The following is a 51,656-nucleotide window of genomic DNA, read 5'->3' on the forward strand; positions in this document are numbered from 1 at the left end:
TTGTCCAAAATACCAGTGAAGGTGTCCTGTGTCTCAAACTCACACACTCAAAGTAGGTAGGGTGCCTGGGTAACTGAAGATGCTTTTGTTTGTAGCCACTGATGATCTTTCTGCTGATGATCCAATAGACCATAGCAGATATAGACAGATGTCTTACTGTCCCTTTGATCAAGTGAAATGGATACAACATTTGCCTTTGACTGGTATTGTTTCCAAATGATTTATTTTGTTAAAGGAAATAAAGTGTGGGAGTACTGCACTGTTTGCAAGCTAAGCTGTGTCTTGGGAGCAGCAACTAACAACTACATCTTTTTTTAGAGCTGAGAAAAGTAAAGCACGGTGTTGAAGAAGTGCTGATGATCTCTGCATGGTAGCCTGCAGCTATGGTGACTTAAGAGAAGAAACTAGGTGTCAGAATATTCAGATACACAAATCTCTTCCTGCCCCTCGCCTTCACTAGTACCTCTGCTTTTTATGCTTAAATAGGGAATTGTCTTCCAGACATCTCTTTATTGAAAGACTCGCCCTAGCTCTTTGCCTCATGTCTATGGATTCATAGGATTCATGACACAGAGTTCCCACAGCTGAATCAATACTTCTTTCATATCTCTGCTATGGTATATGCAGGAACATGGCTTGCCAACAGGCTAACATTACAGTGCTAGATCATATAACATAGCTGTCACATTTGGGAGCAAGAGAGCAAATTTGCTCCTTAACCTGGCCGCCTGGTCATGAAGAGATTGGTTTTGATTTTGAGATGGAAATAATTGCTATTTTCAATCCCATGGGTTTGATCTGTTAAAGTGAATTATTGGCTGTCCTGCTTTATTTAGGGCATACTCTCCCAAAGCTGCTGCTTCCTGTTTCTTTGGAACATTCAGTCTTCAGTGATCTCACATTGCAGAGAAGCACACCATCCAGAAAACAACCAACCCTGTCACAAGGAGTAGACTTGAAGAATAACTCCAAGGTTAACTAACCAAATCCAAAGCAGACTTGCTTAATGAGTGAACAAGCAGGGAAATACAAGGGTCCATTTTTTTTTATCAAGTCCAAACAAAATTACAAAGTCAGAAAAAGGATGAAACAAAATAGGCCACTTGTTTTTCAAGTAGCTTGATTTCAAGTTGCAAGATTCATAACAGCATTTATGTTTTCAAGTATGTTTGAAAACAGCATAACAGTTTTGAAAAAATAAGCATTTTTCACTAGAAACAAATTAATCAAGAAATGGTTAACCAGCTTTTGCAAGAAGGCACCATGGGAGTAGCATACCTTGAAATAAAACTATAGAGGAAATAAAGTACAGAGAAAACCACAGCACAAATAAAAGGCAAAGCTATCTTGAGGAAAGAAGTGTAATACTAAATTGAGTAGAGGGCAAAACATGAAATGTAGTTTCATAAAAAATCTGAGCTAGCTCCAGTTAAGCTTAACTTAGGATGCAGGAACTGTTTGCCATAGTAGCTGGTGAACTCCACTAGCATTAATCACTAAGGTGATCTGAGCCATTCTCCTGCCAGATCTTGAGCCAGCTTGAGAGGCTGGAAGCACCAGTCTGCAGTAGCATGTGTAAATATCCTAAGTGAACCAATAATCAGAAGGGGAAATATAGTGCAGAGCATAGATTTGGCTACAATTCAATACTTCTGTGATTTCTGTTTTATGTAACTTTAAAGAAAATGCAAGGGAAGGAAAAGAGAGTAGATGAGGAGGTATGACTATCTAGCAAGGGTATATTACATGCTCTCTACAAATTATTTCAGAATCTAAGAGGGAGAAAGAAGGAAATTCAAGTCAGCATGTTTAATACATTTATTCTAATTCAAATTTATTGCATGATTTTCAACTGTAAACAAGCTTGCATTTTAGATTCCGTGCAAAATAAATCCCTTCATAGTGCCAATATAAACATACATTTTCCCTTTGCCCTCAGTCAGCTGTGGTTTATGCATTAACAGGGACTTTCTGGTAGAAGCCTTTGTTCTTTTAGAGAGCCACTCCTCTGGGATTTAGGCTCCCTGGTTGGCCAGTGTACAGAGCTCTCCTGATAAGACAGCAGGTGGATATGAACAGCGGCCAAAGTTAATAACCTGCTAAACCAGGGACAGGAAGGACAGTAGCAATTACATAGAAAACATTTTCATTGAAAGAGTATTTCTCCTTTGATACTTCAGAAATGAAAATTGATATTCATAGCCACATTCTACCTAAGGAATGGCCTGACCTAAAAAAGGTAATAAGAGTTTAGATATTCAGTGCCTTATGTTATCAGCAACCGTTTCTACCAGTGTAATTTTTGAAAGAACAATGAATGAAGGGTTCTGTTATAAATATCTCTAGGTTTTTGTCTAATTTGATTTTTTTCAGCTTTAAGATATTTGTATTACTTTGCAAAGCGAGAGTCCCAGTAAGAAAGGGATGGAAAACTGGGCTCTGTTCCCCACTCTTTATGTACTCTGAAGCAATTCTTATATTTTCGCTTGGTTTTTTGAGAGACCTAAAATTGTCAAGTGATGAGGCATAAATTCAACTTTCTTGATAAAACCAGAGCTGTCGGGTTACTAAATGGTATTCACTTTTGTTTTAAATAAGAGAAATAAGCAAACATTAGATGCGAGTAATGTTACCTAAGACAAAATTCATTCGCCTCTTATACACACAGGCATGAAAGTCCTTAACTTCGAGTGGGGTCACTCTAAGTATGGTTAATTGATGATGATGATCATTTTACTAATATCTGGGGTGTTTTCAGTTACTGGAAAGAAGTAGCATATTGTATTAAAAATACAAAATCTCAGTTGTCAGAGCACTGAAGCTGTAAGTCAACTTGTCGTAACTTTGAGTCTTTGCATGGTATTATTATTCAATGACATAAATTTGTTCTTGACAGTAATAATTTTCATGATCCTGTAAAAAATATTTGAGAACGGAAAGTGTCATTTAGGTTTTCATGTAATAAATCTAATCCTTTTCTTATTTCAGATTATCAAAACCATGTAGTCATCTCATTCTGAATTAGGTTTTAGAGTTACTGCCTAAATAATTAAAATCACAATTTAATATAGAGATGTCTGATCACTTTTTGACTCACAAGGGATCACACCTCTAGTGCTACAAAGGGTACTGAAAAAAGGTCACATGAAACTGTATTTGTATATAGTTTATACACACACGTATAAAATTATTTGCAATTAAAAACTGCATTCAGATTTCCAGGATAGCTATTTTTTATAACTCTTTAATGTTTCCATTCATGATAAAAAAATCAGAGTAGAAAAGAGAGGACCTGCATTGTTGCTTCTTTCCTTATTGTAATTCTGTGTTGGTTGTAGTTTGAATGAACATTCCCTGTGTCTGACAGTAGGCTGGGACCACTCGAATGCATTGTGCCTGTCTTTGACAACAAAAGAATACCATTATTTCAGCCACGCTCTTAGGCATCTGACACACTAACTGAAACTTTGTTTTACATTGTACATTTCTTTCACTTAATTATTTTAAGGTTGATGATGGCAAATTCTCAGGTGCTTCATATGTATTAGCTCTGTGTTTCTCTGATTTTAAGCATGACAGTCCACTATCAGTTCAATATTAGCCAGAGAGCAGCTAGAAAATGTAAACCGCGTATTAGAAAAAAGTCATGAGAAAACCTGGCATTAAGAACATACATAGGATTATTTCTTCATTAGTAGTGAAAAATAACATCGTCATGCATAAAACCTCCTGGAAAGGAATGTTTGTTTCCTCATTTACCTAGGAAGTTCTTTTTAAACATCTATTTCAACTTTCTATTTGTAATTACAAGAGCTCAGTGAAAAACACATATACATTGGATAATGTAGGTGAGATGACATATTTTTTAGAACCATTACGTCTGTTTTAAATGGATAGGAGTTTAAATACTCAGACTACAGAGACAGGTTACTCTTGCTTGTTTCAGGTTTTGTTGTCTTTGTTTGTGCAATATCCCTATAAAAACACCTATAAAATTCCTTCATTCTGATTTTACATGATTTTAAAAGATTTTTTCTGTCTGTATATACTTTAAAAGGGCAGTAAAGACAAAACCACTGCAAGAATGTTCATGGACGTACGTCAAGGCTGAATTCACTACTGTTAGACCCTGTAGGCCAGTGTTGCATGTATTTAAACACTGATAAAGAGGCAAATACCAAATTTTTAAAAGTTAATTTCCACCTGCTAATTTTTGTTTCCTCTGCTCTACAGATTGAGTGATTCAATGGTTTATTAATGGGCCCGGAACAGAAAACAACTCTCAGAATTCCCTAGAGTCATCTGCAAATTCAAGCCATTAACATAGTTCTCTACATCTCATGCATGGAAAACCAATGAGGCAATCCTAACATGCACACATAGTGCTAAACTTTTCTTTCTTTTTTCCAGCCTTATAAATACTGAACCTTGAACATATGACTAGAAAATTCTATTGTCAAGATACTTATTTAAGATCATAATAAGTATAAAAATTCACAGAAATAAATGAAATAAGGACTGTCAATACATCCAACTAATAACTGAGGGGAAGAAAGAAGAAAATAAGTTCAAAACCAGACCAGTGAGTTTCTCTATTGCCTAAATGCTCCTTGAGCACCTTTAAGGTATTCATTTTCTGCACAGCTTACAATTGCAATTAGCATGGAGCTAGTGAAAACTTAAAGTTCTCATTAGGTGTCATTCACAAAATTTTCCCTGAATTTAAATATTTTTTTTAATCTATATATATAAAAACCTATAAATTTATACATTTAAATAAAACATAGGTAGCTACGGAGCTAAACATAGCTAAATAAAACATACATAGCCTCAGGCATTAGCATCTCTGATTGGCCGAAGTCAGGAGGCTTGGCTCTGCACACCTACTTTAGGAAAGCTCACAGTGGCGTTACGTAATGATTTCTTATCACAGGAAATTCAGGACTATATTCAAATTGTTTACACTTCAGGGAAAGAAATGCCTGCTTTTATTCAGTTTCCTTTGAAATGTTTCATTACAGAAAAATGGGAATTCTGAGCATTGTTTTCAGTCTATTATGATATGTCAAGATTTCATTTATTTCTAATCCGATAATTTATGAAGATCAAAGGAAATCAGCGTCTTTTGTAGGCTTTGGGTTTTTTGCATAAACGATTTTGAATCTCTCTGGAAGAATCAATGAGCATCTAAGCTTCCCCTTTTTAGCTTCTCTTGGCTGTTTAAATATTAATAGACAAGAGACTGACCTTCAGTCCTGCTGCTGAATCATGGAAGCTGAAAAGTGAAATCAATACATCTTTGTGGTAATGATTAGCTGATCACAGGTTGGAAAATTGTCAGTTCAATTTTCATATTGCCAAATGCTTGATTTAATTTTTTCTGTGTTAAAATCATTCCAGTTAGAACCTCAATGTAGTAAGCAACTGTAAGAGCTTTGAAATCAGTTGTAGGACTTACTTAAAAATGTTCTTGAACTGGGAGCTAAAAGTTCAGATCTACAAACACCGTTAGTCCAGTCCAGCTAAACTTCAGCACTTCTGCTGAAGTCAGTGGGGCTACTTGTAGGCTCAAAGCTGAGCATATGCATGTTTCTCCTGAATAAGGTACTGCCGGGTTGTAAGAACTGAGATTTTTGTTATTATTGCAGAGCGCTAACTAGCACTGGCTTTTTCTTCTTTCTTTCACAGAGATACGGATATGGTGGATGGGTACAGCTGGATCATCATTGCAAGGTTTGGGCTGTTTGGTGCTCTAACCTGATCTTGTGTTGTCATCAGGAATACAAACTCACAGTAAATCTATTAAAAAGCAAAATGGCAATAAGATTGGCTATGTCTTTGATACAGATTTCTTTAGAGGTCTATCTTCTGTGAAGTAGTATCACTCCAAGTCCTAATATACCTCAGTAGAACTTTTTGTTTGAGAGGTGAAACTCACATTCTTTTGTATGAACCAGTATCCATTTTTCATCATCATCTCATTTTAACACTTGGAATGGATAGCTCTAAGGAATTCTTTTCAATAAGATAGGTCAGTCTAAAGCAAATTACCTGTAGGGTTTTTTGTAGTTAAATGCAGTCATCTATATGAAAAGCAAAACCAAAAGGAACTGGTATTGTAATAAAAGTTAAAGAACTCAGATGTGAAAATGTCTTCACATCTGAGTGAAAGGGAGAGAGTAATTTCTGTAACTTCATGACAAGGAGAACAAGTAGCAGAACAATAAGGACAATCCGTAGATTTGTGTACCATTATGTAGAAAAGTAGGAGCCTGAGGTTTATTGGCAAGTAAAAGGCAGACTGGGCCTGATTTTACTTTACCTTTCTATCACCGTCCACTCTATTAACTTCACAAAGGCACTTCTGAGCTACATTAGTACAACTGGAACACCATGTCTCCGGGTGCCATGAGTCTATGCTAACAGTCCATTTGCGTTCAGAATCCATCCTGCTGGTACTGAAGTTAGTAGATACATGTATTTGCTCCAATGGGAACAGAACTGCTTTCTTAAAGGCTTGATTCTGATCTCACTCAGAGTAGAGGAAATTGGCAGTAATTTCAGTGATATTCACAGGGACACAACAATGTAAAACTTCTGAGAGCAAGATCAAAATATTGCAGTTTATCTTTTGATAAGAGCATTAAAAAATTACCAGTATTAGTGCTTTTTTTACAGAAGGGCACAAGAACCTAAGAAAGGTAAGGCTGATACGGCAAAATAGTTCCCTTTGTACATCGCTGTGTAGGTTAACTGTACCAGCTAGTTTTAAAGACGCTACCCCTGTTACCGTATAACAACTTTGGCATTCAGATATCCCTGTCTACCTCAAACACTGTCAGAAGAAGCCATCTTCCTCCTGTGATCCGTCAGCTCCCCACTCCTAGGAATCTTTTGGAGAGCCTATCACTGCAAATGGCATTGGCCTCTGGAAGGAGGGAGATTAGAAAGATAGCATTAAAAAGAGGTTTCGGGAGACCTCACTTCACTTTCCACCTCACTTCATACATACCTGTCCTAACTTGAAAAACTTCATCTTTAATTGCCTACTACAGGAATGTTGTGAGTTGTACAGATACGGAAGGGATAAAAGGAATGCAAGGTATTAGCTAGATTATTAAGGAAAAAATACGAAGACAACAGAGGTTGAGTAGATAAAAGCAGAAGGAACAATGTGGATATAGTAAGCTGCAAGACAAAAGATGCAAAGTTAAGAGCATGAACAGCTCAACAAAGAGTGTCAGCACATAACCCACCTAAAGCATGTGAAAAGTGCAAAGAACTGGCTAAACCCAGCTGTGTTATATAACGGCAGGCTGCATGCACAGTGTTTTACAAGGATTAATCTGTCTCTGTCTTCTGAAATTCAGACATGATCTCAATATAGGAATTCTGTACTGAAGACTAGAGTGATAAGTGATAGAAAAATTTAGTACTTAGCATTTTCAGGGTGACAGTGCTGCTCCCTGTCTGGGTGACCTTATAAAGAAAATAGTATCCAATCTTCTTCATTGTTTCTTTTTGTGACTAGGCTAATTCATTCTCTGTAGAGATTCAGCTTTTGTTGTCTTTAGAGAAGCAAGACTTGCATCTTCCAGGTAACCAAGGTATTTAAATATATAATGCCTGTTAATTTCAATGGAACTAGACATTCCCTCATCTCATTGTCACTTTGCAAAACCATATTTCTTTATGATTGTATATATGCATACATTAACTGAAAAAGCTGATAAAATGGGTACAACGCTGTGTCTATTTATTGCAACCTAATGATATACACACTTTTGTCATTCTATAACATGCAAGGCTGTGCTGTCAAATGCGTAACAAGCATTTATGAAAAAGGACCGCAGAATACGAAGGTTGGGACCAAGAATGAGGAGCAAACAAAGATTATGCTGAAATTTCAGATCTGAGTCTAAGCAGGCATAGGAGGAGAGAACAAGCCACCTGCTGAACCAAAGTGTGGATAGCACAGCTTCTGAGATACATGGTAGGTCCAGGAAGGGGAGAATTGTTGGAGACATTTTTAGCAACGTAGCTGTTTGTTACAGGTCTGATGCTAAAATTTCTTGCTAAAAATAGTTTGCAAAGGAACTTTGTAGCAAGTCAATAATAGCCTTATGCACTCCGCAGAGAATTCTGTCTAGCCTACTTCTGTCTGAAAATGTTGCATGAAAAAAGTGCATGGCCAAAGAAAATCTTCTTCAGATATGTGGAGCTGGGGAAGTTAACTCTTAAGATTAAAAAAAAAGCAAAAGCTTCTCCTATCATTCTGTGAAGAAGCATCAGGGTCAAACTGGAAGAAAATAATTACATGCATTTTTAAAGAAGTGCAATTTGGGATGTCACTGAGTAGTTTAGTGATGAGATAATTTTAAATGTAGCTTGCTGAACCAAATCAGCCTGCTGGACTTAAATCAATCTCTCTTAATTTCCACATAAATTAATTAAAGCCTTAAATATCAGATAATGTTTAGAATGGGATAGAATAGGAATAGAATAGAATAGGAATAGAAATAGGAATAGGAATAGAGTAGAATAGAATAGAATAGAATAGAATAGAATAGAATAGAATAGAATAGAATAGAATAGAATAGAATGATAGAATTCTTCAGCTGTTCCCTTTGAAAATTGTGTTAACCTTGCACATAAAAATCTCGTGTCTTTTATGAGATTTGCAGCACTGCATCCATTACTTTGGAACCTGAAAAATTTTTTCCTGATCCATGTTTCATTCTTATTACTGCAAAACACTCTGAGAATTGTTTCCCACTTGAGGTGTCTGAGTAATTTCTCATTTTAAAAATATCAGGTGTGGATTAGTGACAGTGTCTAGAGACTATAACAATATGACTCATTTTGCAGTCACAGTGTTGCTGGACCAGATCTTTCCATCCTTACATACACAAGCATGAATCTATTCAGATGATCATGTTTTGTTTTCCTGCGTAATCAAGTTTGTTGTTGCCAGCATACAATGCTGTGAGCTTAGCCTTGACCTGTAGCATGTTCACAAAGAATCAGTTAATGCAAATGAAAATAGCAAACTGTTCAACTAATTCTTCAATGAGAACAGCACATGGCTTATTAGAAACCTTTCCTATATTGCAAACCCTGTTGCAGCATTCAGAGAACAACTATTTATCTCAGCATTTATGTATGAGCACTGTCAAAGTTGCTAGTAAAATTACAGTCTATCTAATACTGTTTTCAGTATTAGCAGAAGAAAATATATTTGTGAGCAGGTCAGCTGCTATGCCTTAGCTGTGTCTGAGGAAAGAATTAAGTCGCCTGTGTTCGCAGAAATACAGTAATCCAGTAAAGTCCACGCGATCTATTCGTATGCGATGCAATGCTCAGTTCTACTCTGTCTTTTTCTTTGCTCACACCCCGAATATTTTTCTGTTTATTAGGCAATCTGCAGCAAAGCGCTGATCTTTTTTTAATGTGTTGGAGTGTATGACTAGAGTAAACCTTTCTGTCAGGTTGGAAAATCGATTTTACAAGAACCTGAAGTATTTTACCGGAGGATCAGGAATATGTAGTTGTTATTACTGACTGTAATATTTCAAGTAATTTTCACAACCTGCGATACAACTAACAAGTAACTTGACAGTTTGCCAAGGCAGCACAGTTAGATTTGTTGAAGAGAGCTTTAAAATATTCATTAGGGCAGTGTATTTGTGAATGATGTATGAAGTTAATAACAAATTCAAGGTTAAGAATAGTCTGACTTCTCAGAAGGAGGGGACAGAAACCCAGCTCTGCAAGAAGTAGTGAAATTTTATTAGTTATTTCTCTTTTAGCATACTAGTAGGGAATATTCTGATTTAACAAGATTTTTATTTAGAAAAATAGACAGGATCCTAAATAAACCAATTCTGTGAGGAAAAATAAAGTGGCCTTTGGAGAGAGAGAATTCCCTTTCCAGAAGTGTCAGAAGACTGTCCTGCGCTTAGCTTCTGTTTACTGTGAAGTTGAAGGAACAGCTGCTGTGTTTTCTCATGTGGTTTTCAGTTTTCAACTGCAGATGCAGTGTGTTCTCTGTCCAATACATCTGATGCATGACCGCCCTTACACATCCCGATTACAGAGCGGCATGTGGATCTTCTGCCTTTCATCCATTTCCATTTATCCCTATAGTAGCTTCAAGCAACCAAGAAATACTCAGGCCTTGCAAGTATTGGTGAATTATATCTCATCGATTTGTGCAAGCGTAAGCCAACAGAAGGACTGTTTTGTCTGTCTTTACAAGTCCATAGAAGCATGTGGATACCTACAACTGTAACAGACAATTTACTTTGCTTCATGCGATGACACTGTGCCTGCTCAACCCCTTTGGACAACTGACAAATCAACCAAAAACTAAGTTTAAAAAGGAAGTTTGCATGTTCATAGTTAAAGGAACAGTATTAAATTTCGTGACCTTGGTAATATTTTTAACTAACTTTGTAAGTTTGGGAATTGGTGGTATATGGGGAAGGCATTACACTAATTCAGGTAATGATTTTATACCGTGTTTAGGTTTTGTTTGTTTTTTTTTCCCCGAATACAAATTCTTCAATAATTCTTTTTTTCGCAAGGAGGAAATGTAATCTGAAGACAACATAATAGGTGTCCTTTTGTCTCAGTATCACTGGTGGTATGAAACAACTGGACTGAAATTAACAGAGTTGCACAATTATTTCTGTAGTTACTGAAATCATTGTGATGCTATTGACTTTAAAAGAACACACACATACCCAAAGGGAAAATTTAGCACAGATTTAATTAGACATTGTTTTGAGGTCAAAATTTGGTTTGAGGATAAACTTGGATTAAGGTACCTGATATCTTTTCCAAATAAGTGTAGAGTGATATACATTGCAAAAGAAAGGGGATTTTTTTATTATGAAGAATTAAATCTGAACTATAAATGACTATTTTATTAATGACTATTTTAAAATAGTCTTTGCTTAAAAATACCTACTGAATAAAAATAAAAGAATTCTGTCACTGAATTTCTGTAGGGAGCACAATGTACTCAAGCAACTATAAATTAGCATGTACTACTTTGTCACATTTATAATATATGAAAATGTCATTTCACAGGGACAGGCAAAGATGATGAAGGATGGAAAGGTTTTTAGAGTTATTCAAGAGAACTGCTGGGATCCTGAAGTACGGATTAAAGAGATGGACTTATCAGGTACCTCCATAAAGGAACTGGAATCATCGTGTCTCGTTTAGAATAACAGCAACTTCTCTGTTAGTGCATCTGAAAGTGTTCAATAACAATATCAAAATTAAAAGGTTTAGCATACTGATTCATTAGATTAAATCTGTTGAAAGTCAGTGAAAAGTGATATTCTTTATATTCAGACTCAAATGGGACATGCTCCCATAACTTTCCTCATTTTCAGTTGCAATTTATTCCCCACATGGGCTTACTGATTTTGGTGGAATTGTTAATACAGTAAGGAACTAGTTGACATAAGTAAGGATAACTGACTGTGGACTTGAAGAGGCAACATACATTCCAGGTATAAAAAGTGATTTACATAAAAGAGGAAGCCCTTTCATTTTTCTTCCAAATGTTAAAAAGATTCTGTTTATTCAAGAGGGGGTTTTGTATGTTTGTTTCCTTTTCTAATATTTTTTTCTGTTTAAATGTTGCAACTCCATTCTGTATTTTTGCTGGAGGACTCTGAGCCTAGAGAACTGGTACAATTACTTTCTCAGAAAAGAGGGTTTTCCTGATTTAGAAAGAAACTTAACCAGATGCCAAACTTGCAAATTTGCTTTCCATCGAGTTACTTACATGCCACTAAATAAAGTTTGTGAGATGGGAGACTGAGAATGAAAGGAAGGAGAGAATGAAGGAACTTTTAGTCTGATCAGTTGTTTTTGTTAGTTCTTATTAACACTGTAATTCCAAATTACTTTTGAGAGAGAAATATTGTTACTAAAGATTATTTTTTCTTAAATTGAGGCCTGAATTATTCCCTACATCAGTTTCTCAGTAGACATAACTTGAACATCTTCTCCAACTTTTCATAAGGAATAAACATCTGAATTACTTCAAAGAGCAGATATTTTATAAGTAGCATCTTTATGATTATTGTTTCCTTCTCTCGTGGGATAACATGTTAGGAGATACTTTGGGTCATTCTCCTTATGGAGGTTTACTGCAACACATAACATAAGCCAATTTAGGAACTCAAGGGCTGGTAGACAATTTATGTAGACACAACTTAGTTTTCAACTACCTCATTTTCACCCTACAGAAGCAGTATTTCAAACTTCAACCGTTAGACGTTTAATGGGAATGCTAGAATGTCTTTGCAGCCTCTCCAAAATATGCTGCCTTGACTAGACTGTAATCATTCCCTGAGTTAGCTCAGAGATTTTGGGGATTACTATGTCATTCAGCCACAGTGTGGATCATAAATAGCCTTTGGGCATCTTTCCCTTTCAGGTATTTCCTCCAACACTAATGGCAAGGTTCTACCAAACAATTCTGCCCCGTGTATTTGCTGTAGAGAAAGGAAAAATGCAGGAGCAATTTTTTCAAATTCTTGCAACAGCTCACCGGAAAAGAAAATGTATCATAAAGCCAACACCACAATATTTCTCCACAAACTAAACAGAACTCACTTGGTTAAAAAAAAAAAAATAAAAATCTAAAACTGTGTGTTACAGCACCATCTGGTGACTTTTGCCATAAAAATGGCCCCTTTTATTACAGCACTCCAGAGGTACAGGCGTCAGCCAATTAAGTGTAAAAAAAAGGGTCTTGGTGTCTTTCATTCTTACTGGTCCTCTAATGATAAAGACTACGGGCCACATTTACTCTTTTTCAGTTTACAAAGCTGTAGCTACTTAGTTCAAAGACCGTTTTCTGTAACACAGGCTGAGATAGATTATACCCAAAAATTTAACCTCCAAACATGGCATAATTTTGGAACAAAGATGCAAGGAGTCTCCTAGCTGAACAAAACTAGTATCAGTCACTGTAAGGTATTGTTAACTCAGAGAGGTAACTTACAGCTTGGTTGCTAAAAGGCTTTGTTTGTGCAATGCCCAAGAAGTCTTGCCAGTAATAAGAAATGGTAGCCAATGTACCAAAGAGGCTAAATTAGTTCTCATAATCATATGTCCTAGATCTATTTGGTATACAAACCTGTGTCTTGACCCACTCAATAAAACAAGCTATCAAGGTAATTCAATAAAACAGGCTGTAAAGGTAATTAACATCAGAGTTCTGTGACACAAATCATCACAATTTTGTTGGAGAAAACATTTCAGTTAATGCCTTTTCTTATTATTTTCTCCTTTGTAAAATCCTCTGAAGAGGGTGTAAAGTGGAGGTTTTTCTGTGCTGATGATTCTTCTCTCTCAAGCTAGTGTCTAGGAATTTTCAGCTTGGAAATTTACCTTTAAGGTTTATGTTAAATTTGCTCAGAAGTGTAAAAGTGGATTGAAACCATGTACAATGCTTGTTGTGGAAAACATGGTGAATGTTCTCAAACATACTAATCAAGTGTCGGGTAGAATATTGGAGGATAGTACAACTTAGGCTGTACTTTGGTATATATGTAGTTTTGTAGATCTAATCCTTAACCCCAAACCATTGCTGCTGTAGATAATATTAATGAGATCTTGTAGGAGAGATGCCTGAGTCAGCTTCCCCTCTTGTTTCCTACTTAAAATACTGAGAAGGAAGATAAATCGTTTTGTTAAATATTCAAGTGCTTTGGCAAGGTCACTGTCTTAGAAGAAATTCTCCTAGGGTTTTTTCTGCCATCTTTTGCATTGGTAGTTTCATTACTAACAACCAAGTTAAATTTTTTAAAGCATGACAAAATATGTGCATAAATATTACAATCAGACCTAACATTAAAAAAAAAAAAAAAAAACAAACAAACCAGATTTGCCTGTAACTATTTAGTGAAGTCCTTATTGTTGTTTATTGTTTCTTCTGTTGTTAATCTGCTAGGTTTGTTGTGTTCATTCCTGTAACCTGTCACACACAAAGTTATGGCATAGATTTGTGTTTGAACAGAAACCAAACAACATAGACTTAATTCTCTTTATTGCTAACATCAAAGTTATTTCTAAAAACAGACAGATTTTCTTCTACTTACAACCTCGGTAGTCCAGACACAGGATGAATGAAACCTAACACAACATAGCTTTGGGGAACACTGAGGAGAACATTGTTTAACAACCATTGTTAGCATAACATTGTTTATCTTTGAGCTGATTTACATATTTATTTATTTATTGAATATATATGATAAACATGACCCCAAAGTAAACTTGAGATCCTGTATTCTGTTGGTTTAATTCATTTATGTGAGAGTAACATTAAATTGCTATTTTAATTAATTGTACACGTGCATAAGAAATACTTCTAAAATCAAAATACTTAGTTTCACAAATAATCTAGTATGAGTATGAAAGTGTTATTTTTCTTTCTATTTAGCAAAAATATTCCAATTCTAATAAACTGATACACCACGAGATTTATTACCATGAACCTTAATTAGCAAAAAAAAGATTCTATCCATGTCACTGTTAAATCGATCTTTCTTAGCATTAAGCTTTTACATTCTACCTTTAAAACCAAAGTTCTTTCTTATTTTTGACATTTTACCAAAAGAAGGAAACATTAATAACTGCTTTTTCTTACTCAGGAGTTACGGTCCAAGTTCTTTCCACAGTCCCTGTCATGTTCAGCTACTGGGTATGTTCCTACTAGCATATTTTGTAATTTATATGTTACAAAATCTTTAAACAATAGTCACTAGAGCACTGAAGTAAATGGGGAATTGTTCTGCTGTGAAAAACAAAAGACAAAAAAATAGTCCTGGTATCAGAAGATCCAGCAGGGTGTCCTGGCAAAGCTCCACTCTGGAGTACACTCAGTAAGAAAGAATGAGAACAACAGAATTTCTTCTGGGGACCTTATGGGGGTAGCTGGAAACAGGGAGAGAGAATTAACACAGCATGAATCCATGGTTAGCAGGTAGACGTATATGTACAGATTCCATGAAAGCTAGACATCAATCAGTATTTTCTCATGAAAAAAAGAAGTAAAAGATATATTTGTGGTCTTGTCCCACTTTCTTCTAAATGTGGCATGGGACTCATTGACCTAGAATGCCTTGAATCTTAAAATTCAGTAGCAAATTTAAATGAATATGGTCCCTGCATGGTGATCTTGAATGCATCAAATAAAAACAGTCTGAGAAGGTAAATCATAGCAAAATGCTGTTCTAAATACATTCTCAATTTAACTATTTAGCTATGTGTACAAGTCGAGTTGTTAGATGTAAACAGATATGCTACATTAAAAATCATTGTGTTAAGCCCACATAAGTAGTACCACTGATCTTCAGGATTTCTTGTTGGGTGACATATCTTTAAAATTTTATTCTGGTATTTATGGGAATATTTTCCATTAAATATGTATTAGGGGGAAAAACAGGAAATTGATTGTATGGATATTGTAGATCCCTTATTAGAATTATGACTGTTATCTCTTTCTAAATGTTAGAGAGGTTTGCTCAAGTTTTCTCTGTAGAATTCTCATGCTCCAGCATCTCACATTTCTTATTTTTATCTCTTCATCTCCAATAATAGGAGAGTAAATATTCATTGCTGTGTTTAAAAATTATATGCTGAGATTTTTGCATTGGGATAAACAAAAACAGAGGACTGGTTTACACAAAAGACCAGATACTTAAGTGCATCAGCAGCCTGGGCTTTATTACACTTATCCTGAGCAGTAAAGGCAACAGCAGTTGATAAAATATTCAAAACAAGAAGCAGAACTGCCCCCAGAGGTTTTAATTTAGCCCTACTGGTTTCCAGCTATTCAGAACTGTAAAGTAAATTTTAGGTTCAATCCCTGTCTCTGAATTGTTTGCTGTGACATTTATCCAATATCTTCCAAAGGAGATAACATTTGAGAACTATATTTTAATGTACTATTCTGCTTAATATCTTACCAGGCCAAACCTCAGGATACTTTAGATCTAGCCCAGATATTAAATAATGACTTAGCTGCTACAGTAAGAAAGTACCCCAAGAGGTTTATTGGCTTGGGGATGTTACCTTTGCAAGCGCCAGACTTGGCTGTGAAGGAAATGCATCGCTGCGTGAATGAACTTGGATTTCCTGGAGTACAGATAGGATCTCATGTCAACGAATGGGACCTGAATGCGCCAGAACTGTACGATATTTATGCTGTGAGTAGATGTTTCTTTCCTTATTTGGGGGAATTCTGTGATATGAAATTCTGTCTAAAAATATCTTGGGACATATTCAGTCATCAACTAGATTTATAGATACATTAAAACAACTGAGTCTTCTGATCTGCTCAATGATCAGAGAGAATCAGCTTTAATTATATATGATAATTCATAATAGGATATAATGACAGTAATACAATATAAAACATTCTGAAACATACTTTATAATAACGAATAACAAAATCTTGTGATATGAGTTCTCACTGTAGAGTTGCCTTCTTGGTTTGTGAGGATAAGTAAAGTATCAAACAAAGCATTTCTGCACAGTTTGCTTTTGGGTTCAAGTTACTGTATCCAATCCTATTGAGATAATTGATAAAACTCCCTGAGATTTTCAGAGATACCTGTAGAGCCAAAGTACCATACAGAATTATGCAAATGGGACCAAAAGTTCCAACCTGAATGTACTGATTTGTTTTATAAAATTAATTTATAGCCTTAAATAGCCTGAGGTCCAGATGAGGATGGCCATTTGTCTAAATTATGGGGTTTAATCAATGTACATTCTGTATCTGTTTCACAGGTTGTTATAGCTGTCAGCTTGAAATTGATCCATAGAGGTTATTTTTCAGAATGCTCAATGTATTCAAGAATCCTGTTAGCGCAGCATCCAGACTATTTGCTTTCATGGTCATGCACAATCAGTTATCAGCTTCCAGTCGTGGAGATGCACACATTCACAGACTCACAGCATGGCTGAGGTTGGGAGGGACCTCTGGAGGTCATCTGGTCCAACCTCCTGCTCAAGCAGGGCCACCTAGAGCCAGATGCCCAGATGGCTTTTGAATATCTCCAAGGATGGAGACTCCACAACCTCTCTGGGCAACCTGTGCCAGTGCTCAGTCACCATCACAGTAAAAAAGTGTTTCCTGATGTTCAGAGGGAACCTTCTGTGTTTCAGTTTGTGCCCATTGCCTCTGGTCCTGTCACAGGGCACCACAGAAAGGAGGCTGGCTCCCTCTTCTTTACACCCTCCCTTCAGGTATTTACATACATTCTCTTCTCGGGGCTAAACAGTCCCAGCTCTCTCAGTGTTTCCTTATAGGAGAGATGCTCCAGTCCCTTCATCATCTTTGGACTCTCTCCAGTAGCTCCCTGTCTCTCTTGTACTGAGATCCCTCTCTTGTACTGGGATCTCTCTCTTATGCTGTACATCCTTCAGCTTATGTTTAACATGTGTAGGAAGTAACCTCTATCACTTTTAGAAATATCCCTGGATAATAAAGATTGTGAAATTAAGCCATATATGATAATGAACTTTATCAATCTACCAAGCCAATTATTGAATTGCTATTTTTAGTTTACAAATGTAGATGGCAATTACTCCCTACAATCCAAAAGTTGCAGCTTTATTTATGCATGTATGGGTAAATAAACCCAAATTTTTGAAATGTGTGATAATCTCCTTAGCAACAAAAGGAGGTCCAGAAATACATCTGACAAAACGAAGCTGTTAAATCCTGCTTAAGCATATGAATGACTCTGATGACTATATATTTAAAAGTAAGAACACAGTTAAATTACTATTATAGCATCCTATATTGTTCTTTTTTCCTTTCCAAAGATGTCAGTAGTTTTGGAAAAAATAATATACTTGAGTGGAGATGGATTATTGATCAGAATACAGCTAGATTTTGAACTCTTCGGGTAGATTAAGAATAGCTTTAACTTTTTTTTTAAGCCAGGCAGAGGGTCAAAGGGGACAAATGTAGTGCAACAGCAATGAAAATTCCTGAATGCAGCTGGAACAATTCTGCAAAACCATCCTAAAATGATTCTATAAAACATTATGAGAATTCATCCTCATATGTGTAATGAAACCCAAAGATTGCTGGTTTGAACCGAGTTTTATACTGCAGGATGGCTGACAAACACAGCTAAAAAAGCATTTTTGTACCGCATTAATCTGAGGAACACTTGCCTTACTAAAAAGATATTATCATCAGTGTTTCCAATCCTATAGTCTCAAAAAGAACTTTGAAACTGAATGAGGACTTCAAGATATGGCCCAGAGGAGTAAATATAACCAACTATTGCTTATAGTTCTTACTTCTGGGCCTATTTTCATTATTAGTACTAATGCTCAGTACAATTTTGCAGGTACTCTTTAGAGCATGGCTAAGAACTAAGAGGCATTTTGGTATCATTAGTCAAGATTTAGATTTTTTTCTTTTTGCTGCAGGCTGCTGAACAATTAAATTGCTGTCTCTTTGTGCATCCCTGGGACATGCAGGTAGATGGAAGGATGTCCAAATATTGGTTTCCCTGGCTAATAGGTGAGTGTATATTTACTTTGCTTAATCTGCATTTCTGAATTGTCACTGGATTATGCCCAGATGATTGTTGCAAAGGTACTAGTACAGAGAAAAGCTACATGATTTTTCTATCAATCTTTTTTTTTAAATCAAGTACTATGATTAAATGCTGCATAAATTTAGCAGTTATTTGTTTTTAAGCTTGTTTAGTTTGTCTAACTTTTAAATACCTAGAATTAAAATTATTCAGACTAGCAACAGAATGTAGTATTCTCTTTTGTCCTAAATGCAAAGAGCAGATGACTAGGGAAAAGTGAATTGTCTCTGAAATAAGCTCCTCAAAAATAACATGAGTAAATGAAGGAGTAGGCAAAACCAAACATTACTTGCTAGAATTTCTTGGATTCTTTCCTAGAAATAGGTTGATCAGAGAGGAAATAAATCTAAGTTCATATCAACTATAGTTGAAACAACATGTACTTTGAAAGCTCCCCATAGATGTAGGGAATTATCTAGTTTCTGGGTTTTTTCCCCATCTGCTAGGTAAATCAGAACAACACTGAATAACAGGAGGTAGGTTATACTGCTGCCTAGAAGCAGTATAGACCTGATTCCACCCTCACTTATTCTGTTTTGCGTTGTTTTCTTTTGCATGGTTTTGCACTGCCTCCAGTAGAGGTGTTTTGAAAAACATACACAATATACGTTCTGCAATATACACCAGAAAATCTTAGTGTCCCAATCACCAGTGCATTACCTTAAAACAATATAAATTAGTCTTAATCAGAGCAGGCTCAACAACAGATTTAAAAAGGGACTAAAATGATTGCATTTACCTAACAAAGTATGATTAAAAGATTTTCCTACTAAGCCTAGTAAGGCTTTGCATCTAAGCGTGTGGTGAAACATTAATGAAAGACAACTTTTTGAGCTGGATAGGTATTGTTTCCTGCGTAGATGAGGGGAACTCAAGTTTCTACTTTCAAGCTGGATGTCTGAAGTTAGGCGCCTAAATGGCATGATAGTCTAAATATGTTAGGTGTGCTCAGAAAATGAGGTCTGATGTAAGAACCTAAATTGCTATTACGTTCCTAACGCTGGGCATCCAAGTTACCCAGTGGCAAAGAGAGAGAGAGAGGTTATTTCTAAACTGTAGGAACTGGCACCCTGTCATAACTGAACCCCAAATCCGTGTTGAAATATCCACCAACATATCTGCCCCACTTTCCATGCAGAAGAAATCCAGCAGCACAGGTGAGAAGAGAACCTGGCATATTCCAGACTTGTCTTTGAGCTAGGATAGCTGGGGAATCGAGCCTGTACTGTGCAGTTCAGGACATACCCAACCTGCCTGTCACCTGTCCTAGTGGTGTAGGATAAAAACTGGCCTTAGAATTCAGATCTTAGCTTCCAGTCCTGTGTCCTCATTTCAGTTAATTAATGTTCAGCTCCGTGGTCCTCTAATAGAAATAATGCGTAACCTTTGGCAGCTGCTCTGTAACTATTATTTTTTCAGTAGGCTCAGGCTAATTGAAGAAAATGAAGATAACATTTAAAACTCAAATGGGAAAATAAAAAATAAAACTCGCATATAATAGAGCTTTTTGTGTTCTTAGGCATGCCAGCAGAAACAACCATAGCCATTTGCTCCATGATTATGGGAGGAATTTTTGAAAAATTTCCGAAGCTGAAAGTTTGCTTTGCACACGGAGGTAAGTAATACACCATGTGAAACACCTGTGCTTTAGTTGAGCGTGGTACAGTTGTATTTTCTCGTATGCCAGCTAATAGGGCTATGACTGTAAGCCTGCCACCAGCTGAGTACTATGACCCCAAAGGAGATAATCTGCCAGATCGGCTGCTTGTATGAATACTCTCTAGCCTGTTTCAGCCAGTGTTTGAACTGTTATAATGGCCTTTAAGGGAAACGAGGAGGAAGGGGAGAGAGGAGATGGTTTGGGGAAAGGGACACGGAAGCAGCAGGAGGAATTTGGGCATCACAGTAGTGAAGAAGTGGGGAAAACAGAGAAAGAAGCTAATGAAGGGGAAGGAATAAAAAATTGCTGGTGCAGAGCACTCTCTTTCCTAATAGCTGACAGTAAAACTCAGGGATCTCTGTTGATAATGTGGCTTTTTTTCCTCCTTCATATTTTCAGCTTCTGTTACTAAAAATTTCTTCTTGCAGGTGGAGCTTTTCCATTCACAGTGGGGCGAATCTCCCATGGATTCAACATGCGCCCTGATTTGTGTGCAGTGGATAATAAGGTGGATCCAAGAAAATACCTTGGTTCATTTTACACAGACTCTCTTGTCCATGATCATCATGCACTAAGGCTGCTAACAAGAGTAATAGGAGAGGTGAGTTTTAATGCTTCCAGAAGCAGGTGAGTCATTCTTTATTTAATTCTCTATGAAACAGCAAAAGGAGAAGAGAAGATGAAAGCATGAAGAAGACAGCATAATCTCCCAGTAAAATCAGAACCTGAGCTATTACAAACTGATGGGCTTCTGCCATGTAGATAATGTTTTTACTATATGGAGTTAGTGAGATGGTGATTTTAATCCAGGAAGTCATGCACCGTGAACCTTAGTTCAGTGAGGCTAGTTCCTTGTGTAAGGCTGTTCAGGATGGGACTGCAAGCAAAGACTGCTTCATTTGGAGCCTTGTTTTCAAATGGCTTGCTTATTTTTCAAATTCAAGTGTATACTTGAAGAAATCAAGTTGTATTTCCACTTGGGAAGTCATAGGCAGAAAAAAGTCAATAATAAAGAACACTTCTGTGAGCATCTTGGGAAGCACATTAAACATCATGGGTTTGCAAGAATATTTTAGTTGTTAGAGCAGAGAGTAAAGCAACCTGTTTAAATCAGTTACAGCATGAGACAGAAAAACCCCAAAACATTCAAATACTTCCTTCTCATTAGTAAATGCTCAGGAAGGGGCTGAAGATGGCATCACTTGTGCCAGCTTCCAGTGGATCACTACAAATCCGAATGTTTTCTTTCTCTCTACAGAAAAGATACTGTTGATTTCCCAGTTTCATCTCTACCAGTCTGAGCAGGTTACTGCAATAAATCTGTACTAGAACTGGTACAGAAGTGAGTTGCCTAGGCCAGCCAAAAATAATATGTTGAACTATTGCTTTCTTTATCGTGGTACTCAATCGTTTGAAGTTTCAAGGGGTCTCAACCCTTTGAAATCTGTGTGTTTTCAGTCTGTGCTGCACAGTAAATCTGTAGCTTGAGACTGGACTTCTGCCTGCAGCTCCCCTACAGTACTTGTGCCTTTTAGGAAAACTTTGCATTTGAAGATTCATGAAAAATTCAACAACGTGACAGCACAACTATAGCTTGAAACAATACTATAGAAAGTTTTTGTAAAGTGTATAAGTATGTACACATACAATAACACTACAGCTCTAAGGAGAAGAGAGAGAATACCTCTTTCTTAAATCCACCATGAACCAAAATAGATTTATGGCAGGAGCCCCATAAAATGTGCAAAGAAACTACCACGCAGCCTAGTTCCGCTAGAAACAAGTAAGATAAAACCCAGGCCAGTTTCCTTGTCAAAAGATCTGCTAATAAGCTGTTAGTATTAGAAAGTTCTAATTAGAAAGTACCGACATCAGTGGGTATCAACTCGGGTGGCATTTGGTAAGTTCTTGCCCTACATATAGACATGTTGTAGCATTTTTTTTGGCAGTGCTAGGCCTAGTGAACACTGATGGAGAAATCTCTGGGTCAGGGATGAAGTTTTAGGCACCGGGTGGGTTACTAACAGAATACTAGGGCTCCAGCCCAATATTGATTTCTGTTCATTTCTGTTACCAACCCCTAAACAGTAAATATATCATGGTCAACAGCCCAGGGCTTTTTACTATGCATTACCTTTTGAATCTAACTGTAGCCTACAGTAATCAAGTGGCTTTAAGTAGTTTTTACAATAGATTTAAAAATTTTACCAGATGTGTTGTGCACTTCCATTTTACAAGATGCCCAAAGGCTTATAGAGTAACAGTTCAGCACTTGCCTTCAGTTATCTCCTTTTCTGAGAAGTCTCCTCAAATCTAGACCATGTTCATCCTAAGTATATTCTTGTTCTACATACAGTTATAGTATAGCAGGGATGAGTCTAGCTCTTGAATTTTAAATTGGCGTGTTTAGGTGGTCAGATTCCTTTTTTTATTGCCAAGGAGACAAGATCACTCGCTTGTTTCTTTTTTTTTTTTTCCATTTTAAAATGTGGGTAGACATGTTTTGCCATTGTTAGAAAGACCTTGGTAAATCAGACGCTGTGTGACTCGGCATGGCTGAGACCCACAGACTTTTTTTCTGGGCTGATTCTGGTTGTAAGCTGAACTACAGATGTCAAGAGCAAAGCAGGACAGAAAGTACAACAGGATGTTTAATCTATTGCTGACAACTTTTTTTTCTGTTTTAACTTGTACAGAATGCAGGTCTCATAGCAGTTCTGCTTTAGAGTAACAAGTTAGCTTTGCATCTCAAGGCTGCTCTAAGCTATGGCCGTTGTGGGAAAGCTGCTGTCTTTGCACCACACTTGAACTAGCTTCTCCACCTGTCTTCCTAAGAAGCAACACAGAGACTCTGGCCCTTAATCATGATTAGTCTTTGCAACTGGAATTTAGTTGTTTGAGGAGAGAGAGGTTATGGGTTCTAATTCGATAATCTAAAAGTCACTCAGCAATAGCCTCTCTGATGTCTTGTTTATTTTGTCAACAGACTTCTGAAATTAAGTTTCTTAATGCAATAAATTTCACCAGTGTACTATGTGGGATGTTGGTGTCTCCTTTAATTCTCCTCTGAGTATTTTGAGCTCAAGCAATGCGACATCAGGTGGAACCACAGTGCTGAAAAGTCATGAGTTAGATCCCAAAAACTTAAATGCTTTTAATGCTCCAGAGAACTTGAAAAAAAGTACGTTTTCTTTCTCTTTTTCCTAGCCTAAAGCATCTTATCCTTGAAAAAAAACATTCGCATCACATTTTCAAGCTTTACTTTATAACCATGAAGATTGAAAAGTTCCCTCTATTTTCCAGTGAAAGCTGATATTCTTACATAATACCATTCCAAGAGTCAAATGCTTAAAAAAATGCCAAACATCTCAGTGTTTTCAATGCAGTCATGTGTTGGCAGAACAAGAAATATAAGATGAATAAATGCTGGGCTAAAAACAATGTGATTGGATCTTGAGGATGACACTGTAACTTTATGAGCTGAAGGTCTGAAATAGGACAGCTCTCTAGAGCATAGCTAAGAGCTGTGCAGGAAGGGCAGCAGTGTGTGTGAAGATGTGCTTAGACATGGCTTCAGGTCCTTAGGGAACAGCCGTTACCTGGCATCAGAACGTGATGGGTTGCCTTTGAGCTTGTGAATATTAAAATCCAGTGACAGCTGTGATGAGTCACGTGCATTTAACTTCATCCCTTCTTAGTTTTGGGTGCAGGTTAATTGGAGCCTATCCCAGTTAAAGGAAGCAGAAGTATGCATTTCTGAGAAAGAATTTTGTAAGACTGCAAAATTGCTGCAGTCCTTCACTCCCCCCCAGGTGAGGTAGCATGAAGTGAATGTAAATAAAGACAAAATCCCTAATGATGCTGGCTATAAAAAGTGAAGAACTGGGTTGACAGGGGATTAAATGATTCAGCCTATCTCTGCAAAAACTTCCCCACAGTGATTCCTCAAGAGCCATCACCCAAAGGTAAAACATTCTCTGGCCAGAAGTTGGAGCTGAACTGGCTATAGCAATCTGGCCTTTTTTTGAGATGTGTCCTGATAGTAGGAAAGAAGGTGAGATTCAAGGCAAATACAATTTTTCACTAATATAAGAGGACAAACTCAGCCTTGATGCTCCTTGAGATTAATTTTAAGATTCAGGTCCCTATTACTGTGAAAAAAGTTCTGTTGAGTAGAAGGGTCCATTGAGATTAATCATTAGCCATATGTACCTTCCTAAAAGGAGAGATGCGCTAATTAAGGTATCGAGCTGTAAGTCCTCTAGGGAAAACTGACTTTGTTGATATCCTTTGGAACAATATAATAATACATCTATTATGCTAGGAGTATTATTTATCTGCAGAGACTTCACAGGACTCCTCTGAGACTGGTTGCTAAGGACAGGTATTGTAATCCCCATTTTATAGATGGGTACAAAACTGAAGCTCAAAGAGTATAAATGAATAGCCTAATATCACCAGTAGCAGTACAATAATGCTGCTTCTAAATTTTTCTTATTAATTTACAGCTGATTAATAGATTACATGATTAGCTGTGAAACCCTTTAAGTTAGAGAGAAAGAAAAATATAATTGAAATAATATATATATTATTCCAGTGGGGGGGGGAGCGGATTTCTTTCTGCTTTGGTATATAGGAGATGTAAACAAGAATGTACAAACCTTCCTGATTTACTTAACCTCGACTCACAAACAGCTGGGCAAATACTGGGTTTCCTTCTCCTTTACTTAGAAATCCATTTTCTCATGTAAAGCTAGTATGTTTATTGGTTGGGCTTTTTTTTTTATATATATATGGCATACATTTGTTTTTCATATCTGAAGAAAATGTCTTGGTATCAGATTTAATATTATACATAAAAGAATGTATTTAGACGCTTAAACATACACGCATCCAAATATATTTTGTTTAATCTATGCTCAGAACTTGATTTAGTATGCAGAGGAGTATAAATTCTCCTATTCTAATCTTATGGCAAGACTTCTATAATGAATTATAACACAACAATATAGGACAGAACAATAGAATGTGTATCTGCTGTTTGGATTTCGTATAAGGTTTGTGTAGGTTCTTTCAGAGACTCTCGGGTGACATCTACTGGAGGTAAAAAAAAATTTAAAAAGCAGCATTTGACGAATAAGAAAAAGGAATCGTTTCATAAAATAACTGCAATATGTTTTCTTCACCCTATTTCAGTATTGGTAACTGAGTTCAAATATTATAACAAGTGCCCCAAATTCATGAGCTTGACTTCAAATTCATGAGACATTTAAAACCATATATTTTTAATGAAAGCTGTATTTTTCAAACGTTCATGTGTCCAGGAGATGAAGCTTAAAGGAAAATAGACTTTTGATAAAATCGGGAGAGTTGCCAGTGTGCACTATACAAGGCAGATGAAATGGGGAAATATCATCCCAGTGTGAAAATGAGCCTACAACAATGTGGACCTATGGAGGATCTGCCTATTTCTTTTCATCTCTGGTAACAGGAACGATGCATACAGCTTTTTATTGAATTTTCTTTTCACTGTCTTGCTTTCAGAAACAAAGCATATCATGTCGCTCATACTCTCAGATACATGTTTCAAACGCACAGCTAATATCCAATCCCAGTTAAAGACAATGACATTTAAAAAAATTATAGACTTCCAAAAATATATGAAATTTTGTAAATGAGATTTGGGGGTTTTGTTATCTGAAGCTGAATACTAGTTAAATTAAATTAAATAAAATACTTTTTTTTTTTAATTTCAATGTTTGTAGTAATTCTACATTGTACCATGCTTCAAGTATTATCACACTGCAATTATTACAGCTTTTAAAGTATCACACAAAAGATAATTTTGATTGCTTTGTATTTTTTATTACACATTCTTATCACATATATAAAATTTCAAGTTTGTGTGTGTCTGTGTGTGTCTCTGTGTGTGTGTAGGTAGTCAAGAATTTCAAATTCAAGAATCCAAATCCAAGCATCTCCTCTGAGTTTGATGGAGAGCTTCCTGAGATTCTTAAAGAAATGTGTCAAAAGCTCCCATACTCTTTTTGAACTGCACACAACAGTGCAGAGCATGCAATGAACATGAAAAAGAAGCAAAAAGTAAGTCAAGAAACGGAAGGAAGAATTCTGTGTACCCTTTATTGGCCACTTAATTATGGCAACACCTCACCAAGATTAATCATTGCATTTTAGGCAGACTGCTTGCAGAAGCAGCACAAGTAGTGTAGGAGAACAATAGATGCCTTTCTGTTACATTTCAAACCAGCACCACAATACAGAACATCAATCTGAGTAGGAAATTACCATTTGTATTGTATTCACCTGAGCAATAGACACTCGTTCCCATGGGCCTGGGATTTGCATTTTGAACTTTCTGGGTGTCAGAATAAAAATACACCAAACTTCAGTTAGACACCGCAAAACCAAGAAATAACCTGTACTTTTTTCAAACTTAAATTCACCCAATCAACTCGAGTCATTGTTTTCGAGCCCTGTTTTTTTTCCTAATGAAAGTTGGAACCCAAAGATTGTGTTCATATTCACTTTTGTAATTAATCAGTCCAATATATACATGTCATTTCCTCTGGTTTATTATAAATTCCAGAAAGCACGTGCAACTATATTGTTTAATGCTACTACAAAATGTACAACATGGTTTTTTATACCAGGACAAAGTTATTTTGGGCACAGATTACCCTTTTCCACTTGGGGAACTGGAACCTGGAAAGTTGATTGATTCAATGGAAGATTTTGACAATAAACTGAAGGTATGATCTTTACGTTTGGGGTTTTTTCCCTCCTTTTTAAGCCTCTGGTTTTAGACCTGAAATAAAACACTGAAAAATCGGTGTGGTACACTGATTTCTGCAAAGACTGGAAGAGGCCCTTTAGTCTCTTTGCAGCAGTACATTTTAAAGCATGAGTAAAACCATTTGAGTAAAACATAAGTTAAGCACACACAAACATATATATCTGTTTTGCTTTTACAGGATAAACTCAAGGCTGGCAATGCTCTGGAGTTTTTGGGTCTTAGCAGAAAACAATTTGAATAATTATGAAGATATTAAAGAGACCAAATGTCGTGGTTTAACCCCAGCCGGCAACTAAGCCCCACACAGCTGCTTACCCACTACCCCCCAGTGGGATGGAGGAGAGAATCAGAAGAGTAAAAGTGGGAAAAGTCATGGGTTGAGATAAAGACAGTTTAACAGGTAAAGCAAAAGCTGTGCATGCTAGCAGAGCAAAACAAGGAATTCATTCACTACTTCCCATGGGCAGGCAGGTGTTCAGCCATCGCCAGGGAAGCAGGGCTCCATCACGCGTAACGGTGACTTGGGAAGACAAACACCATCACTCCCAACGTCCCTCCCTTCCTTCTTCTTCCCCCAGCTCTGTATGCTGAGCATGACGCCATATGGTGTGGGACAGCCCTGTGGGCAGTTGGGGTCAGCTGTCCCAGCCGTGCCCCCTCCCAGCTTCTTGTGCCCCCCCCAGCCTCCTCGCTGGTGGGGTGGGGTGAGAGGCAGAAGAGGCCTCGACTCTGTGTAAGCCCTGCTCAGCAGGAACGAAAACATCCCTGCGTTATCAACGCTGTTCCCAGCACAAATCCAAAACACAGCCCCGTACCAGCTGCTATGAAGAAAATTAACTCCATCCCAGCTAAAACCAGCACACCAAACTTCAGAAATGACGCTGAATCCTTAGGGATACTTCTATTTTCATGTGCAATTATACAGATGAAAAATAAATTTGACAAGTATATTACAGTCTACTGTTATTTCCAAAACAAAAGCAAGTGTACTGGAAATGAGTATGCACAGGTATTTCTGTGCATTTGAGGATTTGGGTTGCCTTTAAACAATTCTGAAATCCCTGCTTTCATAAAAAAGGAAAGATTTCATCTTTTGCAGTTGTAATAAGAATCTCTGAATGATAATCAATGTCATGTTATTGGGACTTGATTCCCAGGAAGAAAGAACAGAGAAAATTATGACTTGTATCCATTACATTTCAGTCTTTGTTGTGCCCAATAACAGAATTTAAAAGAATCTTAAAACAGAAGTTTATTGATGCCCAATAAAAAGCAACATTTGCCTTTATCCACTGATTGAAATTGCAGCGTACCACACTTCAGCTCAGCACTACAAGTGTGTGCACTGACGCTTTGTAAACGCGGTGATAGGATGAAAAAGGTCTATGTGGGGACTTGTGCTTTTTAGCTGCCTCCTACACCACTGGCAACTTATTCACCAGAAACAATTTGAGCGATACGGTTGTAGGTGCAGAAATAATGTTTTTGTGGGGGTAATACTTTGTGCATTGCTGTCACTGTCAAAATAAATACTAGTGTTTAGCAACAGTGTGATGTAATGTTCTATTCCTTAAAAAATACTTTCTAAAAGTAAGGTTGGATACTTTAAATGTGAAGTGTTAATGCTCTGTCTAGTTTGAGTCCTGCTACAGGAATGGAGAGATGGCTTACTTTATAGACTGTTGATTGAAATGGGTTTTCGTGATTATCCAGCGAGTGCACGGGCATCCTCCTCCCGAGAGGATTTTATACTCGTCAGAAAAATGCTGATGAGCACTTACAGTCTCCATTCTCACGGGATCGTTTGCTGGCTACGTGTGGTGTCACCGTTCTTCTGCTTAAGTCTTAGAACACTCCAGGAAAAATAGTATTAGACAGAATTTGGTTTTGTGGCTGTGTCCATAACTGTCCTTACGTCACAGCCTGAACCGGAAGGATGTTGACCATCAGCAGCTCCTGCTGATACCAGCCTCTGTTGGACTACAAAGAAGGCTTTGTCCTTCTTTACAGTGTCAAAAAACAAAACAAAAGTGGCTTGTGCAGGTTAATTATGTTTTCCTAGCTATTGCATTTGGATCTTTACTATATTGCTTCTCCAAATATATTCCATAAAAGGCTACTTGACATCAGAAGCTGAAGTAGACAGCAGCTTACGGGTTTAGGCCCTGGGAATATCAGATTTTCATGTGAGAGGAAAAGAGGACCTAGATAAAATAGCTGTAACAATATTTATTGTCCTCAGGTTCATCAGACTTCTGTTGCCCTTTTTTATTTAAATATGTACATGCAAGCATTGAGCTACTTAAACGTACGATTTTTCAACCAGATTGCTTTAATTAAATTTTGGCAACTTCGTTCTCATCTAGTATTCTTTCCTTCAGCATGTTTGATTTTCACAGATGTTTAAATAGATTTAAGAGGAAAATACATTGTGATTCCTCCAATACATTTTAATTGGATTAATTCTTCAATTTTTTTTCTGAATGAAACAAGTTAAGTGAGAATGCAATGTTACATCTTTGGGGACCGAGGTCTGGAACCTCTCCAATAGCAAGAACAGTACTTAATTACTGTAACCTGTGACTGACTGGGTGATTGCAGCACTCTGCATGGCAATTAATTAATGTGCATACCCTGCATAAATCATATTCATTATGCACTGTCATTATTTAATGATATTCTACTTACTCTCAATGTGTTAAGATTTTTAAGACAGGGATATATATAATCTTCCCTACATCTTCCTTTTTTTTCATTAACAAAGCTAATGTAAAATTCTAAGTACAGTCAGACAAGAACATTCTTAATACCAGTTATTGAAGGAATAAAAAATGTAAGTTGAACACCCAGACTCCATGAGTTTTACACAATGATTTAAACTATGAGGTAAAACATTGCACTTGAAGATTGTTAAAGGCACAAAAATATGAAGGCAAAGATCAGTTCCTAATTACAACAGCAGTCTTTGTAGGTAAATTTCCTCTGCAGATGCAAAATCTTAGATGATTTACAGTTGGGAAGATCAGGCAAGTAATTCATGTCTGTCCATGCTGCATTATCCGTCTGTGTGTTTCATGAGTATTCTGTTGGGTCTAGTTATAAAATTATAACTGCTTGTATAAAATTTGCACTCGAGTTGTAAAAGAACTAGTTGTAGCCTAATTTTAGGTGAACAAAACCGCTGTGGAGTGGTAGTGGCGTATGCTGAACGGGTGGAGCTCTCATTTTGATCCATGACGATCAGAACTTTAAACAAAGACAAGTACCTTTTCCTGACCGTGGAACCCTGAACCCCTAATCTCAAGCTACTGCTGGAAGTCAGTAACTGCATACGGGGTGCCCAGTGAGAACCATCTGCACGCTGCATTAGAGCAGCTGTTAAAATAGATACAAATGGAGTTGCCGAATAGGCTGTGCTTGAGATGCGAGGACACGTAGGAGGGCTCTGTCTTTTCCTGAAGGGACGACAGCAGGCTGCGATTCTTTGTCCCAAAGCAGTAAGGGACAGAAGTCGGGATGTTTCATTCCGGCACTTTACCATGCAGGCTGTGTCACTGCTTGGGCACCTGGCTTCATCTGGGAACGAGTGTGAGGCTTAAGCCACGTAAAAGTACCGTTCAGTAGCATGTTATTATTTGAGGGCAAAATACGAACAGGCAAAAAGTTTAGAAAGTGATCTTACTTCTTAAAGGTAGCTGAAGCGTAACGTGGGAGAAGTTCGGACAAGTTCCTGTTCGATACAATGTGAGTGTATGAATCTTCTCCACATATTGGAGAATAATTGACTTGCTAGAGATACTAACCTGGAAGGACACAAGGTATCACCGGACAGCTTTGATTCTGCCTTTTTGGCACCGAATTCCTGAGAAGTACTACCTGCAGAAGTTAGGTATTGCTTACATAGGTGTGATTATTGTATGCACCACACACTCGAGATGCAGGAATTGCTGCGCGATTCTGAAGCGTTCCTGCCGCTCGAGAGAGGGACGCTTTGCCCAGATGTCTGCCACCACCAGTACCAGGAAAAGAACGAGGGGCACAGCGTGCCTCTCGCGATCCCGTCGTTTTTCTTGCACAGCGAGTGACTTCAATGTATCACAGACCTTTCCACCTTCTCTCCGCAGCCTCTACTCCCAGTTCTTTACTCTTTCCAACACAAAAATCAGCATTTCCAACTATTTTAGCCCTTAAAACGGATGCTCTTTTATTCTGGTGCCTCCATACAACTTGTTTCACATCTGCAAGACTCGGGTGAGGGGAAAAAGGAGGACCGTGCTTTCTGGGTAGTACCTGGCTCTGGTTCGTCCTCCTAACGCCACCGCTGTCCCCTACAGATGCCACTGAAGGCTGGCGCTGGTGGGAGCGGAACGGAAGGCCTCGAGGCTCGCTCCGTTGGGAGCGGAACTTAAGTCTTCGCGGAAAGCCTGGGCGTTAACGGATGTCACAGGAGCAGCGGCAGCCACGCCGGGAGGTGGAGAGTGCTCGGTTTTAAGGAGGACGGGGGTGCCGCATCGTGAGAACCATCAGCCAGTTTCGGAACTGGGCCGCACGTCCCAGCCTGCGCCTTCAGGCGGGGTGACTCCTTCGTCTGCCAAAGCCGCCCGAGCTACGGCCACGCTCTCCCCCCGCGGCTTCTGCCCCCGAGACCGTGCACAGCATCGCCCGGAATCGCCGAGCTACCGGACCGCAACGGGCAGCGCGGACCGGACCGGACCGGACCGGGCCGGGCCGGGCCGAGCCGAGCCGAGCCGAGCCGAGCTACGCCGCGGGGAAGCCCGCTGCCGAGGCAGCGGCGGCCCGGCCTCCCCCGTTTCCTCCCGCCCCTCCACCGCAGAGCCGCCTCACACAACCGGCCTCCCGCCCGCCACGGAAGGGTTTATCCGCCCCGCGTCACCGGCCCGCCCCGCCGCAGCCAATCAACGCCGGCGGCTAGCCGATGAAGAGGGACCGTCACTTCCGGACGCCGGAGTTCCTTTAGGGGTTGGTGCGGTTCCTTCCTACGTCACGTGCCGCGGGAGCGATGGCCGCCCCCTCAAGCGGCCGCTCTTGCCGCCAGACTCTATGGTTCGGGGCGCATAGGCGGGCGGCCGGCGGGGCGGCGGGCCGCCAGTTCTCGCGAGAGCCGCCATGGAGGGCGGGGGGGAGGGGCCGGGCGCGGCGCTGCCGCCGGCGGGCGGGGCCGCGGAGGGAGGGGGAGGAAGTGTCATGGCGGCGGCGGCGGCGGGCTCAGGCGCGGGCTCCTCGGCGCGGGGCGGCGGCGGCTCCTCGACGGCGTCGCGCTGGTTCTTCAGCCGGGAGCAGCTGGAGAACACGCCCTCCCGGCGCTGCGGCGTGGAGGCCGACAAGGAGCTCTCGTACCGGCAGCAGGCGGCCAACCTCATTCAAGATATGGGCCAGCGCCTCAACGTGTATCCGAGCGGGGCCTGTGGGGCCAGGCGGGCGGGAGCGGGGCCGCGGGCCGGGCGGAGGGCGGCGAGGGGCCGAGGCGGGCGGCGCCGTTACCCGCCGGCTGCGGCCGGAGCGCCTGGGCCCCCCCCCGGGCGGGAGCGCTCCCCGGGACGCTCCCCGCTCCCCCGGCGGCCCGGGCAGGGCGCTCTGGTGGGATGGAGCCCCGGCCCCGAGGCACAGAAAGGGAGGAGGAGCCTGGCCGAGCCCCCGCTTGGCCGCCTTTGTCGGCGGGTGAGGGAGGCAGGGGTCGCCGGCGCTGGGGCCGGCTGTGGCGGCGCCTCGGGGCTCCCGCCTGCCCCGGGAGCCGCCTTCGCCTCCGCCGCTGCGGGTTTAGGCACTTCTAAAGTCGCTCCCAGTGGCTGGCAGGCTCGTCTTCCCGGGAACCGGCATCTCCTCCTCAGCCGTTCTTTAATCTGATTTTTAAAAGAAAAGAGATCAGAGTAAGACTACAACGGCAAATCCCCTACTGAAATAGTTGAATTAGAACAAAACAAAAGCCCTTGAGACGATATTTCAGCCTGTGCCGCCCACTGAGGAGCCCTCACTGAACGGGCGAGATGCGGCTGGTCTGGTGTAGGGATCCCCACGGTGTCTGCGAAGCAGATGGGAAATACAGGTGTTAATATCGGTTAAGTACGCGTTAATATCAGTTAAGTTCTGAAGTGTCACGTCCTTAATTGATTTTCAGCTGAAGGCGGTATGTTGAAAGCAGTGATTGATGTAGGAAGCGCCTCGCTTTCAGTTCTTGTAAACGGTTTTCTTAATATGTAGTGTTTCCTTAATTTAATCTTCCAGATCTCAGCTTACGATAAATACTGCAATTGTTTACATGCACAGGTTTTATATGCATCATTCCTTCACAAAATTTAATCGAAATGTAAGTATGATTTTATAGGCGGTAATAGTATGCCCGTAATTTTGGCAGTCTGACAAGTGTTATATTCCTTTACTGGATTGTAAAGTTTGGTCTGTTTATAGGAATTCTAGCTTCTTATCAGTGGTTTAGAAGCAATAATGATATTTCTTTTCAACTTTGAATTATTTTAACTAGTGGCAATTTGATTTTATCTTCTCTATCGAAATAAAAAAATGGGCACCATCAGCAAACACATTTCAGATGTGTGAAGAATGCATTTAGATGTTTCAGGTCTGGCTGGCGCTTATGCGCTGTAGTTTGAAAGGCTGATGTGTAGGAACACATGTTTTTCCTAATGAAGTCAGTGGTAGCGCTAGCATGGTGTGTCTGACAATTATAATATGGTTATGTGTGTATCCATATGGATTATGTATCTGTTCTTAAAAAACAGTGTAAATTCATTTAACTAGTCTAGTCCTAAGCAGCTTGAAGTCATATTAGACAAGGAAAATCTTTAAATCTCATGAGAAAATGTTGGCTCTCTTGTTTCAACTAATGAACTGAGTACACTGAATCTGAATACAGACTATGCTGTGAAGAACTGAATTCCTCTGTGAAAATACTCTCTGTAACGGAGTGATTTTCTAACAGGTATGGAACTGGAGATCCCGACCTGAAAATTTTAAGCCTTTTTTGTGTCCAGTATTGGATGCAATAGTTAGAGAAACAGTAATATTGTAGGTATTTTTGTGTTGGTTTTTTTTTTTTTAAAAAGTACATCAGTATTTTATACCGACTTTGCAAGAATGGTTAATAATGGTGGTGGTGTATCACTAATTGGTGAGACGAGTTTTCTCTCATCTTGGCTATTCGTGATAATACAAACAGATTTGAGACTGTGACAGATGTTATGGTCTAGACGAGAGCAGACCTTGGTCTTCCAAGGGGTAGAATCTTGCAAACCTTGCACTGTCTGAAGTTTGGGCAGGTACACGGTGGATTACAGCGTTAGCCAGCGCTTTTGTCTGGCATGAATTTGTTTATCATTGCTGGCTGAGCGAAGGGACATTTTATTTGGTGTTCATTTGGCAAGAATAAATATTAGTTTGTAGGTACATTTCAGAAGTGTATTTAATTATTTTTGTGCAAAATCTGAGGTGAATTCAAGCTTGCATCAAGCTTGTTACCAAAACTGCAGGGTTACAGGTCCTCATGTAATACAAGCCTAAGTGTTTAAGTACAACCTGAGCTAAGCGTGCATAAGCCTGAAACACTTTAAGAGGAAGAAATGTATAATGTAGGTTTTGTTTATGTAGTGATAGAGGGCTATGTATTGAATGGGTATACATATAAATCAAAATGTACTTTCCTAAAACAGTTTTCTAGTTTTAGAGTAAGAATAGCACACCTGAGAATCACGTTCCAGTAAGCTTTGTGGTGGAATATGCCCTTTGAAAGCATTTCTGTAACGCACCGAGTGAAGGCAGTAAAACAGTTGCTCCGTTTTTCTCCCCTCCGCCTACCTGCCCATGTAGCGGTAACCTGTAGCCAGTGGAAGAGGAGCTGGTGAGGCACCCAAAGCTTTCTGTGACTGTGGGTGGTTTGTGGACTTGATAAACTAAGCAGAGCTGCTTGGAGCGGAGGGGTTGCCCTGTGTAGAGCTGCTGTAGCTGGGGCTTGTGTTGTACACATCACCTGCTCGATTACCGTTGGTACTGTCGTCTGGTAATCTAGGGTAGATTTAGGTAGCAAGAAGCTTTAGCTGCTGTGTTTGGGTTTTCACCAGACACCAGAAAATGCTGGTCACTTGGAACTGGAAGCACAGTAGTATTTGGATATATAGTGCCCTTGTTATGAAAACTGCGCCTTAAGTTATATTTATGAATCTTAAAATTCACAAGTAAGCTACGTAAGGGCTGAATGCCATGGAAACTGCAACTATTACAGGAGGGGGAAAGCCTATTGTTAAATTCATTCTCAGGTAATAGTATTCAAATAAAAGTTAAAGGCAGGTGCACTACAAGTTAGCACTCGGTAATATTGATTCCTGCTGAATTACTTTCTGTAGTTCTTAATGAGTGTAAGGCCAGACAGCAGCTTTGGGTGTGTACTGATGGGCAAATGCATTTTCTTACTTATTTTCCTATAGGGTGAAGGGGGTGGTCTCAAAGTGAATGTGAGTCACTTTTAAAATACTTCCAAACCATCTGGCACATTCTCTGTGGAGAAAGCAAAAGCCAAGGACTGTAATAAATACTTAATATCAAATCTCCAGAGTACTTGGCAAGCTAAAAAATGTGACAATATTTATCCACTGCAAGAAGAAGCTAACCCTTAGAAATTAAATAGTAAGGTACTGGCAGTCTTGAAGCTAAGACCTAGCTAAAATTTTCTACAGTATGTGGAGTATATCTCTTTAATATTTCTTTGTGTGCATGTAGTGATGTTTATCCATGGCAAGAAGGAATCTGAAGGCTGGGGCTAGAAAACTAGATGGCCATTAGTCAGAATGCCTTATGATCTCCAGCTGAAAAAATGTAGCCTTTGTTTTCTTGCTTTATTGGTAGGTTAATGTTTTTAGTCAAGTAATAAACGCTTGCATATTTATCGTCATGTGTAATTGCTGGGTTATACAAATACGCGTATATGGCTTGCGTATAAGTCACCTGCACGTAATTGTTAATAAACAGGTCTTCTAGTGGAAGCTCATTTACTGAAGAGCTGTTGTCTTAATTATTTTTTCTTTTTCTTCAATATAAGTTACTGCTACGCAATTTTACAGGCTTTCAAGATTGAGTCAACTGTGAATAGGGAAGAGATTTCCCAACAGTATCTTCCCTGTAGAGCCACGGGGGTGGCACATACCAGCTAATGTAGTCTTTGTTCGCTTTGAATATTACATTTACTGCTCTAATGAACAAATATCCCTATTTTTGTGAAGTTACTGTGGGCTAGCAAGTCAGTTTTGAATTGCTATGGATTACCTATGAAGTACATAAATTTAGGTGCAAAGAAGAATGTACTGATGTTTTGATATTGCAATCAAAGCAGGTTAAGACCTTGCAAGGTTGCTGTGCCCCAGCAATAGGGTGGAAACCTGCTTTACCAATTCTGGTAAGCAGAATTGCATGCCCTGACTACTAATTTTCCCTAGCCACGCAAATGACGTTTTGGGAACTGCTATGAATTTCCTCAGCAGTAGTACAAATTATTCTTTCTACATTACTGTTGACCAGGGCATAGTAACTTTGGTTTGCTGAGTATAAAGTTAGTCAGTGCTAATATCGGGGTGGGGAAGGGAGCTTGCCGGCCTTTTATAGGAAATACTAGCCTGACTGTTACACTTTAAAGTATCTTGACAGTTAAAATTCTTCTGGAAATACTGTTTCTGTAGTACTTGGTGTGTTTGATATTATTATATAGCAAATACCTCTTTTAGAGGCTTATTCTTCAGTACACTGTTGTTTGAAGAAGAGAGAAGGGGGAAAAATCCTTGGTATGCTGGAAACGAGAGGTAAGGCATCCAAATGGTAGCTGTATTTTTAAATATAATCCTTAGAAATGCCGTGTGGAATACCAAACGACCAGTTGAAAATATACTTAATGATGTCAAGGGTTTTTTGTGACATGCACAGTGGAACTTAGTAAAGTGCCTGAAGAAGGCTGCGGGAGGAATTTTTTCCCTGAAGTGCAAAGTAGGTGAGTTGTGTGGGGTGGTTTTTTTGTTTGTTTGTTTCCCATCCCTCTGTATCACCTTCCTGTCCAAATTGTAGTATTAAACAGTTGACTTTGCAGTTATGCAAAGTTCTTAAAACTTTCGTAGAATGCACCAGGCTTTAGCGAGGCTGTTTTGGACATTTGAGTTCTGTTTTTAGTCTTGCAGTTTAACATATTTGCTGGTTTTATGCAATGTGAGCTCCTGGTTATAATAAAAAAAAAACCCAACCTTGCAATTCTTTGTGTTCGCACTTGAAAAACCTCTGTCATAGACTGGAACCACTTAATGTCTTAAGCTAATTTGTATCAAGTCTAAAAACATACTAATGTTGGCATTAAAAGGGAGAGGGAGTTCTGGGAAAGATGTGCATGCTGCAGATGTATTCTGAGATCATTCCGAATGTCTTCATTGTAGCAACACTGTTTTTACAATGTGTCTTGTGCTTTTTAAGTGAAAAAGGACTTGTACCGCATTTACCAATAAAACTTGCTGTATGATGCTCTTGGACTGTCACGATAAGGCTCTAATGTTTTGGGTTTTCTGTTTCAGTGGGACTTGGTTTCTGAGATTCTCAGCTAGTACAAAAATGGGATTTAATTTCCTAAATCACATGCGTTCTTCCGAAGAGATTTCTCAAAGTCTTAAAGAATATTTTGGGTGCATGGTAGATAACTTTATTTCATTTGCTTTATGTCAGATGAAGATGTTTATATATAGGAAGCTTATAGCTTTGCCCAGCCTGTCTTTAATTTTGCTTTTTTGTTCTACTTTGCTTTTTCTGCCGTTTTTGAGAATTGGAAATGAATGAAAGCGTTTGAGTAACTTTGCCAGTTGTACACTTAGAGGGCGTGTCGTCTTCACTGAAGGCTGAAATTGCATGCCAAGTCTGAAATGTTATTAGGATGTCTGTTTTCCTGAATAAATACCAAGGGAGACAAAAATACTGACCTACTCTAAACTGGGAATGAGAACCCTAGTCCTAGACAAGACAAAGACCTGAAATTCTTTGGTCAGAAGCCAACACTTCTTTTTTAAGGAAATAGATAATTGGGGTGTACATAGATTTCTGATGAACCAGAGTTAAATGCCGGTTAATCGGTTTGACTTAAATCAGCCTCCAGAAGTGTGTTTTCTGTAAGGTCTTGGAGATGAGGGACTGTGTGGAGACTTCTTGGCCAGAGCTGATCCGTTTCAGCGAATTAGAAGATATCCTGAAGTCAGCCTGATGAAGGAGGTGCTTTTTTGGAATGAAGTAAAACTTCGGTCAGACATAGAGTAGTAGTGAGTGAGAATTTGCTGATGATTTAATTGTGCAGTTATTGGTGACTTGGTTGGTAAATATTTTCAGTCATGGTAATTGTTGGAAGTCGATTTTTCAGAAAGGTAAATTGTGAAAGTTCCATGTATGTGTAACTATAGCCACAAACTATGTAGAAAGAGACCTTGTGTTAGGATCTGTTTGAACTAAACTTGTACACAAAGCTAGAAGAACAGTAAGGTCGGAATGCAGGTACTTGGGGATAAGTGTGTGATGCTTGGTGGGGATGGTAAGGCTAGAGAGAGGGGGAGAACAGCAGGGAGCAACAGGTCATTGCTCACGGTGCAGTTGTTCTTCAGCCCAGCAGTCAGGCGCTGCTACGGGTTACTGACTGAATAGCTGTTTGGTTTGTTTGAAATAAAAAAATAGGGGGGGAAATTGTGTGATCCTGGGGGGATGGAAAGGATCTTTTCTTTTCTGTTAAAGCTTCTTCCCATCATCCATTTATTTTAACTTTCCTTCCTCAGTGACTTCACTGCGTTGAGTCTTAGTTTTCAGTCCGTGATGGTTAACCTCATTGTATCCCTTTTCTGAAGTAAAAAAAAAAAAAAAACTGAACCAGTTCTAGTCTCTCTGGTGTCCTCATTAATACCTCCTTGTTTCTGTCCAGTGTCTGGTTGTCAAACTTGTTTCTTCATAACTCTTAATTCTTACACATTCCTAATTTCCTTCTCTGTCATTCATGTTTCTCTGGCTTCCTGGCCCTGTCTGCTAATACATTTAGCGTTTAAAAGTTTATCTCCCAGCGTAAATGTGAAATATTGCAAGTAGTATGTCCCTAGCAAAGGGAATTTCTTTCAGAATTTCAAAATGTTACTTCAAGCAATGTGGATAGGAACTTCTCAAAAACCATCAGAAGTCTTTAATGACAGTGTTAATACGGCCTTGTTCAGCAACAAGTGACTGAAGCCTTACAAAGGTATGAAACAAAAACCTGAAGTTACAAGCTTCTTAAAAAGAAAGCAGTTCTTTTGTCTCTGTTGTGGAAGAGTTTGCTCCCTGTGACTTGTTTTGGGTGGTTTGGGTTTTTTTAGAATACTGGATTTCGTCATGGCACATTTCTATGCACCTTCCCAGGGTGTCAGTTTTCCTCAAGTCTGCCAACTTACCAGTTTTACTTAAGATCCAAGTGGACGTTTCAAAGTGATTTAAGGAGGCAAAAAGTACTGCCTCAATACATTTGAAAGCTCCTGAAACGTCATGAGTAATCACTTAAATGTTCGATTCTAATTAGTTTGTTGCAGTTTTTACTATATTGCAAATTTTCATACTAAATGTTTTATTTTGACATAACAAAAGGGCTATGTGCTAACCCAAAAAACCTCCTCGCTTTAGGGGGAGCTATGACTGCCATTCAGTTCATTCAGCCTATTTCTACTTGGGCGTTGAATGAGAAATCCAATACCTGCACTGCTTGCACCACGCATTAATTAAACACTCAACAAGCAGCTATTTCAGTCGCTGAATAAATGCTTCATACGGGCTTAATTTTAACCAATTTAAGCTGCTGATGTCTACATGAAGATCTCTGCTGCCATTTTAATTCATGTTTGACATGGCCAACATTGCATACAAAGAGGACCCGGATTCTTCTAAGTCATTTACAGTTATCCATGTTCTGTACATAGATTCATCAGTCATTCTCGCTGATAACTAAGCATCAGAATGCTACTTCGTAGCTAACTCCTAGGTGGTACTGAAGTGTGAATGGGTGCTTTGCTGCCAGCTAATGACACCGAGAGTTTTATAAAAATGTTCATCTTTAAACGTAATTTGTAGCCTTTACTAACGCTTGGTGTAACTGATGTTTTGTGGATCCGTGTGCTTTGTTCACCAGATACTGCTGGGCGTATAGTGAAGTTTCAAAGAGTAAGCTTTTACATATGCAACCTATATTTGTATAACAAGCTGTTTTCCTCAAAGTTCTCTGCAAATTTTCTTGGTTTTTAGGAGACTCAAATGCTAGCAGAACTCGTGATCAGCTGTTTTGACTTTTTACTGAGAAGACGCTGTAATGGCTCACTACTGTGCAAGAAATTTGATGAACTTTCTCACCAAGTATATTTAACTTGAAACAGCCTGTTCTAGTGTGACTAAATCTCCTCGACCAAATCTATTCGTGTTGAACTAATTTGACCTCAGACATTTTACTCACAAATGCATTTATGTTACTCCTTACCTATGCTGCTGAGAGGATTACATCAGTTGTAAAATAAAACATGACTAGTTATTTTTGTTGCTTTGCCTGATTTCAGAACTGTTTAAAAAAAAAAAAACAAACAACCAAAACCCCACCAAATCCAACCTCTTAAACCTTTTCTAGTTAACAGGTTAGGCTCTCCATAAAAATTAAAGTCCTACTTGTAAAAAGTTAAAAAATACATATATGTTTTTCTTCTTCAGATAATATCTCCCACGGCATTGTTTTTGGCTGCGAAAGTGGAAGAACAGCCGCGGAAACTCGAACATGTTATTAAAGTAGCACATGCCTGTCTTCATCCTCAAGAGCCACAACTGGATACAAAGAGTGATGTAGGTGGAAGTCATGGTTTTAAAGATAATCAGATGACACTTCATCTAATGATCTCTTACATTGTCGTGACTGGATTATTGCTGCCTGCAAACTAGAAAAAACTTTGGGTTTTACACCATTTAAGTCTTTTGTATTACTTAATATAACTTATTAAAGACTGAAATATTTGTGTTATGAAACTTGGAGAGACTGTTCCATCTTGAACTTGCATTATTTTTAAGACTAGCCTAGATGTTAAATAAGAGGTTTCGTGTGTGGTTCCATCAGTTACACAGTTTGCGCAGAGAGGAGTTCAGGAGGCTGCGTTTGCTTCCCTCAACCCGAGGCTCACTGTGCACCCTTGTCTATGTTCTGTTTTAAAGGATGCAGTATAGTTGTCAGCTGCTGCCTCTCTTACACATTGGTCTTCCTTTCATTTGCCAAAGTTTGTACAGCTTCCACCTGCTTTATAGTTCACATCATCTTTCCTGAGATGAGTCTTCCTGAAACCAAACGTACAAGGAAGTGTGGTGGAAGCGCACCAGAGTTGTTCAGCTTGAAGGTCAGGCTGAGCTAGTTGTACCCTGCTGGACCTCAGCTGATGTCTAAAACTATTTGAGCACCTTTGCTGTGCTCCCGGTTTTTGGAATGACATGCGGAGGTGTGTATATATATATATAATGCATTTGAGCCCACAAGCTTAAGCTAGCTTAACAAGCTTAAGCTAGCTTAACAAAGGCCGACTGACTATCCCCAGCTGTATTTTAAAGTACTTGTAAAATGGAGTACCTGCCTAGAGATATTGGAGTTGATTTGCACTGGCAAGCCTTTGTAATTCATATAGCATCCCTCCCTTCTCCCAAAAATGCTTTGCTGGAATAGATTATGAGAGATCCAGACGAAGTAAATCTTACTGTGAACGGTGGTTAGGCTGGTAAAACTGAATTTGCAGTAACGCTTACGCTGGTAGAAGAAGGTATTACCACAGTGAAGTGTTCCGAGTTGTCAGTTCCGACTGGCTCGGGTAGTGGTCTTAACTGGTGTTGCTAGGGCCAGTACTCCAATAGCAAGTGTATGATTAAAATTTTGAGAGAATAGCTAGCTACGTCTTCACCTCTTTGCTTATTTGTTTCAGGCATACCTTCAGCAAGCCCAAGAGCTGGTTATACTTGAAACAATAATGCTTCAAACTTTAGGTATGTCTTCCTAAATATCTCCTGTGCGGGCAACTTACCCTGAAGAAGTAATGGGACCCAAGTAACTGGATTTTTGATGTGCTGTTGGTACGCTAGAATTTTACTGTTCTGGCATACCACTTCTGACCTGTGAATTTAGTTTCGTATTAGCAGTTCTGTTGTGTTCACTTTGGAGAAAAAAAGGCATATCTCTACTCGTGAAATAGATGTTTCTGTCAGTTTGGTGGCATAGAAATGTATACCCTTCCAAACAGATTTTACTCCAAAGTAGTAACTACGTTGATATTTCTTCATCTAAGGTAACATGTTGTACTAGGTTAGCTGTGTCTGTTCTGAAGCAACTGGGAAGAGCTTTATACCAAGTGCTTTTCCGCATTTTGCCTTTTAATAGAAGAATTTGTAATTGAGCAGGATTGCTACCTCTGAACATCACGAGTCATAGCGTAACCATTTAATGGACTCAGGTGATTCCAAAATTTGAAATGGAATGTTCTGCTAAGAAACTTTTCTGACTTTCAAGTAACATAGAGACAACTACAGCTAGCAGGCCTGCAAACACCGACTTACTCAGATATTCTTAAATGCCACATTGCGTATATTGTTTTTTAAAAAAAAAAAGCTAACAGTAGTGACCTAATTCTTAAAATAGTGTCATAAACAAAGAAAGGTTTCTTAAGTCACTGACCTACAAATTGACTTAATGTGTAATTTCATAGATGCAACATGTTTAAGTCCCAGAAATCAATTAATAAAGTGCGCATGCACACACGTGTATTTCAATGTCTACTAATGTACTAGAAACTGTTCAACTAGACATGTTCAGCTTTAAAAATACAGTAACTTCCCAAGTATATATGTTTTTAAGACTTGAGATTCCTAAAGGAATGTTTTACTAATTGATCTTGGAATGGCTATACCGTCTACCATGCAAAAGTATGAAAAAGTGCAGAATAAAAGGCAGTTAAATAGTGTTACCTGAGCTTCAGTGCAAAGGTTTAGCAAGCATTTTAGGTCTGTGGGGAAAGGAAAGGGGTTTGGTTTTTTTTATTTAGCAGATGGAAATACAGAGTTCTGAAACATGTTCTTAACTCCTCAGGTTTTGAGATTACCATTGAACATCCGCACACAGATGTTGTGAAATGTACGCAATTAGTGAGAGGTCAGTGACTTTTAACCGCTTCTGTAAGTCCTTTTTTACCTTTCTAGTAAAATTTGAAGGTGACGTTACTTGTCTAATATGATCTTCACCAACTATGTTGTCCAAAGAGTTTGTTTAAAGCTAATTACTAAAAGCTTGATCTTAACCTTTAGAGTCTGATAGAGTCCAGTTCTGTCCTTCATAATTTTTTATGTACTTACTAGCTTTGATTTTAATAATGTCTGTTCCATGTTTTCTTAAACGACAGAAGCAGTTAGTAGTTGCAAACTGAATAGCCAACTACTTAGTATCGTTCTGGGTTGATTGTTTTCACTCTGAAGTAGTTATACCAAGGAAAGTTTAGTCTGCATATTGGTCGATGGCTAATGCTGGCTTTCTGCCTAGCAAATCTTTTTAGATAAGGAACTGAGGGATAAAGAAAGTGCATAGCAGGTCTGCTATCACGTGCAAATACTTCAAGATGTGACTAATTCTTTTTCTGGAGCAGGGTGTACTTACTTGTTTCGGGCAGTGGCACAAAACCCCAAACCTTTTGTTAAACAATCGTATCCTCTAACTTTTTATGCAACTCATTAACACGAGTCTAGCTAGAAACTTGTTTTGTTCTTTAATGTTTTTTGTTGAATTTTGGCACACCTCCTTTAATTCTTAAATTGGTTTCCTTTGGAGCTTTAAAAAAAAAATCCTCCTATGAGATGGAGGATGAAAAAATTAGGAATAGGTTGTAAAAGCACCTAAAATAAGCTTTTCACTTTAATTATGTTCCTTAATTAAAAAGTGTTTGGAAATGATTAGGCCATGGTTGTTAGTCTTTAGTCATTAGCTGTTGTTGCACTGAAAAATGCAAAGTTAAGTGCTTCAAAATATTTTGGCTTTTTTCTCTCTAAAATATAGGAAAGTTCGGTGCAACTTAATCACATTAACTAATCTGTTTTGTAGCAACTCTAGAATTAAAGTTGTTCTTTGAGCGGAAAGTATCTCTCTTTTCTCATTTTAAACTAGCGTACTGGCGTAGTGCCTTCAGAGTTTGATTCTGAGTATGACTGGTGCTGTGTGTAATTTATTTGCATATCAGTAGCTTTATTGCTATTCTTGCTATAAGATAATGATTCTTTGCTTTCTGTCCAGATTTGGTTGTGACTGAGTGCATAGGTCTAATTGCACCTAAGGCCTCAATAGCCTGCAGCAGGAGCTCTATAGGCTTTTTGCCTTGGATTTTCTTAGCTGTTGGTCAATATAAATGTGAGCACATATTTCACTGTCTTGTGTGAGCCACTGCACTTCTGCTCGGTATTTGGGGCTGTGGGGAGGGGTGGCAGGCAGTATTGTAGCTGCATCAGGATTTTCACATTAGCAAGTGTATTCGACGTGAGTCTACAAGAAGAAAGGCGTACTGCTGCGCAAACTTTATTTCCGTTAGTCAAGGGTAGATGCTGCTCCGAGACAGTTCAGCTTTTTCCTGCGTGTGTCGCATGCTGTTTTTGTGTACTGAAATTCATACATTGAAGGTACGTGCTACTTTTTAAATGTGAGATTTTAAAGCTAGTATTTAATGTCAGGACAGTTTAACAAAATACTTAAAATCCAAAATTATACCAAGTCTTGAAATCTGAAGACTCCAGTGAGGGCTGAAAATCCACGTACCTCAAGGACTGGTACAAAGTGAACGTAATACATCTGATACTTGAAAAACCTACTCACTGGAGTAGGTGTGCTCCTTAGTGTGTGTGTATGCAAATGGAATTCTTGTTAGCATATGCCCCTCCTAGGGGTGGTATAGGCTGTGAACACAAGGTTTGAGTACCTCATATTAAAAAAAAAAAAAAAATTAATCCAGAAATTAAAAACATTGAGCATGAAATCTGTAGTCACGCGAGTCAAGCAAGTAGAGAATAATTGCCGTGAAACATTAGTCTTACGGATTGAGTGAATAAAGAGATGGGCACGGTGATATCTCTTCGAAGATGCAATGGTATGATTTTAGTTCTCTCCCTCTTAACGTTTATTTATTGGACAGTGTGTTGTCTTAATGTGAATAGGTGCAACACTTAGATATCAAGTACTGCAGCTTTCAACATACATCTAAAAGTGTTAAGCCTTTAGCGCTAAAGGGATTGACTGAGAAGTTAAAGAAATGCAAGGTTGCTTCATCCTTTGTAATGTCATCTCGGAGAAAAAGCGCTGTTTCAGAAGGCAGAGAGATACCTTTTTTTATTACAGGTGATTAACTTATCCAAGAGTATTATGATTAAAACCTTCAACTGTATGTTTGGGGGGAGAAGGAAGGGAGGAATATAAGGTGGCTGACTAAGTATCAAAAGAAAGGCAACAAAGGTAGCTGAGGTATGCAAGTGTACTTAAGGTTTTGGCTTGGCACGTGTGCGCTGAACTGCCGCGTGGTGAGGAGGTGCCCTGGGCCCCCAGACTTGCTGGCTAAACTTAATTAAGTGGCTAAGAGGATGGCTGATTCTCTGTATCACTTTTTGTTGTCTTGCACCCAGGGTAAATGTGCTTTATGCTGTCACTGTTACCTGTACTAATCTGTAAGCTACCCCCTTTAGAAACAAAATGGAAAAAAATCTCAGGTTCTGTTGATGATGCTCAAAAGATTCAGCCAAGTCCTTTGTCAGAAGACTGCCTAGTCTAGCCGTGGCATACCAGAATCAATCGCTGGAAACCGAAGCTGAACTAGTAAGTGAGAATAGGTGCGAATAAACATAATTGCTTCGACATACAACTAAAGAAAAAGTTGAATTCTTCATCTCTAAGATGGAAAGCCTTTCTGAAAGTAGTATTAGACAACACAGTCGTCGTAGATAAGGGGTGACTGGGTAGATGCATAAAGCCTTAGGATGTTCAGGCATAAGGTATCTAATTATTCCTTCTGGTTTTCAAAGATTCGTGGGTTCATGAAATTGTTCCACCTTTACACTTTGGTCAGTATAGTAGACAAGGAGAATGGTGTAGGCTCAGTCTTTTTTCTGCACCATTCTTCCTCAGTGCCAAGAGACAGAAGAGGAGACAGGACCATCATTCCTTAGGATCCCGCAGGTCCTCTAAGGAATCTGGAGGCAGTGGATCTGTGAAGGCTTGTCAGCAAGCTTCAGTGCCCATTCCAAGGATGCGCTAGTACTGAAGAGAAGAAAAAAAAAAAAAGAAAAACCGCCACCAAAAACTGTTCCTGGTGTCAGACTGCCTTCCTGGCTGGAATGCTAGTTGAATGATCAGCAGTGAAATTGCCCTAGTGCCGAGACCATAGAATCATGATGTCTTCCTCTTAAGCTCTGGTGCAAAATCTGTCTGTTCCCAGCCTGCTTCTGGTGGGACTCGAAGGGGAGGAATCTGTATCCTCATCTCCATCTTGGGAAGCCTTCAGTCATTCCTCTTTCTGTGTTGGTACACAGCCTTCTCTTGGAACTGAAGATTGGATCCCAAGGATTCCTAGGATTGTTCTCGCCACTCTCCTGGTTATCAGGTATCTTGGAACACCCATGATCCTTACTAAACAAACTATAATATCTGTGTGCACAGCTGCCATTGGTTAAATTGGGCTGATAAAGACAAGGCAGCAGAAGAGGAGACGAATCTGAATGAATCTGCTTTTTCAGAGGGTATTCTGATGGGGAAAATTTAAATCTTAGTATACCGGGTGGTGTGGAAAGATCTTAAATGCCAGCTGCACTCCAGCACTGCTACAGGCGGCTTTCCCGTTCTGAACTTTCACCTCAGGCTCTTACAGGCCTTTTCCCAAGGTTTAAATACTTTCAAGACTGTGAAGCCACCAGGACTGCTCAGACCTGAATGCCTACACCATGGCCTCCTCCAGCCCTTTCCAGGTACAAGAGGCATCCACTAGCACAGCTCCATTCAGAGCCTGTGGCTTTTTTCCTTTGGCCCAGAAGGACTTCGGCAAGCTTTCTCTTTTCTGACGCCGACTGGCTTATCTGCAGCCTCCTCTTCCCGGGGAACGCTTCCGTACCTTGTCAGGGTCCTAGGCACGGCCAGCTACACCCTCCTAAGGGTGACTTGGCAGTCACGTTTCCATGATTATCTCAAGATCCAGGATAACCCAGTGTTGAAGAAAAGACTCGGATATCTTGGAATTGCAACCATTTGAATTGTGTGGCTATGCCCGGTAAAAAGCATTTTGGTTTCCAGTCGGGAATTTCATGGAGACAGTAGCCTTTTGGAAGGTGTGTCAGACAGCAAGTCCCGTTTCAAAATCTTGATTACTACTTTAGTAATCCCCTGCCTTAGGGTTGCTGCTGCAGCAGTGAGACAGGGTGCGTGTTTTAAATCGCTCCTGAATGATAACGTAAAAAACTGATTATGAATGGCTAATGTCAGTCGTCAGTTCTGCGACTTGTGAGTTGTAACAGAGAAGCTCTGCTGGCTCGTTTTAGCCTCTGCTTCAAGATTATTTTCATTTGGAGATGCGCTTTCCACTGCTGTAAAGGAAATAACACACCAAAATATAGGAACCAAAATTTGTTAGCTTTAATTTTAGCGATGGATTCTACTAAACCAAAGCTGTCCTAAGAATAAGAGAAGAGTTTGGGACGGATGTTTTCAGTTGTGCCTTGTGTTACCAGAGGCTTTAGCTGTGAGCTGAAATTTCTTGCTGGTTTGGCAATGATGATGAATTTAGCTGTAAACAAGGTGAAACAGTGTCATACTGCTTGTAGTATGGGTAAGGTGTATAGCACAGTAATTTTTTGATTGAGGCTAAAACGTGTGTTTCAAGATGTGATTCTTTTCTTCCAGGTGTGTGTTTTGATTTACTCAACTTTCAAGCTGATGTTAAATAGAAGTTTTCTGGCATCTGCTTTTCTTCCTTGTTCACAAGGGACATTTCAGTGAGAGTAGAGATGCTTCTTGGTCCGGTCCCTTAATTCAAACATGTTGTGACTTTACAGAATATAGAAATTATTGAAGATCCTTTAAACATTACTTTGATGAAAAATGAAGAACGAGACATGAATTTCAGTCTTACTCAACCATTCTGTATTTTCATGTGTGTTGTTACGATAGTCTCATTTCATGTGGGTTTTTTTGGTAATACTGCCTTACGTTTTTTTGATGGGAGGGAGAGGAAAAGGGTGAACTCCATGGCTATCTGGCATGCAATTACCATTATAGTTTGCAAACTAAATATTATCATATAACACTGTTACGCTGTCAGTTGACCTTTTTGATTATTATGGATTAGTAGAATTTGTGTGTGGGAACGGATCCTGTTACCTTGCTACTTCCACGTTCTTCTCAGATGATGGCACTGCCCGGCTGTGTAGCATAAAGACAAATCTGATTTATACTCCTTGGCAATCATTAGAAGTTGAATTAAATCACATATTTAATATGCTTTTTTAAATTAAATTTTAAAAGCCATTGTAGTCTTTCTCAACCTTTGTGGAAAGATTAGTATTAAAATAATATATTAAAATATAACAGTATTCCCTTTGACATAAAATTGAACAATACACTCTCTGCAGGTAGCACTGATTTCAAGTGATAGTGTCAAAGTAAGAATTCAATGAAGGCTGCACTCAATCTTCAGTAAAAGCCATTGTGCCCAGCTATGCCATTATATGCATGCTACAGTAAGTTCTCTTACTTGAGTGAGGAGCGTTGGGGTTTCACTGGTAGGGGTCAGTGCCAGATGGCTGGAACAGCCTCATTCCAGCCTCAGTCGTTGCCTTTTTGTTTCTGGCACGTTGCAGTCTTGTGTGGTTTTTTTCCTGACTGTAACAAAAATGAAGTTGTTTATTTCCTTTTGAAGCTTTGCCATAGGTTTAACAAACGCAGAACAAAATCTTATGAGTACGGTGCTCTTAATTAGAGGGAGCAGAAAGCTCGTTTAATTTTTTTTACCATCTAGCGTGGGAGGTTGCTGTGTTGTAGGGCTTTGGGAGAGAGACGTGGCGGTGCTGGGGGCGGGAGGGGTGTTCTCCGGCCGCGCTCCTCTCCGTGAGCAGACCTCGCGCTGTGCTGGGAGGTGGCCTGTGCTGACTGCCGTGCCGCAGTCCGGGGTTACGCTGGGATCCTCCGTCAGCGAGGGTGGGGGAGCACCCCCGGACGGGAGCTCGCGTCGGCGGGGCGGATGAGCGAAGGGAAGCTGTCCTGTGGGCTGCGCAGGGGGAGGGTCGCTGAATGGAATGACTGGTCCCGCCCCAGTCACGGAATGTAACGGCCTCTTCTCTAGCTCGGAAAAGGTGATTTTGAAGGCTAGTTAGCTAAATTCAGATCAGTTCTGTGGAAACACCAAGTGGTGCTTTCAGAAGGTAAAACTGCTTTAATTTTGGAATGCACCCGACAAGCTAGCGCAGATCTTTAATCTCTCCGTTTTTCTTCTCTTACAGCAAGCAAGGATTTGGCACAGACATCCTATTTCATGGCTACCAACAGGTTGTTATCCTGAACCTCTTTGTTGCACTGTTGTAGCACACTATAGCTTCCTTTACTGCAGGGCCCCCTACATGTGTCTTACCCTTGTTGCAACAGGAGACTGGGCCATCTACAGTGGTGGTACCTTCCCGTTTGCAGTGCGGTGTATTGTACAAGGGCCTGATGGCACAGCGGGGTTAAATGCACAATGAGAAGTGTAGTGGTGCTTTCTGATGACATTTTCTCGATTGTGAGTGCATAAGTCTAAAATTGGTAGCCTGAATAGCAGCTAAAGATTACAAAGAGCTAAACTTAACCTAGAAATTCGAGCATCTTGGTAAGTACAAAACTATTTTTAGTTTACACTTGTAGTTAATGGCAGTTTTCTCTTAACTTTAAATATATTGATCCAGTCTTAACTTATAAAATTGTAGTGGGCCTAAGGTCTTTTCAACGAGCTGATTTTTCTTTTCAGATAGACTAGTAGCAGTCCAACGTTCCTCCTTTTAGAAACAGCTCTTTAATCTTAATATAGAGTTTTAAAACTTAAGTACTTACATAAATTTCAAGTTCTAGGATTCCAGATGGGAGCTGTGTATACGTAGCCTGTTGTAGAAGGATGGAATTTGAGAGCAGACTTCAGTCTTGATTTCTCGATGACTTCAATTGACTTCTTGCAAAACAACTTTGCGCTTTATTTAAGAGGGTCACCTTATGGGGAGATAATTTTTAAGCAATATCTGCTGGTTATTAGAACTCTTCCAAATAAGTATTTCTGGGTGGTTCCTTGACGGGCAAGGTTCTGTATTTGAAACAGCTGTTAGGAAAAGCTGTGCTAAAGCAGCGAAACTGAACCATTATGGTTGCGCTGCTGCCAGCTGGAAGCTGAAGGCGAGTTCACGAGGATCACAAACCCAGGCCAAGCGAAAGCTAAGCCCACAGGTAATTCACTTGGCCTCTCTGGAACTCTTGGGTACCACCTTCTAATGGTCTCGTTCAGAGACTGCGTAATCAGCTGTATGCTTTTTACTGTGAAATTTTAATTGACCATATTATACTTCTTTCCTTTTAGTACTTAAGTACAGCAGAATAACTGGCAAATTTATTTACTGTTTGTCACGCTTCTCACAGCCAGAGCAAATTAAACTTTTCTACCAGATAAATGCCCTGCCCTTCGTTTTCTCAAGGCAGTAAGCCATCTGACGAACTTAATCAGAAAAATGTTCCATGAACTAATGTTTGACTGCTGTTGCTTGACGAGTGGTCTTATTCTGTACGTTAATGGTTGATTTGTTTGGGTTTTCTGTTTTACATGTTTGATTTCCTTTGGTTCCTCATTTCGAAATTCGTGCAACAGTCTTCACCTTACGACATTCTGCCTTCAGTACAAGCCTACAGTGATAGCATGTGTGTGCATTCACTTGGCCTGCAAGTGGTCCAACTGGGAGATTCCAGTATCGACTGATGGAAAACACTGGTGGGAATATGTAGATCCTTCAGTTACTCTAGAATTACTAGATGGTAAGTAATACTGCCTCTTCACATCTTGAAATTCAAGGGTTTATTAATGGAAAAATGGGAGCATAGTACAGTAAGAGCATAGCTTTAAGACTAAATTAAGTCTCACTGACGTCATGCACCGGATCCTCGGGTGGGGGAAAGGTATAGGAGAGGGGAGAACTTCAGAAGACAAACTTCGTTTTGAGACCCTTTCCCTTTCATCCTGCGGGCCGGGGCATCCACGTACATTTTGTAGGTGCAGGTTAGAATCTTGCTTTTAAGTGCTTTCCAGAACCGGGAAAGAGATGGAGATTCACCAGGGCGAATTCACGCAGTCCCGATCGTGTTCTCTACATCACTGGCCCAAGTTTATGGCTTCACTGTCGCTGAAACAGCTGTTCTTAAGGCTACACATAGAATTGCCATGTGTATGAAGGT

General features: G+C 39.3%; 2 protein-coding genes across 36 annotated transcripts in view; both read left to right on the forward strand.

The window, feature by feature from the left end:
* The first annotated feature begins 2,047 nt into the window (after window positions 1–2,047).
* Window positions 2,048–28,675, forward strand: ACMSD (aminocarboxymuconate semialdehyde decarboxylase). 25 transcript variants are annotated; one of them, XM_087734413.1, is made up of 14 exons: window positions 2,100–2,239; window positions 4,411–4,582; window positions 5,689–5,733; window positions 7,532–7,598; window positions 7,807–7,993; window positions 10,147–10,433; window positions 11,095–11,191; window positions 14,682–14,731; window positions 16,002–16,238; window positions 18,484–18,577; window positions 20,173–20,268; window positions 20,742–20,914; window positions 26,985–27,083; window positions 27,306–28,675. In XM_087734413.1, the coding sequence occupies exons 6-14, from the start codon at window positions 10,317–10,319 to the stop codon at window positions 27,366–27,368; spliced, it is 1,026 nt and encodes a 341-aa protein (XP_087590539.1). In that variant the 5' UTR covers window positions 2,100–2,239; window positions 4,411–4,582; window positions 5,689–5,733; window positions 7,532–7,598; window positions 7,807–7,993; window positions 10,147–10,316; the 3' UTR covers window positions 27,369–28,675. The 25 variants fall into 25 exon arrangements, 22 of the variants coding, with proteins under 22 accessions (XP_009460042.1, XP_087590539.1, XP_087590540.1 ...); XM_087734414.1 differs by lacking the exon at window positions 7,532–7,598; XR_015699239.1 differs by lacking the exons at window positions 4,411–4,582; window positions 7,532–7,598 and having other exon boundaries at window positions 2,145–2,239; window positions 27,306–27,527; window positions 27,706–28,675.
* A 3,627-nt stretch (window positions 28,676–32,302) lies between these two features.
* CCNT2 (cyclin T2) overlaps window positions 32,303–51,656 on the forward strand; it is a 23,687-nt gene continuing 4,333 nt past the window's right edge. The window contains exons 1-7 of one of the 11 annotated variants that reach the window (XM_087734398.1): window positions 32,303–32,535; window positions 33,371–33,452; window positions 40,871–40,999; window positions 42,115–42,175; window positions 43,272–43,334; window positions 49,694–49,739; window positions 51,076–51,239. In XM_087734398.1, the coding sequence (XP_087590524.1) occupies window positions 32,333–32,535; window positions 33,371–33,452; window positions 40,871–40,999; window positions 42,115–42,175; window positions 43,272–43,334; window positions 49,694–49,739; window positions 51,076–51,239 (748 nt within the window). In that variant the 5' untranslated portion in view covers window positions 32,303–32,332. The other 10 variants (XM_087734399.1, XM_087734403.1, XM_087734404.1 and 7 more) reach the window with 10 other exon arrangements.

This window comes from Nipponia nippon, unplaced genomic scaffold (genome assembly GCF_047370975.1).
Source record: "Nipponia nippon isolate SJK-2023a ecotype South Korea unplaced genomic scaffold, ASM4737097v1 scaffold_5, whole genome shotgun sequence".
Taxonomy (NCBI): Eukaryota; Metazoa; Chordata; class Aves; order Pelecaniformes; family Threskiornithidae; genus Nipponia; species Nipponia nippon.

Excerpts from the sequence above, each read along its gene's own strand:
- ACMSD (XM_087734413.1), top strand. The coding sequence starts at position 10,317 with ATGACACTGTGCCTGCTCAACCCCTTTGGACAACTGACAAATCAACCA. Across the intron at positions 11,192-14,681 it reads TAAAGAGATGGACTTATCAG|GAGTTACGGTCCAAGTTCTT; the intron begins GTACCTCCATAA and ends TTTCTTACTCAG. Across the intron at positions 27,084-27,305 it reads ATTTTGACAATAAACTGAAG|GATAAACTCAAGGCTGGCAA; the intron begins GTATGATCTTTA and ends TTGCTTTTACAG.